Here is a 72,089-nt window from a genome sequence, read left to right as displayed (position 1 = left end):
ATATGACAGAGATCCCTGGAGGCAACTGAGTGCTGGATGTGGTACATGGAGTAAACTGCCAGTGCTTAAAATGAGAATAGGAAGGAATAGGTTTCTTTGCAGTGAGTGCTGGTGCATGGAACTGCCAGAACCTGTAGAGTGGCACATCATTATATATTTACTGCAGGACTGATGGATACCAAGACCACAGGTCATATTCCAGCTTTGTATCACTACCTTTCAGGTTGTGTTCTTCATTTCAGGTACTCATGTGAATGTAGGTACCTGTTAGGGTACTGAGAGATGAGCAATGAGGGGCATTGTGACTGCCAACGACTTTTGCCCTCTTTTGTATGACATCTACCTTGGCTACTACTGAGCCGCGTATGTCTGCAAAATATTCAGGAAATGTTGCAGACTGAAATGAAATGCTTGGCTTGAAATTATATAGAATACTGTATCTTCCTTTTTTTTTCTAGTCAGTTATTAATGAAATTATTAAGCTAATTAAATTTCCATTACATATAAATTGTGACTGAAAATCTGTAGCCACAGTTACGTAAGTAATCAGATGACATAGTTATACTCTTGAATTATGACTTTAAAAGCATAACACGTAACAAATATATGAAGCATTGCTTCAATGATACTTTTAAATTTATCATAAAGTTAAGTAAATAGATTATTTACAAGCAATAGCCTGGTTAAAGTATTAAAAATATTAACTGTATCTGTATTTAGCAACTGCTGCTCTTTCAAAAGCCTTTTCCTTTTTTGCTATATTAAAAAGAGCAGCCCACATTTCTGCTCTGTGTCCCAAGCAGTTCTCCTAGTACAGAAGATCTCTTAGACTAATGCATTTCAACAGAGTTTAATGCAGTATTTCATTGAAATGTCTATCCTTATTTTTTTCCCCATATAGTAGCTTTCAGTTTGACAGGTGTGATCTACTAAAGTGCTTCAAAACGGTCTGATTCAAATCAAAGCCATGTTTTTGCTCTCCTTGAGCTGAGCAAAACTTGACTGACCTTGCTAAATAAAAAGCTAAATTCAGAAGCAATTTTTTTTAGAAACACAAATACCAATGTTTTGATTTCAAGAGCTGGATGAGTCACTCCAGTCTTAGGTTTTCAGAGGGATTAGTCATTGCACTGTGGGTCTCCACTGTCCTCAGTAAGCACCATATGAAGTTTGAAGCAAGAACTCAGTTGAGCTCTGCCTGTAAGAAGCCAAATGGATGCAGATGGGCTTCCTGCAGGCCAGTTCCTTATGCATGGCTTGGACTTGAAGCCACATCTCTTATGACTGATTCTTCCAATGAGGCACAGGTCACTAAAGGCAAAGCTTACCAAGCTAAGTTTATGCACAACATGTACCTAAACACAGCATAACTATTGGATGTGATAAGCACAGCACAGTTGATAGTTCACAGCTGTGATATCAAAGTACTTCAGAAAAATGGTGTTCAGATCTGCTGTCCAGACATTTGTCATGTGCAAAAGAGACCATTTCATTCAAACTTTTAAGTGTTATTTCTGCTATAGCTCATTCCGTCTTTCATTTAATGAAAACTGTTCTCAGTTACTATGTTCAGTTGCCTGTGATGCTCTGGCTTCTTTTGTGACAGTCAGTGTGTGAACTGATCAAGCAGCTCAGTGTATGTTAGGCATAGGTTAGCACTGCAGCTCATGTGCTAACTCCTCTGTACTGCTTTTGCAGTGTAAAAAAGTGTAAACTTGCCCAGCAGGCAGTGCCACTGAAGGGGTTCTCTTGCTGATCTGCACCTGACTTGTAGTTAATCCAAGTTTGTTTTGCCCCACTTCTTGGCAAAGAGGCAAGAAAGACTGAAGCAGCCTTACAGCAAGAGGATGAGAAGGTGTCAGGTCCCTTCAGACGAGGACAGACCTGTAAGCTCTTTGGTAACTTGCTTCAAGTTTCTTCAGACTGAGGCTCAGAGGTGCTTTTGTTTAATGTGAGTTAGGGTTTTTTTTTTAATCTTCTGACAGTTAGGAAGGTAACTTCCTGTTTCCAGGGTCACACAAGAAGATAAAGGTATCTTTGGAAGAGAATTCAGATACCCTGACTCTCATTCCTGTGCATTAGTCTCAAAACTTCTTTTCCTTATGCTTTGCCCTTATGCATTTCTGTCTTTCTTCCACACTGCTGATGTTTATTTTACTGTACTGTACAAACTGCCAGACTTTGAAAACTGTTATAGGTAATGAATGGTATCATTTTTCTTGCAAGTACTGTGTATACGTAGTATAACCATACCAACACTGACAAGCTAGCTTTTATGGTTGATGAACAAATCGTGAGGACTAGGTCCTAAGTAAAGTTAACATCTGTCACACAGATATTAACTGAGGGACTGAGTTACTTTTCTTGGAAATAGTTTTGGTCTTTGTAGGATTGTGAGTGTTAAGTTTTCCCCATAAACTGCTATTTGAAAATACACCTGGCAAAGCTCAAGATACTATACCAGACTGAAACCTCCTATATTTAGGGACTGTAGTGATAGAACAAGGGGTAATGGGTTAAAACTTACACAGGGGAAGTTTAGATTGGATATAAGGAGGAAGCCCTTTACTGTGAGGGTGGTGAGGCACTGGAATGGGTTGCCCAAGAAAGCTGTGAATGCTCCATCCCTGGCAGTGTTTAAAGCTGGGTTGGACAGAGCCTTGGGTGACATGGCTTAATGTGAGGTGTCCCTGTCCATGGCAAGCGGATTGGAACTAAATGATCTTAAGGTCATTCCCAACCCTAACTATTCTATGATTCTATGATTCTATTTTTCTAAGGTACTGAAATCTTGTCTTTTTAAAATCTGAAGTGGAAACAAGACAATATGTAGACAAGTACTGCATAAGGAAATAAGCACACAGCAATAAAATAAAGTAGCTTCGCTTGGAATGCTTTCAGCCTCATATTTGCGTGAAATAATTCTGTTCATAACTTCCGCTGAAACGCTGTTTAATGAAAATATCATCTAGTTTGACAAGTTAAGTTCTGTGGTGTCAATAGTGTTTAGTAGAAAAGCATAAGAAATTACACTGTGTATGAAGTAAACAGAAAAAAATATGCAAAAACAGAGTAGGAAGAAAAATCTGAATTATGGCCATCACTGAATCAGCTTTGCTTCATACGGTTCATGTGCTACAGTAGATAATAAATATTGCAGTGTTCTAAGATTTAGTTTCTGTTTGATTCGCTAAGAATCTTTTAGATTACAATCTCTTAGAATCTCTTTTCTTAATCTTTTAGATTCTCTTCCTTTTTTCTCCTCTTAGTTTCTCTTTTATTATATTCCCTGATATTCTCTTCCCTTATATTCTTTTTCTCTTACTCTTACTCTCCTCACTTGCACTTCTCTCCTCGCTTACAATCAAGACAATATAAGTGAAGAGAATAACAAAGAATACAACAGAAGAGATTCTGAGACAAACTAAGGCAATCTTAAACTATCTAAGAAATTCTAAGAGAAAGAAATGTAAAAGAATATAAGCAAAACGATTCTACGAGTCTGTAAGAGAATAAAAGATTCTCACATATTCTAAGAGAAGAGAATGTAAGATAAAAGAAGAGGATGTTAGATAATACAACAGACGAGATTCTAAACCAGAAGAAAATGTAAAAGAATACAGGAGAATAGATTCCAAGAGATTTTAAGAGATTCTAAACCAGAAGAGAATGCAAGAGAAGACAGGAGATGAGCTTCCGACAGCTTCTGAAAGATTGTAACAGAAGAGAATGTAAGGAGGTAAAAGACAAAAGATAGATTTTAAGAGATTTAATTCTAACAGAAGAGAATGTAAGAGATTTTAAGAGTCTAAACCAGAAAAGAATACAGGAGAATGGATTCTAAGCAATACTAACAGAAGAGGATACAAGGCAAGAGATTGCAAGAGTAGGGGTTCTAATGGAAGAGAATGTAAGAGAATATAAAAGAAGACATTCTAAGCGAATCATATTAAAGAATCTACAACAATCATCTAGGAGAATCAGCTAAGAGAATCTAAGAGAGAAGAATTTAAGAGAATACAAGAGAAGAGATTCTAAGAGAATACAAGAGAAGAAATTCTAAGAGAATCCAAGGAACAAAATTCAAGAGAAGAGAATCCGAGAGAAGGGAATGCAAGAGAATTGAATATGAGAGATTCTTAGAGTAGATAATCAAAAGCATGTAAGAGATTATTAGAGACTAGTATAGTATCAAATCTAAGAGAATATAGGAAAAGAGAATGTAAGGAAGTGCTCTATAAAATTACCTCAAATAGTCTTCTGTCCTAGCAGTGGCAAGGTAAGGTTGAACAAATGCAGGCACCTGAAGTCATCTCTTGTAATTCTCTGGAAAGCAGGGGTCAAGGTATATTCCCCCATGTTAATTAGAGTAGCCCCTAGGCTGCCCAGTTTTAAGCTCAGCTGCCTGAGTTCTCAAGAGTTCACTTGGAAAGGGAGACTTTCTAAACTGTAGCACAGTGTGATTACACCTGTGAAAGAAAAGGGTAGTGTATGTAGCAGTGTTACATTATTTGGAAACAGTCTCACCCTGGGGAAGTTTTTGTGGGGTAACACTTTTCAGTGGGACTGGAAAATGAGATTTATCATTTTGTGTCAACTTTGACAGTTAAAATACCCAATAAAAACACTTTTAGCCTAGATAACCCCACAACCCCCTACAACCATGTAAGAAACAAAAAGGAAATCCAGAAATTCAAATGACTTGTCATTGTGGAGGAGCATTTCAGTCTGTTCTAATCCAATACCTTAATGACTATTTAAAAAGTAAACTGTTTGTATCTACATATTTAGAGGTAAACCACAGGGGGTTTTAGTTATAAATATTCCTTGGTCTGTAGCTATTGATAAGGGATTCACAGAGCTGAGTAAGCTTTTGTGAAGTTCTGTATACATCACTGCCTATCAAGCTTCTGTCTCTCTTTGGAGTTTTCTTCCAACTCCAAAAGTACTTGTTCTTTTTTTTTTTTCCTCAAAGTCTGTGTTGGTCCTAACACCTCTAGTCTTAAGAACTATTACTCATGTTTCCTTTACTCCAGAAATGTAGTAAGCAGGCTATAGCATTTGGGATGCCACAGCTAAGAACAGTCTAATACTGTTGAGTACAGCTGTATAGATCCAACAGCTTGAGACTAAGTGCAATCAGCTTTGCCTGCATGCATCCTAATACATCATACCACATATTTGCTAATTGGCTTCATAGGTTATTTACTTACTGCCTGTATCAATCATTTCTCTTATTGTGCTCTAGGCTGTATTTCCTGATTCCACGTGTCTTGCTGTGTAACCTTGGAAAGGGCACGAACATTGTAAATTTTGAAATTAGATTTGAAATTAGCTTTCTTTGTGAGCTTCCCCCCCCCCCCCCCAAGTCTTGCAAGAGAATCACCTTTAGGCTATTACTATAAAAGTTTGGCTTCTAAATGACTAATAAATTGTATATGGGTAATAAATTGTACATTCTAAAGTTGTTTCTTTATGGTTGCAACAGAATTGTTCGTAAACACAATAACAATTTGCTTGTGACCTCTTTAGAGTTGAAGGGATGAAGAACATTATGGCTGGCCCACCACCACAGAGTGTAATTATCTGTTTAAAACAGCAATATTCAACTTGAATACATACTTTCTCTAAAAGGTGATTGTAGAGTTAGAAATGACCCTGTAGGTTATGTGGTAGTGCAGCTGGTGGAGTGTCCTAGGCATTTACATCAATTCTGTGGTCTTTTATGTTGATTTTTAGATGATTACATTTATTTAGTCTGAGAGCTGTCTCAATTGTGTCTGTGGGCAATTGACACCCAACATGTATTAACTAAGACAAGTGAGATTTTCGTTTGTGGATGTCCTTTTTCTCTCTACACATTAGTGTAACAGCCTAAATAACTAGGGTACACTGCCTGTGTGTATGCTTACATAGCTACAGTAGGTGAGGCAACACCCATTCCTGGAAAATATTTTGAGGTTAAGGAGGAACTTCTTCGGGGGGGGGAGAGGTGGTTTCTCTTGTGTATAAAGGCACTTCCTTAAGAAAAGTAACGAAGTCCTGGCTGGGAGATCAGGGAGAACAAATCCTTAAGTAGTGAAATAATTGGTGAAAATTAATTTCCAAGTAGCACATGTAGAGACTTTATTGCTTGGATGCTCACAGTGAGGTTGGACAAAGTGTTTGCTCTCTTCAGTGTTTTTTTGAAGGTTTGCACTATCAACTGGGCTGGAGCTGTAGCTTCAAACCTTTATAAATCAATCAGAACATGATTCTTTTGCCCAAACTTATGCATATTAAAAAAAAAAAAAAAAAGAAAAAAAACGGGTGTGTGTGTGTGTGTGTGTGTGTTCAGAGAAATGAAGGACGGAGAATATATTAGTTGATTCTCACACTGTTTTATTAATATTGTAGCTATGAAATTTTTACACAGACAAGATAGTGCTTTATATTTTAGGCAGTTAAGCTGTTTAATTTTGGAATTGGTAGGGAATTTTATTGTCTAATAAAATTGTGTCTAGCTCCATATTTGCTGAAAGGACCCAAATAGAAAAAGGTCATTGAAGCCGAAGTAATTCAAGCCTATCATTTTATGCTTATAGCCCCATAACATTTCAGAAAAGAAACTCATTATTGATTGCACCTAAGGCTTAGGCTAAAGTATGTCTCTATATAGTTAATTGTATGCCACAATGCTGCGTTATTTCTGCTGTGGCGAGCTTGATTTAGTTTTGTGCATGTATTACCCGGTAAGATTTGCAAATGGATCTGATAGACACCCATTAATTAGGTGACCACAGGAAATGTGGAGTTGCCCAGTTGGGAAATGGGACTTCATAATGAATAGTGTTTAGATGTGCCAGTATTAATGACATTTCAGCGTTTGTTGGTGTGTACCAGCGAAAGTAAACCAAAGAACTATTTAAATAGGTAGAGCTGAACTTGTGTTTTGCATTGCAGATGGGTTAAAAGTGACTAGATCAGGATCAGACCCTAATCTGTTTCAAATCATTGCAGCATTAAGCTCACAGGAAGTTTGAGACTGAACCTTGCTTATTTGTGTCTAGTCATGTACCAGTAGTAGAATAAAGAATAGAAAAAAGTCATTGAAAACAGCAAAAACTCGACAGCCTGTATCTTTCTCATTGCAACATTAAACTTGTTGACACAGTAGTGCTGAGTTGTCTGGATGAGCTCAGACCATATGCTCTTGAAAAGAGGCAGGAAGCGCAGTGTTTTGTAGGAGCATCTGAGCTCCAGTCAGACAGCACTTTTGTCCTGGGTATTACTGCCTTTTAAGAACTCCTTTAGCAGCAAATCTGTATTTCGACTGTTCTTCCTGCCAAATGGCTTGACATCAAATGCAGTGTATCACACACCAGAACTGTGTTGAAGTAGCGATCTGACTTCTGAAGTATATGGCCTTAAGGAGATGCCAAAAATCTCCTTATTCATTATAGTAAGTCCTGTAAAGTATAGTGTTTGTACCAGTTGATTGCACTGGTTCTGAATTGCATGGCATGCTTACAAAGCACCATTAATGTGACTTTGTTCTTCTAGACATGTATCTCTTCTCCTAGCTACTGCTTGCTGGTGAGTTCTCTTTTTCAGCAAGTCAGAGATCATTCAGGACTTACAGTCCAATAGTATGAACCATCAGTTTCTGTAGTTGTGTTTTTCTTGATGTATGCTTTTCTGTAGCTGTGGAAATAGTGTGGAAAACAATTCAAACCTAAACAGCTATGCCCCATATGACAGTGTTTCTGAACTAGCTATTGGCCTTCTGTGATTAAAGCTTTCTTTAAAAAATGGAAAAAAGGACTACCTTAAGTGAAGGACTTCGTTGGTTATCAAGATTATTTTTACGCATAATTAGAATTGTTGAAAATGAAACATAATAGATGTCTGTAATTCTGAAATAAGCATCAAAATTGCTCTTTCAAATAGACAAATGTGTTTGTTGTACTGCTGTCTTCATAGAACAGAAAACTGATAACCCAGAGGTTTTCAACATTTCAGACTACTACTTTAGAGTTTATCTTTCTGTAAGTTTTCAAGTGTTCTGTGGAACTGTATATTACTTTGATATTACATCTAGTTTTCTTCAACAGGTTACATTAGTTTTTGGACCCTCAGACTAATTAGGGCCATATAAATATATTTGGAAAAAAAGTAAACCGGGTGGAGACTTCAGAACTGTATTTTTGCTCCGTAGATTGTTTCCATGGAAAGCCCATGCTACAGCAGAAGATTTTCATGTTTGTGTGGCAGCATTTGAAGAAAAACAACACTTAAGTGAAAAAAAACAAACCTCAGATGTATAGATTAAAAGAAAAAAAACAAAATAGATACCTATTTTGCTGCAAGCATGTTAGAAGCTCCCAGTTCTAATCCATCTAGCATGTGCAGGTGAAAAAATTCTACTTTGACCACAGGCAAACTTTATCTTTTTCCAGATCGACACTTACAGCTCATATACGATTTCACTGAACTGAGTGATTTATGGTCCATGTTGTAATATTGTCCAGGATGATTAAGCTATAAGACAAGAACATAAAATAATGAGGAAATTAAAATGGCAAGGTTTTTATAGCTACAATTCTTGTGACTTTAATTATGTAAAGGAATTGTGATGAGGTTTATGTTTTCTTATTTGGAAAGATAATGTAGCACTTAAGCTGCCTGACTGTTTTGTGCGTTCAGTTTGTGTACAAGATTTTAGATTAGCTTACTGATAGTCCAGTTAAAATACATACCATTAGGAGCACTAATGTTTGTCCAAGAAAAAATTAAAAGAAACTTCAAAAGCTGTAATGAAATCTTACTTATGTACTCAAGTCAGTGCATTCATTTTTTAGTTTTATGAGTCTGCTGCTGCATATTTTATCTTTACCATCTTTCACTTCATAAGGTCAGTATCAATTCTTCTTTAATTCTGCATTTAAGCAAATGTATCCACAGTTGCAGAATATGTAGATAACTTCGTTAGAAGTGAGATGCTTGTTTCATGCTCCCAATGAAACAAGAAGCAAGCAAATTCTTGTAGATCAAAGAAAAAGAATGGTATGTAACCTCTTTGTAACTGCTTTGCATTTGGGTTTTTCTATGAGAAATTTATTGGTTGTATATAGTTGGAAAACATTTTCATATATGGTCTAGGAGGACAGAGAAATAAAATGTGAGCATTGCCTAAGTAGTCCCTAAACTCAATTGAAAAGTACAGTGTTCTGCAGAATATAATGTAATATGATATAATTGCCTTTCCATCATCTGGTGACCAACCGTGTCTGATGATGATGATCATGTCTCATGAGTTAGGAAATATGTGCCTGAAACCAAATAAATATTTCAGTCAGCACATTAGGGTGTGCCCAAAGACTATTGCACAAGAAGAAGCTGTTACTCTTTCAGAGCCCAAAGTTATGTTCTGCTTCCTCTAGTACTTTGAGAGCAGTCATTAGTTCTTCATTCTACGCATAAGAATGTTATATCTGTGGGGAAAGTATGGGTCTATCTCTTTCACATGCTGTGGGGTGTAGACGAGAGCAGTTTATCTGTCTCATGCACAATCAATGCCAACAGTTGCAGGAGGTCCTATGGGAGAGTACAGTAATGAAAATAATGCAAGACTTTCATAACTGGAAGCTTATAAGTAGAACTTTTAATTCCAGTGTTTTTTTTTCCTTTATCTAGCTAGTTGGATTTGAGCACAATAGAATTAAGTATTTAAAAGAAGTGACTCAAAGAAACTCACATGCAAAAACTTTGCCTTTTTAAAATGCACTAAATCACACTTGCACAACATCTCTGTTTTAGGTAAAAAGAGTCATTTTAATAATTAGCATAATTATATTAACAAAGCCAACATTTAACTGTAGTGGGGAGTATTTACTTTTGCAGAATTTTTAATGGAAGATGTTACGTAAAATACACTAAATGAGTCAATAAAGATGCTTTTGAAAAAGTAAGTCGAATAAGAGAGAACCTACTATATTTAAAAAGAAATCGATTTTTGTTAACATAACTTCATAGAGTAAATATGTATTGTGCTAGGTGGAAGTTCTGAATTCCAGAAACTTGCTCATGCATTCATTCTTGCACTTCTTACACTTGCTGTACAGTACCTCAATTACTTTTATTATTGAAGTAGGATTTAAAGTTAACTGACAAATTTGAACATGCTGTTTGAAAATATACATATTGACAAACCTGGTAAGAATGGTTATGTGGAGATGAGGTGTGCAACATCAGCATCTGTGACAAATATGCATGCTTTTATTATTACTACTAGCTTTGTGAATGTTTCTGAAAGGAGATTAAATTTTCAGGTGGTGCCACAGATATTTAAATCACACTGCATTTCCATAGTAACATGGAACTACTAAGTGACATACCGCTGAATGTGAATTTTCCATCTGATGGAATATCTTGCTTACTATCACTTGTGTTCTCATCCAGTTATTTTAGACTATGCTGCTTATCCAGTCCTTTTGCAGCCAGAACAACAACCTCGTTTTCCTCTGTCATCCTCTTTCTGGCATCTTTCTATGCTTTCTAGTACAGTGTGAAGTTTCAGCTGCATGCACAGCTATAGGAAGAAAGGTGACTCAGAGAAGGCAGATCATGGTTTACTTCATGTGTCCCCTGACCCTTTTGTCAGAACAGAGGTAACAATAGCACCTGTGGATGAGTGGGATGCAGAGATCTTAATAAAGCGCTTATATCACCTATTTTGTGCGGCCTTGTCTTGAAGCCTATTCCCCTTGCATTGAAGTATACACTGCGCAGCAATGCACTGGGATCAGTAATACAAGAATCTTCATCTAGTCTGTCATTTGATATCCTGAAGAAACCAAGAGGGAAGGAGTTGTAGGGGAAGAATGTCCCTTTTAAATAAGCATTATCAGCGTTTTTATGGTGGCCTTTTGGATATGCTGCTTAACGTTACCATGTGATAGTCAGTATTTTATTCATATGAATAGCATTTATGAGTAATATGTGCCAGCAAACAGAATTTCTTTCTCGAGTGATGACCATGCACCGGACTCTGGTTGATGTTTATAATTACACTAACAGGTCTGTTGATTATTGTATCTGGTTGACACTGAGTTTTAATTCTTCATGGTATATTTATTTCCAGTAATTTCTGGATGGTGTTGGTTCTTTGATAATCTTTGCTCACAGACCTCGATGTCATGTGGAGCTTCTGATATTCAGGTATTGATTCTTCCTTCTTGGCTTCAGCTCGGTGTCGCTATTTTCTTGGAAGTGTGCATGCCTACTTGCTCTGTTCTAACTGATTCTGCCTTTTGAGTCTCCACTGATAACAGCCCAGCAGCATCTCTGCTCATATCCTTCTCAATGTAAATTGAAATGTCTTTTTTATAAATAGCAGTGATTAATTATGGCATGCTGTTAGAGTAGAGGTCAAAGATAACACTCTGATGGAGTGTCAGGTTTCTGGAAGTCCTTAACTGTTAAGAGACTCCTCTCACGGATGTCCACGATCACTGTCTTTAAACATTGCCCTTGCATTCATGCTTGCATCTACGAATGTATGGAATAGAAAAGAAACTTCAACTTGTGCACCAGCACGTTTGTCCATGTCTCGTCATGGAGGACAGGTCTCCACTAGTATCAAATAATGCATTGTGTAGTGACTGCTTTCCACAAGTCCATTTATGTACTCTGTCAGTCTTGGTATCCTGGACGCTTTAATGTCACTCACTGTAGCTTATAACAAATATTTGCATGCTTCAGAATGACTTGTGCCAATTGATTCGGAGAAAACTCCAGGAACAAACTTGCCAACAAAGTTTTCAAGCTGACAAGCAGGTATTCTTTATTGCGGCGCCGGGAGACACGGGGGATAAATCCTCCTAACGTGTGTCCCCGTACTGCTATTCAAGCCACCCTTATATAGTCACTGGGCATACATACATATTCATGAGGCTACGTATGGATTACATCATTTCCCAGAGAGTTCCCCGCATGCGTACAGAATTGTGGTGGTGGTCTCTGAGGGTCGGTTACTTCTTCCAACAATCTTCATCACTTCTGGCAGCCTTTGAAGCACGCGCAGTAGATGCTCATACCAGTTTAATTGGTTCGTTAGCACCAGAGACATAATAATCCTCCTATCCTCCTACTTATCCGTTAGTTTAACTGTAGCCCATCCTGGACACCTGCCATTCCCAGATACTCCTTATCCCTGTGTCCTGTTCTTCTAGACTGTTTTTCTTAAAACTAGGCCAACTATAATGATTTATCTTGTGAGAATTCTTAGTATGTTCTCTAGTTGTACTCTGTTTTTTTTTCTCTATGTATCCTGCACCTCAGTAATTTTCCATTGTTACTGTTACAAAGCCATCAAACTTAACATTACTTAAAACTTCTTATAAAAGTTTCTATATCCCATTTTGTGATTTTGTGCCCCTTTGTCTCACTTTCAACTGAGGGTCAGATTAACATCTTATTTTCAGCTTCAAGTTTCGTTGAATTGGCATGTGAGAACAGTGGTCATACATAGGGCTTGTGTGTTATGGGTAAAGGACTTGCTAAAACACAAAAGAATTTGGACTACACTTGGCAAAAACCTAGAGGTATGATACAGTTGGTCTCCTTGTGTCATATTAACTCAGGACACTTGTTTATGTCTTACAGATTCCATGAGGTATCAACAAATAGTTCTGCACATTGAATCTGATTTGACTGACTTCTTTGGCTGTTAACGGAATTTAGGCTATGTATAGTGTACAGAAAGAAACATTAGTTGAATAGCTTGGGTCTAATAACATTCTGTAAGGTTTAGATTAATCCCACAAAGCTTTTTCTGTACTATGTACAATCTAAGTTCAGCAGGAATAATTTAAGTATAGCAAAACCATGTGAAAGCAGTTATTTTGTAACTGGTTTGTCCCATAGGGAAGAAAAATCAATAATATTGTTCCCAGCTGAAGGTGTTTTTTTCTATTTAGTCAACTATTGGGCATGTACCTAATTGGACAAAAGGTGTATGTTTCTTTGGTTTCCATAAATGTCGGTATTCTATGTAGTTTTTTTTCTACCCAATTAAATTTTTTTCTGCCCTAGAACCTGGATGCCATGTCCACACAGTAGGTGATGGCACTAAGCTTATGATTTTTTTGTCCCAGATTTATAGGCTTATAAATTTAAGGTGGGTCATACATTTCTTGAAAACTTTCAGCTGTCCAAAAGATCTGTTTCTAACTTGCCACCAGTATGTACAAATTCCTTAATCTGGAAGATGCCAAATTTTCAATATGCTATGCTCCTTGAATCTGCTTACCCTATAGTCATAATATATAACAAAAAACAAACTGGCTTTCCCTGTAATTTACTGTCTAAAGCCAGAGGGGAAATTGTATATTTTATAGAAAAAACATTAATTCTAGCTAGGCAGGTTATCAGTGGCTTGACTGCTTTCTGAGGACCCTTAGAAATGGTTCCCTCAGCAAACTGGTCTCTGAGCAGGTACCTGCTCTTACATATTTCTCCACCAACCCTCAAATATGCAGCAGTACTAGTAATTTAGTTGTGTTTACTTATACGAGTATGGTGTAGTTCATTCAGATTCCACTGCTGCCTTCAGATAAAGATGTTTTGTTCTTTTATCAAAGTGCTAGTCTTACCAAAATGGCAGTTTAACACGAAAGAACAAAAGTAAGGAAAGCATAAATCTCTTTGACCCCCTGACACACTGCCACATCAATAGAGTATTACAAGAGGCATAACTATAATGTTATTACCAGGGGGTAGAGCTTTTGTGGCAGATCAGATCCTATTGTAATCCTGCCTTAACTTTTTATATTTATCCAAATCATTTTCAGCAAGTGTTGTGATATATGATAGTCGGAAGCAATTAAACAACTTCTCTTTTCCCTTGCATCTTCCACTGTAATGTTTTATTTCTCAGGTGGTGTTTTGCTATAGAGAAAAATGATTGACTTGCTGACTCACTAATTGACTGTCTCTTATGTTTTGTACTGGAAGTAGCCAAAATGTGTTTTCCATATTCTGTATTCTCTTGGTAATGGGCTGGTAGAGGAACTGGGGAGGAAGAGCACAGGAAAGGAGGTTTTAAAACAAAAAATAACAACAATAGAAACAAACCAGGGGTTCTAACAGTAGTCATCTCTGTAGATTTTTTTGTGATTTCTTGTTTTTAATATTGCAGTAATGGCAATGTTAAGTTACCTGATTATGCCACTAAGAATAACAGTTTAGAATACAACATTATATTCCAAAAAGCCAATAAATTACGATGAACTTACATTGCTCCTTCTCTAAATGGGTCTGGTTGCACTCCTGTGATATGGTCTCATGAGTTGTGACCTCGTTGCTTTGCAACATATTTCCCAGCTGAAGAAGTGAGGTAACCTGGTTGTTTTCATTTTAGCTGGACTTGCTAAAGTGCTCTAGTTCCTCAGGATCATTAAAGACATGAAGGTTTTCAGTTAGGAAGCAACAAATTTTGGAGTAGAAGACCTGCTGGAGGTGTTTTGGTTCTGTTTAAGTGCTGAATTCCAGGAAGATGGAAGGAAACTTCAGTAGTGTAGTATGTCATTGGTACAGGTTCTAGGCATCCTAGTGTCTTGTCACATTCATGCTTCTTAATATTTTCTATGTTTGGAGTTTTCTCCATGAGTTCCTGATTTTTCTTATATGATTTCAGTTATAACTTACCCATGTGCCCACTCCTGTGTGTGGAATTAGTCACTTGGGAAGTGCTCCTTTTCCCTCCCGTTAGTTCTTGCTCTGTTATTGCCACATAGTTCAGTATCTTTAATGGTAGCATCTATTATTTTCTTTATCTCACTCCATAAAGAAGCTTAATTGTTTTGTTTCAGGCTTTTTATTTAGCTTGAATGATGAGCATACTAACTGCACTACAACTTCAAGGTCTGTGTCTGTGATATCGAAGAGACAATGCCAGCCACTAACACTTTGCAGAAGAGGTTGTTTAGCTAGCTGTATACTAATGCAGTTTAGCAGGTGGACATGAACCAAACCAGCATGGTGAGGTAGTTCTCAGGAGGCCCCTGCAGTGTGCGACAAACCGTGGTGTTTGAGAGTGATTCAGCTGTTAACTGGGCTGACTTTCAGAGGATCATGAAGCCCAAAATAATCACCTTGTTAGTGCCATCATATTTCGTATTCCTTCTACAAATATACAGGGATGGCTCTTGTGTCCTTTCAGGTGATTTGCCAAAACCACAATGGAAACAACCTATTGGACATTATATTGTTTTTTTTTTTTTCTGAAGCATTCTCCAAAGGAAGATATTTCTTACATATCAGTGTTTCCTGTGAACCTTTCCATACTTCACATCTGTAAACACTGATCTAGATGACTTTTAATATGGACAAAAATAATAGGGAGTTGGCCTACTAGGAAAAGAAAAAATGTGCTAGCTTAGATAGGTTACTTGTGATTTTTTTCTGGGGCTGTCTTATATCTATGTGGTGTATATCTCTGTATAAGGATCTAGTTCAGGCACTGAAATTCCAGCACTACTTGTATTAGAAATCATGCTACAAAAGTTTAATTTTTTTCTAGTCAGTGCAGTATAAAGGGCTTACCTGATTCAAAACAAATCATTAAGTCCTTTCTGGTTTGCATGGCATTGTTATTTTCACTCTCTTCCTTCCTTTATGCCATCTGTCCGTGAGCTATTGATTTGCCCAGTATTCTCTGGTTTTGCTGTTGATGCAGCGTGTATCGGCTTCCTTCTTATTACAGGGATTTTCCCTCTGCCCTGATCTTTGGAGGACATTTCTGTAAACTGAAACCAAGATGAGTTATAATGATGATGTAAGCAGGGGGATGAAATGGTGTTGACCCACCATTGACTACAGTCAGGAGGAATAAATCACACCCTAGAAAAAAGGGATGGGGTCAATAGTTTTGAACCTCTTGCTTATTTTGTATAATTTTTATATAGTAAATTCTGATATTTTTTTCCTATGTTACTATTTTATATGCCAGAGGTTACCTTGACAGAGTTAAAAGAATATTATCAAAGCCTTGTTGAATGTTTTTTTGAGAAATACTGCATATTCTAGTATGCAGGTTCAGGTAGTAACACCCTTGTGTATAGGCTGTGCAGCTCTATCAAACCACTAAAGAGAATGATGGATCAGGCTCTGCGTAACAAAACCAGCTTCATAATTATATAGGCACAGAACTGAAGCAAGTAGCCTTTGTGAGGCTTGTTTCCAGATGCCTATTAAAGTTAGCTAGCAAGCTCTGTTTGTTTAAGAACAAGGCAAATAGGGGTTGATTCTAACAAGTCAAGGTTCAAATTAGAATGGATGCCATAAATCATGTGTCTGAAGAGAAAATGTGTATTCAATATACTAATACTTATGAAGATGCCACAAATTAAACCTAGTATCCTAACTTGAGAAGATCAGTCTGTAAATAATATTTCTGGTGCTTATTGAAAGTACCCTTTCTTAGGTGGAAGATATCTTTCTGTGGTGTTTTGACAGGGTTTTTTATCTTGTTCAAGTATTAAATAAACTCCTGTCATATGATCCTTCTTGTTACACTAAGTTTAAAAGACCAGAATGTAAGTGTGAAGCAGTGCCAGTGAATTGTATTTGTAAGCGCAAATCATCCTCTGTGTTTTCAAATCACACTTTTCTTAGCACTTAGTAAATTGGCTTCTTTTTAAAAACAGAAATCACTGAACTTTTCTCTTTCTAGTATTTTGATGGAACTCGGAACTGCTTATTAGTGAAGGATATTCTCTCATCTTATGGTCTGCTGATTCAGTCTATTGTGTTGTTCATGGCAAACTACTTTAGACATGACGCTGTGGAGGTCAGTGCTCCACTGGTGGAGCCAATCCTGTGTCACAGAGAATTAAAAAGGCATCAATGAAATCAAAAAAGAATTTTTGCTAAATGAGAATGGAATCAGTAGCTATCAGTGCTGTCGTGTAATTGTAACTTCCAACTTGACAGTGCCTAAATTGCTTGCTGGAAGCCAGAAAGGTATTTTAGGCTAGGATCGTCACCTAGCTCTTAAAATAATTATCTCTGAATCTGCTACTAGGTCCCTTCTGACACAGTGCTGAAATAGAGCTGCCTGGTGCTGTCTGGCCATTTGTTTCTCTGTTTTGGATTTGGAGTCAAGATCTAAGGCAGGAGGAAAATTCTTTAGTAATCACTAAAACTAATAAAGCTGTGTCAGAACTTAAGGTTCTCAGCATTTTTTCTCAGAAATGTGGATTTGTTAAACTCAAGTTCTCATTGCAGGAATTATGTATTAGTTTTGATGAAGATAGATTTTTTTAAATCCTCTATCTCTACAGAATATCTGGTGGATAAAAATGAACCTGCATCCCACATACCCACAGAGAGTGCTTCACAGGCTTTCCTTCTTTCAGCTGTAGGTGTATTGGTCCCGAGTTCTTGCTGGTGAGATATGAGAAAACTTTGTGAGTCATGGAAGAGTTTCACATCCAGGTTTTTCAGAACAGAATGATTTAATCTAAAGGAGTTTGCTATGTTCTTGCATTGGGGAATTAAATAATTTGCTCTCGGAAGACATTCCTTAGCAGTGTATTTAATTGGATGACTGGGATAAATGTTCATACTGGGATCTTCTAGAGAAACCTAAGTAAGTGTAAACAAATGCTTGGAAAATAATTTAGACCTGCAGGGTAGGTAGCCTGTCTGCAGGCTGAGATCTCATGTCCTGTGTTTCCCCTCACTGCAGTGACATATGGGATCTCCAGAGCATACCTGAGGGTGTTATGGGTTCTTCTGTGTTAAGATGTTGCATCATGACTTAAAACCCCAAAACAAACCCCCAAAATATCTCAACACCTTTTCATGGCAAACTCTTATTCTTCTTTAATGAAAGAATTAATGATTTTCTTTTATTTTATTAGATCATGTAAGGCTAGCTTTTTCTCCTTTCTAAACTTTTTATTTCTGAACAAACAGCTGAAATAGAGGACAGAGGGAGTATATAATCACTTTCAGAAAAGCAAGTTTAGGGTAATTTTGTTCCTGTACTTTTCCCTTAGAAAAGGGAGCTAAATAAGAAATAATGAGGAGGGTAGGCAAGAAGAAACATAAAAGGAGAGTAGTCTTATGTAAACTCATAATAAAAGAACTCATGTGGAAAGTGTTAAAGCAGGTGACCATACGAAACATTTCATTTTTCAATTTAAAAAGAATATGCATAGGGATAAAAATTCACTTAGTGTGCAAAAAGCAATAAAGACAGTCCTGGGTACTCTGTTTCTCTTTCCAGATTTGATTTCATTTTTGACCACCATTTTCCTGACTTATACACCCTGCCTTAAATTTTTGGAGAATTTTTTTGTGAAATACACCTGATTATCCAACTAAGCCTGACTTTGGTTTACTCTTTGGGGCATCAGCAAGCTCTGTGCTAGTTGCTAGGAAATCAATTTCATTTAGTTAACACGCAGACTAGCTGCTTGTATTGCAAATTTATTTTCTGGCATTTCGTTCAAGAAAGTTGCATCACTGTCTTTACAACATATCCTATCTCCCCTTGTTCATACGGTTTGTATTTCAAACACATATTATGAAATCACATGCTATATTAGATGGATGAAAATTCATTGAGAAGCCAGCTTTCTGTATCTGTAGTCAACTCAGAATTAATGTAGACTATTATGTAGAGCTCTGGTAATTACCTGAATCCTTGGGTACAGTACATTCCTGCCAAAGGTTCAAGATGGTGGATTGCTAGCCTGGTGTTGTTCTCCTGGCTAGCGTGGCGTTGTTCTCCTTATGACTTGCAGTATTTAATTTTTTCATGTTTAAAACAATGAAAAAGGAAAGGAAATTTGTATAAGGCAATAGCATAGTAGTCAATAAGGCAAAACTGCCTCTTGTTGCATGCTGAGAATACTGCCTAAAACATAACTATATGGGTATGTGTAAAGCCTGAAATACATTAAATTTATTTTTCAGATCAAACTGTGTATGAACTTGACTTTGCTTTTCCTGCTTAATATTAAATATGTATTTTTGGTTTGCAACTTACCATGAGAAACTGATGTGTGCAGCTATGAATTTTTCAGAGATTCCTGTAAACTTTCCCAAATTTTTTTGAGATCACTTAGCAGAAGATGTGAGAGAGGCTGTATCTGAAAGCTGTTGGCTATAATAAGGCTTTTTAAAAAATGTAGGAAATCAGGTTTTTTTTCTATAATTTATGTGTTTCCATTTATAATATTTAGAAAAATATAAAATGTTGCTCAATAAGGATCATTTCAACAGCTATAGAGACCTAAATCCTCCTAGATCAGCTTCAAATAATTAATCATATTTGAGACAAAGGGGCACAAAATCACAAAATGGGATATAGAAACTTTTATAAGAAGTTTTAAGTAATGTTAAGTTTGATGGCTTTGTAACAGTAACAATGGAAAATTACTGAGGTGCAGGATACATAGAGAAAAAAAAACAGAGTACAACTAGAGAACATACTAAGAATTCTCACAAGATAAATCATTATAGTTGGCCTAGTTTTAAGAAAAACAGTCTAGAAGAACAGGACACAGGGATAAGGAGTATCTGGGAATGGCAGGTGTCCAGGATGGGCTACAGTTAAACTAACTGATAAGTAGGAGGATAGGAGGATTATTATGTCTCTGGTGCTAACGAACCAATTAAACTGGTATGAGCATCTACTGCGCGTGCTTCAAAGGCTGCCAGAAGTGATGAAGATTGTTGGAAGAAATAACCGACCCTCAGAGACCACCACCACAATTCTGTACGCATGCGGGGAACTCTCTGGAAAATGATGTAATCCATACGTAGCCTCATGAATATGTATGTATGCCCAGTGACTATATAAGGGTGGCTTGAATAGCAGTACGGGGACACACGTTAGGAGGATTTATCCCCCGTGTCTCCCGGCGCCGCAATAAAGAATACCTGCTTGTCAGCTTGAAAACTTTGTTGGCAAGTTTGTTCCTGGAGTTTTCTCCGAATCATATTCCATAACCAGTTAAAAGCCAAGAATTTGTCACCAGGAAAAGCAGGAAATAAAAATTGCTAGTAAATAACCTCACAAACAGCTTTGCATGATTGCACTTCAGTGATTTTGATTTGGTCAACAGCACAATGATATTGAACTACTTTGTCATTAAAGAAAGAATTACAAGATAATTCTAATTAAAATCAGTGTCTGTGCACTGAAGTTTATTGCATCCTTTGCAAAACTTGCTTTCAAAACTAGAGTGATGCAAAGTGAATGTGTTTTGGAGACCTCATATTCATAAGCTTGTGGTGCCTGATGCCTCTTCCATTCTCATGTTTTGCCTAATTTATCCTCAAAAATTATGTGTGCTTTGTGGCCTGCTGTCATCCTTTGACCATGGTTTTACCCGCCCTTTCATTTTGCATGCTTTTAACTGTGTGATCCTTGAAACTTTCTTAAGTGTAGCTTTATTTTAGGGCTGTTGTATGTTTGTGGGTTGGACCATGATAATATTTAAATATTTAAGGAGAAAAGTTTAACAACAAAATGAAAAATATTGTATATGGGGTGTGTGCACAGCAATGAGTGCAGCTTGCAAATGCCTGTGACAGTTATAAAGTTTAAGAAGAAAATAACATATTTTAGGATTTAGAGAAAGGAGAAGTTTCCTGTTGTCCTGGGTTTAGCAGTAGCAGTCAATTTTTCTCCTTTTTAGTAGCTGGTGCAGTGCTGTGTTTTGACTTTCAGCCTGGGAACAGTGTTGATAACACCAATGTTTTTAGTTGTTGCTCAGTAATGTTTACTCCAGCCAAGGACTTTGTGAGTCTCATGCTCTGCCAGGGAGGAGGGGAGGCGGGGAGGAAGCAGAGACAGGACACCTGGCCCAAACTAGCCAAAGATGTTTTCCATACCACAGCACGTCGTGCCTGGGGAGGTAACTGGGAGTTACCCGGAGGGGCACTTGCTTCTCGGTCAGACTCATTTCAGCGGGTGGTATCATATTCTTTTCCCTTGTTATTTCTCTTATCGTTATTATTGTTGGTGGTAGCAGTAGTGGTTTGTGTTATACCTTAGTTACTAAACTGTTTTTATCTCAACCCTTGGGAGTCACATTATTAAATTCTCTTCCCTGTCCCTCCAGGAGCAGAGAGGTTGGGGGGGGGGGGGGAAGGAAAGATAGAGTGGGGGGGGAGTAGAAACTGTGGCTGACTGGGTTTAAACCACGACACCTGATAAAGAAATCTGTGATATCTGTTGTTTCACTTTTATGAACTCAAAGGGATTATAGATGTGAAAACCAGCTTTTGAGCTCTGCTTCTTTTACAGTAACTTCTAGAGTTTACTAACAAAGCACTTAGTTATTTAATTTGTTTTACTTGGGACATGTGTAATACTGTCCTCATGTATGTTTCCTTTCTTGCGTATCTCCGTCATAGCCACCAGCAGAGGCAGACTTTTCTGGAGACTTGCAGTTCTTGTTTGAATCCTTGAGGATGCTCAAAATAAAGCTTTCTTCCTATATGTGCATGCCAGTTGATATGCTTCCACACTAGAAGCTGTTTCAGCTGTTTGCATGGGTTTAGCATACTTCTTTTGACTTGTTCAGGTCCAGAAAAACAAAAAATTGAGGTAGAATGTTAGTAGCTTGGTTTGAGGGTTTAGAACAGGATTTCGAGATTCAAAGCACAGGTATCAAGCAGAAAAATTGGATAATGAAGTTGGGTATTAGCTATGTGGAAGTCAGTAAGATACTTTTGGTGCTTGCTGGAATACTCACAGAAGGAGAAAAGCCTCTCTTTTTGTTCAGCAGAATTAAGAGATGGAGCAGTATTAGGGAGGAGAAGGCTGTATTAAAAAAAAAAAAAAAAAAAAAGAGGAGGAGGTTTCCTAGTTCTATCTCTATTTCATTTGCTGTAGATCATTTGGGTATTATAATCCTAGTGCATTTTTTTCACTGCACATGTTATGCGCTGAATGGATGGCACTATAGCATCTGAAGATCAGTGTTTGCCTCTTATTTTAACTTTCAGTATTTTTCATTCCTTCTTCCCCAAGATAGATTCTTCTGATCTGTTAAAACAGTCTTTGCTCAAGATTTAGGAGTGTATTTAACAATGCCATCAGCCTTTTATCAGGGTAATGGCTGAGATGAGAGTGCACTTAGAAATCAAATTTAAAGTGTGGTGATACAGTCTGGCAAAAATAACTTTTCTGTAGTTCATCCTCTGACTCAGGGACACAAGATAAACTTGAATTTACATTTCTAATTGCTCTAGTTCTTCTGTAAGCAAGTCTCAAAGCACAAAATTGTAAGATAATATAAAGTCGGTTTTGGTGCAGTTGTATTTAACACAGTTCCATTTTCCAGCTTTCCCTCATCCTGTTCTTAGTGTATTAGATCAACATCTTATTTGTTTTCCTGCCAAGCAGTACTGAAATATAATTACAATTTAAAATGCAGTCCAGTCTTCAGTGCTAGGTGGTTTGGTTTTTTTTCGGGGGGGTGGGGTGGGGTTGTTGTTTTGTTGGGTATTTTTTAGTTAACAATACCATATTCTTAAGAGATTAAAATGGAAGATTTGCTGCTTTTTAGCTTTTTGTTGTCATAAAGTAAGATGCCTGCCTACTCTTTAATCATAAAGAGATGCTGCTTATTCAGGCTGTTGGATGTAAATCCATGCACGTGGCTCATAATAACATGAGTATAGTTGTTTGATACTTCTGGCACACAGTAATTTCTGATCCAAGTGAAATGATCTTCAAAAAAGCAGAATTTGGTAAAGTGTTTCGAAACTTGGGAACATCAGACCTGGCTGCACAAGCTCTATATATACTTTCAGTGTGGTTCAGCTAATTTTTGGTTCCTGCTGAGTTCATGATTTTATTTTTTTTCCCAAATTCATGATTTGTGGTATTTTTACTGGAAATTTCTAAAAATTATTATATTTTTGTGTCAGTCTTATTGTTAGAGTCTTGGTGTAACACTGAAAAAAGACCTCCTGGTTACTTGATCATAGTTGTTCATGCAGGGCTTTCGAGGAAAAGGGGATGAAAGGAATGGATTATTGTATGATTGTTAAAAGCTTTGTAAACCAATTCGAAACTTCCATGAATAAAATAACATGTGAAAGATAACTCTGAGAAAGCTAAATATATTGAATATCACAAAACACCCTAAAGATAGTCAACCAAGATTCAGACTTTAATATAATAGTCCCTGGTGAGGGAGTGATGAACAGAAGATGCTGAGAATATTGAGAAGCATGAGGAATACATGCTATTCGTGTTTCTTTACATTTTACCATACCTCTCAAAGGAAAACATAATATATCAGCAATCAAATGAATCTTAAACTTTGTTACCAAGGTAGATTTGATGCTTTCTTTGAAGAGACATCTTGTTTGACTGGAAAATACCTTGCCTCCAATTTCTCGTCAGATGCGTTGAGTTTTTGCTGTCAAAAAGTAGTGTTCTATTCATTGTATTTCAGCATCAACCTTTGGCTATTACAAAGCTGGTGCCATCGGCTGTCACGCTTACATCTTCTCAATTGGCTTACTTATCTGTGTTCATCAGGATTAGACAGAAATGTCTCATTCACAAGATGCTCCAGCCTTAGGCTCACCAGCCCTGGGAAACCTCAGTATATTAGCTTCAAAGAAACTGTCTGCAACCTCTTGTGACAACACAGTCTACAAAGTGCCCACCAGTCTATTTCTCAGGCTGTTTTCTCTGTATCTTTCATGTGTACTGTTTGTATTGTATAAATACTTTACCACTTCTCCTGTATCTGGCAGCAATGTTTTGTAACAGAAAGTGTTATACCATTCTCTTTCCAAGTTTACCTTACTTATGTGCTACTATATTTAAAGATACAGTGAAAAAATCACAGCTGGTCCATTACAAAATGGTCCTGCATTTAGAAGCAGAAGATGTACGTAAATGGCGTAAGACAGTATGACACTATTTATGAAAGACCTTCCAAAAATTGTCACTGTAACCTGGTATGTTCATTAAAGTAGTTAACATTCTCCATAGCTTTATTTGGTGGAGAAAATAAGAAGTAGTGTGACTGTCACCTGTGAAAGCTCTCGTCATCAGCTTATTTAGGCACTCCTATCATTGCAATTTTAAGTTCGAAGAGCGAAAAAACATAGTCACTTTCATTAGTCTATGTACATGCAGTCATACTTGTGTATTTATGTACGCATGCACGCACTCACAACTGCACATGTATAACCTCAAATGAATGTTTTATTTTCTAGTAAATAGCATCTTGCAGAGCACCCCTAGTTTGCATGTAAAATATTAGGCCATAAATTGTGGTTGTCCTCCTTCAGTTAAGCTATGTTGTTCTTCAGATAGCCTGGTCTTACTTGTTAAAACTTTTAGTGCCTGTGTAAGCTACTTTTTACCAGTGATTGCATTGCTTTAAATCTACATTTTCTTAATATTAACATAGTCTGCCTTGTATTTGATGTCATTTGAAATTGTATAACAGCGTATCCCAGCTACCATACAAGGTTTTCACTGTTTTGGTGCACAGGAGAAATGAGATCTGTATGTCAGTGTGACGGTGTTGCTGATTTCATTGCTCTAACTGCATAGGGCAGGTAAGGGTATAGGGAAAAAGACTTTGAATGCACCACAAGAACATCATGCCTTGAAATTCTCAATCCTAACTGCAGCTGTGTTTACGGTGCCAAAACTATTGTATAGGCAAACATGAATAGATGTGATGTGCCTGCCCATTCCTACTGTGAATGCTTTAACTGAGGAAAGAAAAAGGGGGATGGAGGGAAGTATCATTTCAAGGGGGAGGGGGGAATAAAATTTTAAACAACAGTTAAACATACAGGTCTCTGTTCAAATCTTTGAACATAAAATAAAGTGATGTTTAACAGTGTAGAGTCATATGTCTTCCTAAATGCACCTCTCCTTGAGGGATTGGGGGGTGAATTGGAAAAAGGTAAAACCCCTTGGCTTGAGATGAGAGCGGTTTGTTAATTGAAAGACAGTAAAACAATAATAATGATAATGAAAAGGGGGATAACAAAAAGAGAGGACAAAACCCCAAGAAAATCGAAGTGATGCACAATGTAATTGCTCAACACCTGCTGGCTGATGCCCAGCCCTGAGCAGTGGCCAGCCACTTCTGGCTAGCTCCACCCATTTCTGTACTGAGCATGGTGCTCTGTAGTATGGAATATCCCTCTGGCTAGGTTGGGCCAGCTGTCTTGGCTCTGCTCCCACCTGACGTCTTGTGCCCCTCCTCACTGGCAGAGCTTGAGAAACTGAGAAGTCCTTGACCAGGGTAAGCACTACTTCACATACCAATGGTTTAGTTGTTGCTACCAGCATTGCTCTCTGACTGGAGTCAAAACAGAGCACTGCACCAGCTGCAAGGAAGAAAAATAACTCTACTCCCTCTGAAACCAGGACAGAGAGATATGTATACAATTGACTGCTGCAATATTTATGAAACTGTTCCTTCGCTAGCATGTCAAACTAGTGGAGTCCTCTGATACTGCATTGGATTTTCCAGTGTCTCCACCATAGCACAACAGCAAAAAGGAGCTAAGGACTTCTTTTCAGCTTCAAGCCTGCATGGCATTTAGTTTGTGGAGAAGAAGCAATGATTCTTTTTTCTTGGCTTTTTAATGCTGTTGTAAAAAGTTGCTTTTAAAAATAGAGACTAAATATTTGACTTCCCTGAAATGGTGGTTCTTGTCCATGAAATTTCTTATTCAGAGCAGACATGAAGGTACCAGGGACTATGTAACTTTTTGCAGATCAAAATCAAGTGTCACTTGATAATTTTTCTCTAATGTGGGTTTCTGACATACCTCTACAGCTAAAATCTTTCAAATTCAGTCAAAAAATGAGTATTATACAGCATGCATAACAATTTTTATTGAAAGCTTTAACTCTTGGAGGATTGCACACAGATTATGTTCAGGGTGTGTTAAGCTAATCTTTTGCAATGATAATTCTGATGAAAGTTTGTGGGCTTTTTGATTGGGGGGGGGTTGGTTTTGGTTTGTTGGGGTTTTTTGGGGCTGGGTTTTTTGTTTGTTTTTTTGTTTGGTTTGAGTTTTTCGCTTTGTTGGTTGTGGTTTTCTGGTTTGGTTTGGGGGGGGGTGATCACTTTCACTTACCTTTTGAGTTATCAGTGAGCAAGTTTTGTCAGGGATGCCTCTGCAACTTTTTCAGTACAAATTTCTCTGTATTTAGTTGAGATAAGCTTTGTGATTCACCCCTGCTCAGTCAGGCTTTGCAGATGAAGATATCTATTGCTGATATGCAGTAGCTCTGACCAACAGCTTCTGAACAGCTACAAGACTTGGCTGCTTTCATACATGCTAGGCTTGATTTGAGAGCTTGAAACCTGTTGCTCTCCTGCTGTGTCAATGCTACGTGGCAAATCAAAAGGCGATGTCACTATTAGGTTTTCATGCCAAAAGAATACAGAAATAGAGCTGAGAATGGCTGCTAAATTAAAATTTGTGGTGTCAGAAAGGTAGTGATACTAATTGTGAGGTAAGGAGAAGCTAGAAACATGCCAAAACAGAAGGAATAATCGATACACATGATAGGGGAGAAAAAATTAAGTCTAATTTAGATTTTAGGGTACTAATTCAGAGCCAGTACACGTCAAAGTTTTCACAACACTAGCCTGAAGATGTTTATGAGACTAGTTGTGGTGTTGGAAGTTTTGGTCATATGGATGATTTGCCTCACTGACTTGGATACTGTATGACTGTGATTCATTTTATATGTAAGTGTGGGCGTCCTTGGGTGTTTCTGCAGTGTTTCACAGTATATGAGCTGGATCCTTAATTATTTATTCTGCAGCATGCCATTAAATCAAGGGGTATGGTTTTAAAGCAAGCTATCCCATATGCAGTAATTAAGCCAGTTGTTTTCCTGATACCTGTCCTTTAATTTATCTGGATAATTTTTTTCCATTGCTAGCCTGGAGCTGCCTGTGTCTTCAATAGCTTGCGATTTCCAGGGTGTTTATTGTCACTTGACAGCTGTAAACAGGAGATGAGCTTACCTACTTTTTTCCATCTGTTGGAATACCTTATGAGGGGTTTATTTCCCTTTTTTTTTTTTTTTTTTTGAGAATTTTGCTGTCCCCTACTCTGTGTCAGTAAGGTTTGGATAAAATAAAACAGTGGTTTCTCAGTTATTAAGCTAAAAACAGGTAAACAAGCAATGCAGTCATCTAAGTTTCATTGCCCTAGAATCGGGGCTACAAAGATCACTGATCTGCCAGCACTCCACTTGATAAAGCTACACAAGCCCTAAACCATAGGGTTTAGTCCTGTGCAAATTTTTCCTCCTGTCAAGTATAAAATTTCATAATGTAATGGTATAAAACCCAGGTTCTTCCCATAATCAGTGAGTGATACAACTGCATATGTTGGTAAGAAGATGGATAGCATGGAAGCAGGTGCTGCCCGAATATTCATCCTCCCTGACTCCACTGTGTTATTTTATAAATCTTTCAAGTTAATGTTATATAAAAAGATGGGTTTGCGTGGCTGCTTCTTTTACTTAATCTTCAGGAAGCTTCTGAGCCCTCTGCCTTGCCTAAATGTCTGATCCATGCTGTTCTGAAAAGAAGCTGTTACAATGTTATCTAGACCTTTATTTGTCCTTTGTCATATGTTAACTTCGGTAATGTTCCACTTCTGTGACTGCAGTATAGTTCTCTGGGGAGTAATTTGTCCCAGCTAGACCATCTGAAAACAGGTACTTCATGCTCGTTCTCCCTCAGTAATTCAGCTATTACTTCAGTAATTAATGTTATTTTAATTTAAGTTTTATATATACCTCCCTGTACCTGGGCATAACCTAAAGGTATTCCAAAATGTTTGTCCCCTTTCTTATTGCAGCTTTCTCTACATATGCCCCTGATTATTAGAATAGTAAAATAATGAAACTAGAGCTATACAACTGAAGAGCTTATTTCTGTTTCTTGCTCAGTTTAGAGTATGTGCCTAGGACCACTCAGGATCAGGCCATATGTTTATCTCCAAATAAATCTCTAAACTGGAGTTTAGAGATTAACTGCAATTAATATCAAATTCTGTGCATCTGTTTTGTTGTTTAATGTTGATTAGTTTGGGGGGGTTGTTGGGGTTTTTCTTTTGTGAGTTTTTTGTTCGGGGGTTTCTTTTTTTGTGGGGGGTGTTCTGTTTTTTTGTTCTTTATGTTTGAAGGTGTTTTTTTTGGGGGGTGGTGTGTTTTTGTTTGGTTTGGTTGGTTTCTGACTGTTTTGTTTGTTTGATTTGTTTTACTTTTAAATTTTTGCTTCACCTCAAATTTCTCTCAGTATGAACTTTGAATCTGAACTTCAAGGTAGGTTCTTCCTGGCATGTGTTTCATCAGCAATGAACTTTCTGTAATCAGAGCTTGGAAGTGAAAGCATAAAAACACAACAGTTTTAAATACAGTGTCTTGGGGAAAAAGAGAAAATAACTGACGGTTGAAGGTCTGAACCAGCTGCTTTCTGGAGTCCAGGGAGCTATAGGATTTGCTGATGCTTCTGTACTTTGATGGTTTTGTCATTTAATTCCCTGTTCAAGACCATAAATACTTGTAACTGACAGAGATGTTATTCTCTCTGCTTCCACTCCCTTTGCTCCTGAAGGAAGAGTGACTTAATCCTGGAATGTGTCCTTTGCACTCTGCCTCTCTCTGGCTTGGCACTGTGACAAGTTTTCTCACCTCTTTCAACTGCCTAGCACTCAAGTCTGTGCTTGGAAAATATGGCACTTTACAGAAGAACAGCAACTAGAGGCACAGGGCTGGATGATCTCAACAGGGGGGAGCTGAGGGGAAGGCTAAACTGCCTGCCCTTGCCTATAAAACACTATGGTATCAAAGTCCTTCTCTAATAACTGCTGCTTTGGCTAAAGCTTGCCCAAACAGAGCTTGTCCAGATATGTTCTCCCTTCATCCCTCCCGCAAAATAAATAACATTTCTGCCTGCCTTGAGATATAACTGCTGCTGAGCAGAGTGGTGGCTAGCTCAGACCAGTAGGACAAGCATCTTGCTGGCAGCCTGTGGGGAGCAATGGACTGCCTGCTTTGCACAGGCTTCACAAGATGACCATCAGGTAGGTCTGTCCGGGCCAGGCTCCTCTGCCTTGCCAAAGCATACCAGGCAGTATCCCAGCACTGCTCGTCCCTCAGCCAGCCTCGGCATCAATCCCAGCCTGATCCATTGCATGCTTCCTCCTAGCAGAGCAACTTCTTGCACAATTTCGGAATTGTCTTCCAGCCCACCCTGTTTATTACTGCAGATGCTTTGTCCCATACTTTTGATGGATGCTTCATGTTTGGTGCGAACAACAAAAGAGCCCTGTAGCCACTTGTACGCTGCTGCTAGCGCAGGGGGTGGAAGATTCCTTCCTTGTCTCAGTGCAGGGACAAAGTTATTCCTCTCTGATGTTGTTAGAAATCTTACCTAGAAATATCCCCCATCTTATTATGTGAAATATCAGAGTCCCAAGTGTGATTGGTATGACCCACAGTTTAGAAACCAGTTACAGATTTTGAAACCCCCTCAAAATTCTCCACAGATGAGGTAATTCCCTCACTTCCCATGAGTCTGCCTCTTTGTACAGATTTCAGTCTTAGGTAGTTTTTAGTTGTTTCTTCATTTCTTGGGTGAGGGACTATCACTTTTCTAAGCACTTGAACAGCAACTCTTTGGCTCTTTCGGTGAGGCTAGAGTAACACTGAAGCTCTTGCTGGTGCAGTGGCAAAGTAGTCTACATGTAACCAAGAATAAGGCAACCTGGGGAGAGTGATACTGTTTTAATGCTCTTCTTGTTGACAGCTAATTCCCTGGATGCTCTTTGAAATAGTTCCTTTTCTATAAAAGTGACACTGTTGTTGCCATTCACAGATTTCTGGATGTGTCTTGCTTGGAGGGAATTTTTAGTAGCCATGCATTATGTAGACATATGCTTGCCTGTGCATAGAAATACGTGAATTTATGGTATGACTACTGCTTTCCCTTTTAAGCACTTACAAATGGGACTACGAAAAATTAAAAGCAGCTACAGTGAAGCTGTTGATCCACTAATGTAATGTTGATCCACTCAATCTATGTCTAGCCAGCTTGATCCACCCTATCAATACCTAGATGAAAGGACAGTTTCTGTACTTCTAGTAACTAGCCTTGCAAATGCATTCTGAAAATTCTGTCATGATGAATTATATGGCTCTTATCATTTGCAGATCTTTTCTGAAAGCAGCCTCAGGTTACATGCATGTTGGATTACAGCACACCAAAGAGATTAAAATAGGTATGTTATAGGGCTTTTTCTTATTTTACTTGCAAAAACTTGCATTAAAAAAACCCTTCAGAGAAAGCAATAAAAGGCTCAGAGGAACCAAACTGGAAGCAGCAGCTCACAGAAAAATGCAGAATGGCTGCCAGATTCCTGACAATATACGCTGGTGCTTTGTTGCTTGCTTTAATGTGTTTTATATCCTCATGAAAAAGCAAAAAGTTGAGCATTAACATGTGAGAATAGAAACTACTTGCACATTATCGGCTCAGTTTATAGACTTGTGAAATTATAAAGAAAATAGCAGTTACTTTTAGAAGCTAATTTTCTGAGGTACTGCTTGCTGACAGACTTGGTGTGAAGTTGTAGGTGACTGAATACCTTTCAGAGTGCAACGCTTGATGTTATTCAGCAGTTTTAGAGTAAGGTTGGGCATCTATTTTTAGGATATTTTAAAAAAAGTTGCATTTGATTAATTCCCATTACCAATAAAAAGCTCGCAACGTAGAATTTCTGCACAATTTCATGTTGCTTTTTGTAATGGCATTTCAAAGTGCTACGTGTGCACAGAAGGATCAAAACCAATTGGAAGATCATAGAAGTATTAGTTAAAATGTTACAGAAGAGGAGTCAGTTCAGGAGGAGAGGAGAAAAGAGGAAGGGTGTGTGTGTTTTTGAGAATCCCATATATCTAGGTGTCTCCATCATACTCTTGTTGACTGAGAGAGAATCCAAGCCCTGAGAAAGGATCTTGCCCTTCACACCAATAATCATAGAATCATAGAACAGTTAGGGTTGGAAAGGACCTTAAGATCATCAAGTTCCAATCCCCCTGCCATGGGCAGGGACACCTCACATTAAACCATATCACCCGAGGCTTTGTCCAAACTGGCCTAGAACACCACCAGGGATGGAGCCTTCACAACCTCCCTGGGCAGCCCATTCCAGTGTCTACCCACCCTAACAGGAAAGAATTTCCTCCTTATATCCAATCTAAACTTCCCCTGTTGAAGTTTTAACCCATTGCCCCTTATCCTATCACTACAGTCCCTAATTAGGAGTCCCTCCCCAGCATCCCTATAGGCCCCCTTCAGATACTGGAAGGCTGCTATGAGGTCTCCACACAGCCTTCTCTTCTCCAGGCTCAACAGCCCCAACTTTCTCAGCCTGTCTTCATATGGGAGGTGCTCCAGTCCCCTGACCATCCTCATGGCCCTCCTCTGGACTTGTTCCAACAGATCCAGGTCCTTTTTATGTTGAGGATACCAGAACTGCACACAATACTCCAAGTGAGGTCTCACGAGAGCAGAGTAAAGGGGCAGGATCACCTCCTTCGACCTGCTAGTCACACTCCTTTTGATGCAGCCCAGGATACGGTTGGCTTTCTGGGCTGCAAGCGCACACTGCTGGCTCATGTTTATTTTGTCATTGACCAGCACCCCCAAGTCCTTCTCCGCAGGGCTGCTCTGAATCTCTTCTCTGCCCAGCCTGTAGCTGTGCCTGGGATTGCTCCGACCCAGGTGTAGGACCTTGCACTTGGCATGGTTAAACTTCATCATGTTGGCATCAGCCCACCTCACAATTTTGTCAAGGTCCCTCTTGATGGCATTTCTTCCCTCCAGCGTATCAACCGAACCACACAGCTTGGTGACATCGGCAAACTTGCTGAGGGAGCACTCAATCCCACTGTCCATGTCAGCAACGAAGATATTAAACAAGACCGGTCCCAACACCGATCCTTGAGGGACACCACTCGTTACTGGTCTCCAGCTCAACATTGAGACATTGACCACAACTCTTTGTGTGCGGCCATCCAGCCAGTTCTTTATCCACCCAGTGGTCCAAATTGATGTCTCTCCAATTTAGAGACAAGGATGTAGTGTGGGACAGTGTCAAACGCTTTACACAAGTCCAGGTAGATGACATCAACTGCTCTACCCCTGTCCATCAGTTCTGTAGCCCCATCATAGAAGGCCACCAAATTGGTCAGGAAGGATTTCCTCTTAGTGAAGCCATGCTGGCTGTCACCAAGCACCTTGTTGATTTTCATGTGCCTTAGCATGCCTTCCAGGAGAATCTGCTCCAAGATTTTGCCAGGCACAGAGGTGGGACTGACTGGTCTGTAATTCCCCAGGTCATCTATTTTCCCCTTCTTGAAAATGGGGGTTATATTTCCATTTTTCCAGTCATCAGGAACTTCACCTGACTGCCATGACTTTTCAAATATGATGGCCATCGGCTTAGCAACTTCATTCACCAGCTCCTTCAGGACCCGTGGATGGATTTAATCAGGACCCATGGACTTGTGCACGTTCAGGTTTTTAAGATGGTCTCGAATCAGTTCCTCTCCTACAGTGGGCCCAAGGTTTTCTTTCTCACAGTCCTTGTGTCTGCCTTCCAAGACTTGTGTGGTGCAGTCACATCTTAAAAACTGACAGATTATCTGATGTTGATTCTAGGGGCCTTGGAGGTACAGTGTTTGATGGAAAAGTCTAGAATACTGAGTAACTCATCTTTAAAGTTAACAAAAGCATAAAGCATTGTGAACTGTATCAAATATAACCCAGAAGAGGTTATCTGTGATTCAGGATGTTCTCTAGACAATCCAAAAGGTACTGGTTTTGGAGACTTCATGATTTATATTCTGATTTTACTGAGCTATAGTTAGAATCGTAGAACAGTTAGGGTTGGAAAGGACCTTAAGATCATCCAGCTCCAACCCCCCTGCCATGGGCATGGACACCTCACACTAAACCATGTCAACCAAGGTTTCATCCAACCTGGCCTTGAGCACTGACAGGGATGGAGCATTAACAGCCTCCCTGGGCAACCCGTTCCAGTGCCTCACCACCCTTACATTAAATAACTTTTTCCTTATATCCAATCTGAAGTTGATCAGTAGTTATTTTTAAAGCACGTGTACCTCCAGATGACCTCAATATTGTTTAGAGCATTGTAAGGAATCAAATGTGTTAGTCTATTTTACTGGTGTCATCAAAATACTAGGATGAAGGTAGCTATGATGCTAGAAGGTGGGGGCAGGAAGTTCACTTGGGGAGGACTGCAGATATTCACCATATCTTGACAAAGAAGGAATATTCATTCAGATTTAACATGAAAAGTTCAATAGAGTTGGGAAAGCATGTGCATTCTGATGGTTTGATTTTAATAACGTGTTCCTCATGGTGCATGGGGTGGGAAAGGAGACACTGCCCTTGTTCCTCCTAGCGAGAGCCATAGGGGAAGGAGTTCCCAACCCAGTTTCATTGAGAAGCACATTTGGGGAAAGTATTCTACATCTGTTTGTGCATCAGCATAGTAACAAGTTTTTTCGGGGGAGGGAGGGGGAAGGGGAATGTGGCTTTGGCTCTACTCTGTAATGCTGCTGACTTTACAGTAGGGTGTTTTCTGATCCTTCCCACCCCTGCTGTGCTTTCTGGTTACAGTAATCTGCTTTGCAACTCAAGACATAGCTGTGTTTTGTACTATGCTCCTTCTTCTTTATAGTTCTGAGTACATCCTCAAGATTGCAAGCTCATTCTTGTAATTAAAATGGCATTCAGATAGCATTTGAAGATCAAGCACCTTAATGCACTGGTAGTGATTAATCCTGAAGAATGCCCAGTACCCCTGAATCCATTGATTTGGGAGCACTGACTGAAGATATAATATATTGACCAGTCAGCTTCCCTAAAGTATATATAATCTTGACAGTGGTCTGTGACTCTCGCATCTATGACCATAGAAGATAACACAGCAAAGGGAAAACATAACATTTGAATGTTTTCCTTCAGCCTGCCATTATCTTATGAGCCTGCAGAAGGTAACTCTGGAACCATCTCACAGGCACTGTATTCATGGCAGCTACCTGCAAAAATTACCCCTTCCCAGGGAAGTTGCCTGCCTATAGGTATAATTGGTGCTGGACTTTGTGCCTTTCTGCAGCTTTGGGATGGAGTCAGAACAGTGGGATTTACAGAGGACCAACTCAATTTTTTTTATCAGGCAATATTTGAACACATTATATGAATTACTTTGTAGCTGCAAGCCAGTAGTAAACAAAATAGATTGTTATTTTGTTTTACTTCTTTATTTCTCAGTTAATTTATTAGTATTGAGGTGGGGGAGCTATTTGTTACTACTGGCTCTATCACTTTCTGTCTGAGCTTCTAAAAGTTTTTATATTCATTACCTTTAAGTGGTGTCTTGGCAATTTTGTATCTGTAATCTGGACTCTGGCCAGAGTGAGAAATAACATTTAAATAAATTTGAAATGCTTATTAGTCTTGAATAAGTCACTTTGAGTTAAATTCAGAAGAGCTTTTGTGTGTAGACTAAGGTGACAAGGGACTTTAGGGTCATTAGCCAATAGTGGACCACACCTGGAGCTTTATTAAGTTTTACCATCCACCAAACTAATGTACTTTTTTCTCATAGATAAGTCCTAAAGATAAAGTTGTTTCCTTGTTTTGCAGACGTTTGTAATTATGAGATTTTACTCCTCTTCTGTCACCTTCCTTGCAGGCTCATGACACTTAAACCTTTCAGTCCTCTGCTTGGTGCTGCTGAGCTCTAGTCCAAATAATCTGTCTGCAGATGATTACGGTGTCTTAATTAAATAATTTTCATTTCATGTGAGGAATAAGGATCAGATGAATTAATAAAAGCTGAATATCTTTTTTATGCTAATAATCATCAAAATAACTAGCAAAGAAAGAGTATATGTCAGCAGTTTAGTATCATCAGTGCAGTGCATCAGTAACTTTTGAAGATCTTGTGGCTCTTCAATTTCATATTTCATTAGGCTTTATAATTCTAATTGTAACTTCTTTGAAACAAATACACTGGTGAATTCAAATATTGGACTTCAGTATTTGGAGTGTAATATATTGCAAAAATCCTATGGCAGCACAAGAGCTAAGTTTGAGCTCCAGGAAGTAATTTCACCTCTTGCTGTCTGGTTCTACACAGCTACCGGCACTTAGCTGAACCAAAGGTGGCTGACTAAAAAAAATCTGAATTTTGCTAGCTTGCCTCACACATGTGACTTATCTCCAGTTCTCTCGATGATAATGCTAGTATTGTGGGGACACAAATAAAGGGAGAAGTAGTAAAGATTCCTCTGCGGTGTACAGAAATGGCTTTGCTGGTGCAGTGCCAGTTCTCTGTGGGAAGAGTAGGACCAGCACAGCCACTGCTGGTTGCGGGGATGGGCTTCAGCTCCTTTCTGCAGCCAGGGACTGGAATTATGATGAGCTTTTCAGGAAATTCAGTCCAGTTGTTAGACAATAAATCCCCTCAGCATTACAAGAATGGCTGATTTAGAAGCCATGGGCAGCTCAAGAGCCAGAGTTTGGCCTTCTTGGCTATAGCATCTCATCTATGCTGTTCTATCATACGCAGTCATACAGTCACAGACCTTGTGATTTGGACGCAGCACTGGTTCAATATGTTATCCTAAGGAAGTTAACATCACTTAAGTTCTCCTACTGATCAAATGATAATGACTGCATCTGTGTGAAAGAAGGACAAGTAGTATGTAGGAAATATAATTATTTCAATATAACAACTGATGGCAAATGCTAATCTTCATGTTTATTACAGAAACCAAATTTTATTTAGAGTTTCCAAGCAAAAGTTTTGTAACCCTGACTTCTTAGAATTGAAGTATTCTATCTTTGTTCAGGTGTTTTTCCTGTAGTCCACTCCTCGGGATTATTCCAGGGTGCCCTGGGTTCAGCTCCAACAGTTACCTTTCTCCTTTCTGGTAGCTGGTGCAGCAGTTTTCCATCCAGAAACCATCATTTTCATTGTGGATTTTTTCAACACTTTTTAATTTCAAAATGCAACTAAAATCCTAGCTTTGTTTAGGTTAGCTGATCTTGGGAATGTTGTTGCAATAGACAGGTGAAGTGTTTAAATGGTTCCAAAATCTGCAGTGAAAACCAACCACGTCTATTTTAGTTTTTGCATGTGTCTGTCTTCCTATTCTTATAAGAGTTCTGAAAACATTGGGAAGCACTTGCCATAATTGTATTTTTGATATATTGTTGGATTTCTCTTTTTCATATAGTGGATGTGATTATTGTTTTCTATTAAGAGCAGAATAATTGGGAAAAGAAAAGCAGATGCTGGAGTTGTGCTTAATGCCTAAAGAGTTACATGTTTGTCAGCAAAAAAGGAAGGTCTTTGGTTCAATACTGATCATGCCTGACAGTAAAGCTCTGCTCTGATAAATGGTTAAGTCTGCTGAAATACACATTGCTTACAGCATCTGTGGTTGAGTAGTATTTTTTTTTGGACAGTACATCAAGGGATTAAAGTAAAAGAATGGAGTTTCTATCATATGTTAATATCTCTTTAGAGAAAGGTTTTAATTCCTGTTGCATTCAGGAAAACAACAGTGCTCTGATATTTTTATCTTCATTCTTCTTATGACTTTTGCTTTTGTCTTTGTACAACTGAGTTACACATTCTTCGGAATAAATTCCAAAAGACTGGTTAGCAGGAAAATAAAAGCAAGCCTGAACTCTGCACAGTTCATAGTATTAAATTAAGGACAAATTACTGGATTGCTTTTTGATTTTGGTTCTGTTTTTTTCTTCCTGTGTGAATGCTATTGGTAGTAGATTTTAGTAAAACCAGTTGCACAGTGGAAGTGTGAAAACTTTGATTAAGAATTAGTCTTTTGTCGTTCAGGTGGCATGAACTTGTTACTGAAATAAGTAGTTCAATCTAATTTTCAGAATGGTAATGGTTTTCCTCTCAACCAAGATGAAATCTCAGTAGATTGATTGAGGTACTGTAGGTTTTATGCTTTTCTCTCTGGAAGAGCAAGGCTAAAGGATATTTTGGAGGGGGAAATGGGGGAAATAGCAGAGCAAAAAGTAGTTTATTTACGTTTATACTTGACTGCAATAAAATTTTCAAAAAGTTAAATGCAGCAATGGAAATGGAATCTCTAAACAGGTGCAAGTAAGCAAGTACAAGATATTCAATAAGCAAACACATCAGGTTTCATTAAAATTTCAGATGGATCCTACAATTACTGAACTAGAAATCCAACTCTATATTTTGTTGAACATAAATCTAGAATTTTGAAAATGACTGAACAGATGCTGTCAACTGGAGTCTTAGCTCTGATTATTGTTTAGTAGAAGGAGGAATGAAGGACGTCAGTTCTGCGTAGCATTTGGTAATGTCTAACATTTTGATTCTTTGGTGTGCTGAAAATCTTATTTGTTGCAGCACAGGGGTGTTCTGGTAGAAAATGTGTTTGGTTTCTCAGTCCTTCTTAAGCTTTTATGATTGGCCTTGAAATGCACCGAAGTAAAATGATTGAAGTCACTTTCCTTGAAAGGTAATAAATTTTAAGCTTCAGTACTGCTGAAACATTGCCAGTCGTGTGAGACTTGATCTGATACCCACCGAGGACAATGAGCATGCTTGTGATGGCTTCAGATCTGCCATACTTTTCAGTCTTTACTTATTATGTGGTTAGTGTAGTATTTAAAAACCTTTCTAAATATTAATATTTTTATTGATAAAAATAATGGATGAGAAACATTTTTAGTTGAATTATTTAAAGTGGGGAAAAAAAGTTCCAGAGGCATTAGGAAATTTTAAGTGCAGTAAGTAGCAGCTACCATTATGTTACACAGAATGGTATGGAGAACAGGAGCAGAAAAGCAGACAGGCAAAGTTAAACTGATTTATACTGACCTGATGAACAGCTAGTAGCTGTTCTAGTTGTTTCAAAACACAAAAATGGGAGCTCAATCAAAGAGGAAATAAATATGTCTACAGTTCATGAGCAGCCTTGCGTTAGAAAGTAAAGTGTGTTAAAATAGTTAAAGCTTCTTACATTAAAACACATTTCCAAGAAAGGCAGTGATCGAAATAAAGGAAGTTATGGTTTCAAATTTCCATTCCCCTAGAGAGAGGATTTCAGATCAGAAGTGTATACCCTGAGCAGAACAGTGACTGTGAGAAAGACTATAAAATGACTCTAGTTATGCATTATAGATTCCCTGGCTTTGTTCCACTCATTGCAACCTGTGATGCAGTACCCCCAAATTCAATACAGTGGTAACAGTATAGTAGTTACATGAGGAAAGTGCAGTACCTGTTGTAAGAGTGCCAATAGGGGAGCAGGAACATACCTAATGTTAGAAAGATGGAAGCTGGAATTTGAAGAAGGTTATAAAGCATAGAGGCCGAGGATTCAGTTTGAATGTATGAGAATTGGGTTCAAATGCATAAATTAATCCAAGTTGGCTGTTGACTGTTTTGACTGTTGCACTTTTTATGAGATATTTCAAATAATATAGTTTGTGTTTTATTTAGAACAAGGAAAAAAAATTGAACATCTTTTCCCATGCAGCAGAATTCAAGTTTTCTCCTTTTAGCTCTTTGCATGCAGGAATTTGCAATTCCCTAATGGACTTTCTGTACTTATCATGGATTTGCATTAAACTCATATGTATTAACTATTGATTCACTTTTTCATTCATCCCATTTGAACTGCTGATGTGGTAGGAAAAAAACAACATCAATATTTATTTTAAGCTGCTTTACTTTGGAGAAAGTCGAACCTGCAGAGGAAAAAAAGAGTTGACAAGGGGCAAATTGTTTAGAATCACTGGGAAGTAAGAGAAAAGAAACAAGTGCTGAAAGAGGCTCCTAAATGTCAGGTCATAGCAGCATCACCAGGAGAATACTTTTGTGTTTTTCTGTGACAGTGTGTACCTTGGTGATCTTTTTCAAGTGACCCAGGTCTTGCTTCTCTCATGAACATAACATAGCAGAAAATTGCTTCAGTGTCAGAAAATAAACTATTCAAAAGACAAATTATTTTCCCCTAAATGTGGTTCACAAACTCTCCATGAAAGTATAGCATATGGAGGAAATGAATGGCAGGGTTAAAAACCTGAATGACCAGGTCACCTGCTGTCAGCCTATTGATACTTATATTTTTTAAGCTGCCCTTTTTCAATCATACTTCAGTAATGACATTATCTGCACAGTGTGAAGAGTAAGAAATGGAACACTTGCTGAGTGCTGCTTATGAAAGAGCAGTACAGGGCAGTTGAAATCATATTTTCAAGGGCTTTTAACTTTGCCTGAACAACAAGCTTTCTCTTTTTTTATTATTATTATTATTGCTTTCCCTTTTTGCTTTTATGTTAAATGTTGCAACTGGTATCTGATGCTCTGGAGTCATGAAATAAAACAATAGACAGAAAACGTGGGCTTTATCTACACAGATTCTGAGGTTTCAGTGAGGCTGGATGAGCTGAGGAAGAGAGAAATGAGGGACCTTAGGACTTTAGGTCAACATGGTCCAGACTAGTTTCTAACATGTTTTTTGAGCAATTTGTCACAATCCTAATGTTAGTTAGAAAAGCCACAGAAACATTGTTCTGACAAATGGTGCTTGGTACAGAACCTCGTATTCTCAGTTTCAGAATGCCAGTATCTCTTTTTGGTTAGTCTTACTGAAGTCTTAAATAAAAATCCCATGTTAAAGACACATGTGAAAGCCCATTCCTACACTGAAGCCAGCCCCTTTTTTGCCTTATAAGTACTTTTTTGTTCTGGTGTGCTTTGGTTTTGATATAAACAGTTTTTTATTATTTAGACTGGGTTCTTGGTAAAAAAATAATTAATTTTCTTGTTGGGTGAAGTATTCACTGAAAACAAATAAATATTCCACCCAATACTCCTTTCCTTCCCTCTACGTGGTGCTAAAGGCTGTTACAGTGTGGGAATGCCAGTGTCAGAGAGAACTGAGAACATTCCTTCCAATGGATGAATTTACTCCTAAGAAGTCAAGTGTGATATTTCAAGAACACCAGGGATGATAACAGATGGTCTTAGTGTTGCAATTATACATAGTTCAGTCTAACCAAATGAGCGTGTGGGGCATTTTGAAAGAAAACAATACTGTACAAAAGAAATGTGCTGATAACATGACTGTTAGACCTGGAACGTAACAAATGAGATGCAATGTATGAATTCCAAACCTGTGTAGTCAAGTAAATACAAGAACTTCAGCTATAAGCCAAGGACTCCAGCTGAGGAAGCCAAAGGAGCAAGAAGGCCTTTGGAACTTTAATTGGAGATTGGTTAGGGGCCAGCTGTAAGATGCATCTGTGAAAAAACCTAGATGTATCAGCTGAACCTCTTTCAGCTGAGGTAAAGTCAAATCTCATGCAGAATTCTGGGTATATTCTAACAGAACAAGAGCTGGGCATAGTCCACTCTCCAGTGATCAAACCGGAAGAATAAAAACTCTGGGGGAACGGGGGAAGTATAAACAAAATAACCAAAAAAATCCCCCAAAACAACAAAAAAACCCCGAACTCCCAACAAAGCCTAAAACAGTGTTGATGCACTAGTCAGTATACGTTTATATGTATAACAATATTTAGCAGTATTTATATATATATGAATAAAAATAAATATTGTCTGAAAATGTGAATATTAGGAATTTGCACTGAATGGTACTGAACCATTCTTTGGATCATGTAGATATAAAATACCGGAATTTAAATGATTGTATCCAACACAAACAATATTTTTTGGTTTCTGCAATGGAATTTTTAGCTTAATCCTTCCCATAAGCAGTACATGAAACAGGCACACTTCAATTTTATAACTATGTTCCCATACACCATATGCAAAATGGTCATTTCATGCAGCCTCAAACTCCCAGATGAAGTGAGGTTTGGTGACTGACTGTTGTTTTTGTTGGACTATCTTTGGTTATGTTTGTCAGAAGGAATTAAAAAGTAGAAATGTCACACTATGTGGTTGTGTTCAGTAAGATATCTAAACTATTAATGCTGTTAGTGCATCACTAGAACAAAATAGTTTATTGATTTGCTCAGGTATTAAAATGCATCAATTATGCACTACAGTAGGGATACAGATTTGCATAGATCCAAAAAATGTCAATTCCCTTCAGAGTCAAATGCAGACAACAACACATAGAAATACTCTTCAGAGGAACCAAGAATTTCAAAGATGTTGTAAGTATAGACTTTGATAAAGTATAAAGGACAGGGATCTCTCCGCCCATCCTTTCCTTGCGTTCTTTGAACAACTGAGTTCTGAGATTTAATTTTTAGAGCAGTGGGACTTTATCATTGATGTCAAACTTGTATAGGACATTTAATCAGATAACTTTCACAATCTTAATACAAGTTAAACTATGCCAGATTGCTGTATTTTCTCTTTGAATGAGAAATAAAAATGTCCATTTGCGATACACACAACATGTGTTTCAGATCTGAAAACCCCAAGCAGTCTTACAGGACTATTTGCAACATTTGAGTATGTCCTGAATTTAGCAGTAGCAGTCTTGTGCTTTAACACTTAATTATGGAAAATAGTGATATCACCATGAATTTTTTAGGCTTGAGTATATTAGTACCAGAAGTTAAAATTCCCTCTGAAGGTGGTGATAGTAGCAAATGATGTAAAATCTCTGAAAAGCACTGAGCTGGTGTTTTTTAGTAAGTCTCTCTCCATGTTGGACAGGTTATCTCACATTTCACATAAGTAAAGGTGTTCACCTAGGTAGCTGCTGTGAAGCAAATATCTCCAAGTCAGTCTGTATGAATATCTCTCAAAGGGGAAGCCTAAAAGTGGATGTTCTTTGTTTTCTTTTAAATTAGATTTTATCTACCTGTCCATAAAGTATGTGATTTTATTAAATTCTTCATTTTGTGTAGTGTGAAACAGTGACTCCTATCTACAAACCTCTGTGCTTTGGGGAGTCAGGTTGTTTCTGTGCTTCTCACTCTGTCTCCCTGTTTTTTTTGTAAAGAGCTTTATTTGTGTGTATGTGTGTATTTGGTGGCCTTTTTCAAGTGTCATATTAGAGATAAAATTATAAACATTTAATAGATTGATATATTGAGGCACAATGTGTGTTAAATGTGTGTAAATCTAAGCTTGCAGCTTATTTTCCTAATCAGTCTTGTCTTCTTTTCCACTGGCCCTCATTTTCTCTGAGTAATATTGCAAGAAGGGACAGTCTTTTTTTTTTCAAACCATATGTTTTCTGCAAAAAAAATTTATGTCAGAATTATTAAATATAAAGCAAATATATAATGGGTTGTAAAATGCTCAGTAATGCTAAGTATTGCAAGGTTGTCTTGTTTTCATACATCTTCCTTTTATTACTTCCAATATCTTTCTATTATTGGCATTATTTATCTACACTGACTATTTTTATACTCTTGTTTTGTAGTTAAAATATTCTCAGTGAAGGCCAAATTATTGTGAGATTATAGTCTCTGCAAATGGTGACTTTTCATTTCTTCTTTTGTCTTTTCCTACACCTTTTTGAACAGAATATTTGAAATTACTCTCTCTAGTTCTACCACAGTAAATCATGAGACTTCAAATTACCTAAGATCAAAAACCTTTTTCAGGAAGGACTTGCATACTAAATGTATTAAGAAATGCATTGTAACTGTAAAAAGGCAAAGTGATGAATAAGTTATCAAAGGAACTTTTAACAAGAGTGGAAGTAATATATATCCCAGAGGAAGTTATTATGAGCCCATTAATATCACAAGCCAAAGTTTAACTTACTGAATATAATCTAAATTGCATTGAACTCACCAACTATCAAGGGAAATACTCAGTTGCTGTGTTCTCGTGGTTGATTCATTCCTTTGATTTCTCAGAATATCCTTCTTCCGCCTCTCTTTGTTTACATGAACAGATCAAATTCAATTATACAAGCCACAGTGATTTGTAAAGCCATTGTTCATAACAGGGTTATGTTCCTTTATGCCTGTGAACAATAGAGAAAATTTCCTTGATGATCCATATGTGATGCTTCCAAGCCTTAAGTTGCTGGGACTTAAGCCGAACAGATCCTCTGAACATGTTAGGGCTTGGATGCCCTCTTCACGAAAGGCTGGGAGCTAGTGTGGCCAGCAGAGTGCTGGAGCAGCTTCTCAGATTGCTGGAATTGGTACTTTCCAAGTTGAAGGCCTTCTTGAGCCTTCTGAGAAACGATGGCCAAAGGTACCTCATAACTTATCCATGTACAAGTAAGAAATGGTGGTTAAGGGAGTGATTTCCCTGTTGCAAGTCAGGGCCACCTGTGTGAGCATGTCTGATGGTGCTTGTGCTGGGCAGCTCAGCTTGAACAGCCCTTGTCTCATCTGTGCCGTGCCATCCGTCACCCAGCAGTCAATAGCATCAGAGCCTTGCTGCTGTTCCCACTCTGACACCTAATCTGTCAGCCCCTGAGCCATCTCCTAGCTGGTGACGGCTGTTGTCTGACATGCTTTCCCAGCAGCTAGGTGACGTCATGACTAAGTATGACTCTATTGATGCTCTTTTCATTCCCTTTACCCTCATTTGCCAGGGGATACCATCAAACAGCTGTTTACTCATGGGCTGTGCCAGGTGAGCACAGCCACATGCTGGGTTTGCCCAGCCCTGCTCCAGCTTTCTTTGTGGCACACGGCTTTTCTTTCTTACCCTTTTTGGTAAAGAGCTTAGCTTATCCTTATGAGTTAAATTAACGCATCCTTAGAATAGATACTGTGCTACATTTTACTACCAGCGTTGATTTAACTTGGAAACAGTTAACCTCACTTGTTCTCACAAAAAAAGCAGTATTGTTTAAAGACAGGCTTTTGCACTTTTCCTGTTTGGGAAGGTGAGACCTAGTTCTGGTATATTTAAGGAAAATGTCTAGGTCACAGAACAAGAAGTTTATCTTTGAACTGACTTGCCTCCAGCAGGTGGTAGAGCAGGGGCAGGGCTGCACACTTGGGCTTTTCACCCCAGGTGCTTAAAGCTTTTGCCACTATGTGCTGCTCTGACTTTAGAAACAGGTCTTTTGTAGTACTCTTGCACAGGCAAATTAAGCAATAATATTGGGTAACATGAGCATGTTAAAATTCTTCATGGCACATAAACGTATTATTTGAAATATTCCTTACCTAAATACTGCTCTTGTGCATGCACTTACTGTTGTGAAGTGGTGAGAGGAGTTCCACTGCAAAGTATACTAGCTACTGAAAGTGGCCAGTCTTAGCCTCCCTGCTGCTGTGAGCTGAGTCAGAGAAGGGGATGACTAAGGCAATGTCACCAAGTTCAGTGGTCCCCATTTGATCACTACCAAATACCCTTCAGTCACAGGCCTGCTTTAAAAAAGCATGAACATGGTCTAAATATGAAACAAAGGAACTTGACCCTTCATGCTTAACTCGGGCAAACTCCCAGCACCCAGGAGGTGTTTTGAAGCAGTAGGGAATGATTCCTGAATTGTTTCTTCCCTTAGCAGGAAGGCAAGTTTACAACGTTTCAATGAAGCTTTGCAGTTTCCTTGTGTTTTTATCCTTTAAGGGGGGCCAAATGCTATATGTCTTATGGAACTAGCTCCTTAACCAACCGCATCTGAAATATTTATTGGTGCCTCAATTACATTTTGGTAGGTGATTACCCTTACTTTCCCTTTCACACTCACCAAATTAAAACCTTATCCTAAGATATATAAGAAAAAAAATCAAATAAATAGGATGAACACTCAGACAATCCGAATCCTGCAATGGAAAGGATAAAACCAAGTGTTGAGACAGTTTTGTAACTGTTAGATTCAGTCACGCAAAAGCTTTTTGAGGGTTCTACTTTTTATGTATCCTTGCTTTTCTGCATTTTTAGAGCAGTGCATTCAACAATTGATCATACAATACATACCAAATAGCCAAGCAGCCCTAGTAGGTACTTATTATGTATGCCCTTCACATTTTTTTGGCAGCTTCAGTTCTATGACTCATATTATCATGAGCTTTCAATTTGATGGCCTTTATCTATCCATAGCTGTTAAAATGATTGCAAAGTTTGAGATCCTTTACTGGCACAACTTAATTCTATAACCCAATTACATCAGATGGTGTGAGCTTTTTCTTGAGCATTCTTGCTTGTATCCCTTATTGCTTTATCTTTAGCTTTTCAAATGTTGAAGTTTGAGCAAGCCTAAAGTTTCTGTTTTATTATTATGGACTGCAGCTTTTTGCCATTAAAATGTATTTGATAAACGCTTAATGGTTAAAAGAGCTAAAATAGAGTTTTTAATTTATCCATGACAAACTTGAAATGTGTTTTTGCAATGTGCATCAGATTCTTACCAGCATGGCTGTATTAGATAAACATACCCTGCTGGGTCACATGTGGGCTCTAAAATATGCATTTATATTTGCTGTTGTTTTCCCTTTCCAGATAGAACCCTTTCTGTGCACCTTGCATATTGTTTTTGCTTGCAGTGTGTCCGTGTAGAATGAGAAAGTGTTCTGAGTGAGCCTGTCTGTATTGTTACAGTAGAAGATGGTATATATCGTTTTAGTTTACATTGAGCTGGAAATGCTAAACAGAGTGACCATCTGTCTATGCTTTAAGTACACTCTAATCCCATTTATCACTTGATTCCTGTGTAGAAATCTGCTCCTGCCCACTGCTGGAAGCAGAACAGTAAGTCTGTTCTATGGCATTTCTGCGTTTATGTTTCCAGTATCAAGGCATAGAATCCCAAGGAGGCAGGAAGAGTTGTAGTTTAGTTTGTTATATATATGCAAATGTGAGAGCAGGTTAACTTTAGCCATTCGTTTCAGGGCAGGGTGCAACATTTGTGCCTGCCTTGCATTCTGCTGCTCTGTCTCCTGACTGCTTAAAGCACCCAATCAGACTGGTGTTTGGAAAGCTCTTGACAGTTGTCGAATACTAGGCTATTACAGTGATAACTGTCTCTGGAGCCACATAACGGTAGCTTTTCCTTTGGTGTCTTTTATGTAACAACTAAATCTTGATGACAGTGAGTTTTACTCCTTAAAGAATGACTGTGATTTATGTGATTTATACGACGACATTGCTATCATGCTTAACTGAAGTGGGATACTTTTTAATGGAAGGGAGTTTTGTTAACAACAGGGGGAAAACTCTAGAAAACCTGTACTAGCAGCAGATCACCCTTATTCTAGATGTAACCAGCTATAACTTCGCCAATCCACATTGGTGTCTGCAAGAAGTTGATTTTATAACTTGCAGTTCTTTTTGTGTTACAAATTCAGTTTATTCAGTGCTACATCTAGACAGTAGGAGAAATAATTCAAACGATTTTGAGAACTTTAATATGTTTGGGTAACTTCTTGCAGTGCATATTTCGTTACTAACAAGAGAATGTTGCATGTACTTGTGAGTTCTGAGCATACATCACCTAATTTTTAAAGTACATCAGCACAACTCGCATTAACCCTTTTTTATTTCCTCCAAAGTAAGAGATGCGCTGTAAATCAGGTTGACCCAGACTAAGTGAAAAAAGGAGCTAGTGTCAGAGCCAAGGTGTAATTCTTAATAATACCAGATTCTCATACATTTAATTTGAGCACAGCTTTTTCTTGTTCTGTCTTCTTTGCTAAGGAAAATCATTTAGGGAATACTTGTCTTCCTTGATTCTATTTGGGTATCATGTCAGATAGATCATGAAAGTTTAAACTTTACAGGAATTACGATGCATTTCTCTGGTCATCCGGCAGCACGGGAACTGGAGTTTTTAACTCCAATATTAGACAAATCATAGTGCTAAAGAGATTTGAGGGATGTCACTTTTCACTAGTATTTTCTATTAGTTGAGTTTTAAATGCGTAGCACTTATTTGAAGAGTTCCTAATGAAATACGATTGTGATGGCCATAATGACCTTTCTCTCCTGCTGAGTTCATGACATTCAGAGGAATTGAGTTGGATTTCTATTGCTGTGTTTCCAGTTTTGAATTTGTATCAGGTAAACTATTTATAAGTCAATCCCTTTTCTGTAACAAAGCAAAACTTTTCTGAAATAAAAGTTGCTTTTATGCTTTTTTTTTTTCTATCAAATTAAAATTATTTATTTATTACCAGGGCTCTGTGACTAAGAACACAATATTCAGGGTAACAGTGGATGTACCTGTGCCAGTGGTTTTAAATGCAAAGTGTGTTTTATAGTTAGGAACAGAAGTATGGAGGAGGCAAAATATTGGTTATTTTAAAACAATCACATAATCATGCTTTGAAACCTGTGCCCCCTTAGGATTTTCAAATAAAAAAGGTTTGCAGAGTTTTTTCTCATTAATGAACAGGGAATTTATGTGTATTCTGCCAGTTAGCATTAATGAGGGCATATCCAAATAAATCTCCTATAACACTGAGGGAATCTCATGGAGTATAAACCACCAATGGCATTTTTATACAAATGGAAATGCAAAAGTATCTCTTTATAGACCTCATCATTTAAAGTGAGAATGCTGCATTAGGTGTTTATGGTGCATAGCCAGTAATGCAATTTAAGTTTTGTTTTTTTTCTCCTGATCCAAAAAAGTGGTGAAATGTAACAATTTTTACTACAAGTTATTACAAGTGCAGTGTTTAATATTACACTTACTATGGACATAATTTGTGCAAATAATTATATAAAATCTAAATACATATGAGTAACATTACGATGATGAACATAAAGCTCTCAAAGAATAGCTAAGTAACTGTGAAAAGTAACCTTATTACAAGAAAGTGTTAGTGGCAAAAACACAATTTGAATCTTTTCTGGGGTTTTAAAGAGAGAGGATTTTTTAATGTTCTACTTAAAGTTTGTGCAAAAAGACACTAGGTAAGTATGGCGAGTGCCTATGTCTAAGCCAAAATCTTTTCTCCTTCCCTGCCAAACATCTTGTTGCACACTGCCCTAGATGTCATATCTTTTGCTGTGCTGAGGAACTTCCTGTTTCCCAGTCTGTAGCAAGCCTTCCACTTCCAGCACTGTAACTTTGAAAAAAGCTGCTGTAGCAGTGTCACCTTTCCAGGGCCTCCATGGCAGGGTCCTTTCCTTCATTTCATGCTGCTGTTATTGTGGTCTTGCACCTGCAAATCCTAATACTGCTTTTAAGGCAGATTCTCATGGGAAGTGGATGTCACTCCTGTAAGAATCATCCTTTCCCTTCATTTCCTGCCTTTTCTTACTCGTATTTTATAAGCTCTTAGAATAGAGGAGGACTGAAACATAGTGCAGAATACAAGAAATAACAGTATTGGAATGCAAGGTTAAGGAAGAAAAGCAGGCCACTTGGCCTTGTGCTCACCAACAGGGAGGGACTGGTGGGGAATGTAGTGCTCCAGTCAGCCCTGGCTGTAGCAGTCGTGAGATGGTCGAGTTAAAGATGCTTAGGGCAGTGAGAAGGGCATGCAGCAAACTCACTGTCCTGTACTTCAAGAGAGCAGACTTTGGCCTCTTCAGGAACCTGCTCAGTAAGGTTCTGTGGGGCATACCTATGCACAGAAGCTGGGTAACCAGCAAGCATGCAGTCAACATGCTCTGGTCCCACTTAAACATTCATAAATGGGAACTACTAATAGGGAGTTTGAGAGGATCCTGATGAAAAGTGTATAGTGCTAGGAGAAATCGTACCATCTTGATCATCACCACACCGCTTTATAGAGAATAGCCTGAGGAAGATATTGTCCAGGGTGTTCACTGCTCTTCCCCACTCATCACTAGGGAGTGTTTTCTCTTCCTCCCCTCCCTCTTCTCACCTCCATTTGTACTCTAAAGTAACTTTAGAGTCTTTGAACTTTGAATGTATGCCATGAACTAAACCCTGCTATGTGCCTGTCTCAACGTGTTTTTGTGCAGCGTTGTTTTCCATGTGTACATAAGAACAAATACGTACATGGCAGCTTCAAGAAACAGCAAGCTATTATTTATGTAAAGGTAATCTGGAGGCTCAGACTAAGGTCAGGACCTACTGTCTTAGGCATGTCTGGGCACATAATATATATGTTTACATGATGTGATGCAATACTATGCGGAGATACCAAAGAAGTGCTTTTACTACGTCCTTGCTCAGATATTAGAGGTTTATAGCCACAACAAGGTTGAAAACACAGCCTGGGGAATGCTCTGCACTTAAACAGCTTCATGGCTTGTGGTACCTGGATTAACATGGGTTTCTCCACCTTGAAAACTGGAATGTGGACATTAACAGTAGTGATCATAAGTTCTTCCTCTTAGGATCTTGTAGTTTACATAGAAAAGATGTAGGTATTGTCCATGAAACATTATTCTGAAGCAAATAAATGGCAAAGCCAAATCCCATATCTCTGTTCACCCTACTGGTTTACACCTGCTGCAACTTGTGCTAAAATACATCCAGTATTCAGTTCTGTGCTTGGGACTTTTTCATACTGTTGCATAGGGACCTATTCATAAGGAAGTTAGGATGTTACTATATGGGCATTACACAGGTAATCTGTTGGATGTTTGGACTTAAGCTATTTGTTCAGCTAAAATTACTGTTTTTTTTTTCTCCTGGGTTAATTCAAAGCACACAACATGGGACTGCTAGTTACCCTGCAGTGAAATTCTTCTCAGTTTGATCTCTCTGATTTGGGTACTTCTTATCCCAGTTCCAGATTTTTCTATGCCTTCAAAATACATTTAGAGCTAAATTTAGAACATGGTCACGATCAGGCTTGTCTCATCCTTAATAACGTTTCCAAAAAGTTTTTTCCCCAAGGCTGAAATGTACAGGTCAGATGTAGCTTGATAATTGCACTTTCCTAAGATGAATAAAGCTAGCTGTTAAAGAAAGTCTGATGAAAACTAGTCTTTTTATGTCCCTTGAGTCCAAAGAGAATGGAATCTTTCTAGAGGGAGGTCCAAAGAAACTCCAGAAAGAGTTTTGAAGAGCTTTGAACATGATAACCAGCTGGCTGTGAAGCAGCAGGATGCTGCTACAGAAAATGCTGCAAAGCTAATAATAGCCTGGAAATAATGGCTTGCTAGCTTACATTTTCAGAATATCTGGCTGAGTATATCCCCTTCATGTGATACTGAAGTATTTCAGCTCAGAGACCACCTGGGTAAGCCATCCTTTTCAAGAATGTGAGGTAAGAGGCATGCCATGTGACACGTGTTTTTTCCCACTAAATAATCCCAGCTACCATATCTTTAGTTGACTAGCTTCTGACACAACATGTAAGATCATATTATTCCTGTTTAAAAAAGTATGCTGTATATACACACAGGAAATTACTTTTTTTTTTTTTTCTAAAAGATGGTAAACTGCAGAGCTTATAAAATGATAGTTTGACTATGTTTATAAAATTATGTACTTGAAATGTCTACTCTGGTGGTACTTGGGCTCAGACAGGACACAAACATGTGAAGACTTATTTAAGACATCAAAGCTGCATATTGATGCTGAATAATTCAATTTTTTATGCATTACCCATGTGAAATAGGTTACTGGTAAATATTGTTACTAGGCTGGCTCTTCCAGCCTCAGACTTGAAGTGTATGGAGACAATGTAACATTAACACAGTAGAGACAGAGATCTGTCCTGAACTGAGTCAGAAGTCTGTAGGATAGAGACGTTATTATGTCTTACCTATCCAATAAGAAGTATTAACAAATATTCCAGGAGGGCAGAACTGCTTCCGTTGTTAATTAATACTACTTACCATAAAACTAACTTAGTTTCTTAGTGCTCAGCTGTATCGCATAGCCCAATATACCTGTAATATCCATGCATGTTATTTTGGCCTGAAAGTAGCTCAGTAAATACCAAGGAACCCCCAGAATAATAGATACAAATGGAACTGGCTTCATTATGCATCTTCGTAATGCATTGGGTCACTTAGTTAAAGAAATGAGCATCTCTTGCCAGATCCTAACCAGAGTTCCATCCCCAGACAACAGGAGGGCATGAGAAAATAATCTATTGCCGTTTACTAATATACCACCACTACAATGTTATGTTATGAAAGTAGTTTGAAAAACAGGCAATGCATTTATAAGCAGGGGCCAGAAGTCTCTGCTTTAGCCTCTAAGCTCTTCTACATAAACAAGTCATGCTCCACATAAGAAACACAAAATTTTCTCTTCATTGCTGGAATATAAGTTGGAAGAGTTATCAGGCCAAAGGATTGAAAACTAAGCAGGTATTTTGGTAAATTTAAGCCATAAGGAGAAAAGGTTTCTGATGTGACTAGCAATGGAAAATATTAGCAGGGTAGCACAGATTGTAAAATGCTTTGAAATAAGCAGTAAGTGGATAAGAAAATAAAAGAGGCAAAAGAGAAGAAAAAATTAAACTGAGTAACTGAATAATAAGTAAGGAAGGAATAGAAGGGACCTAAAGGAAAAAATAGTGAATACAAGCAAAGAGAAATGATTTTGTGAACTAGAGAGCTTAGGAAGAGGTGTGAGAACTGATTTCTCACCAAACTGAAAACAGAGTTCTGCTGCAATTTCAGACCAAGGCACCCAGAACTTGTTTTCTAATTTCAAAAGCTATACAGCCCTTACTCTGGTCCAGGTTGATGCAGCTCTGCAGGTGCCCACTCATGTAAATTCAGAGGCTATAAATCCACGTACAATAGTCACTGGTTTTTTTACAATGCTCAAATTTACTGCTTTATTCATCCACTTGGAAACTAATCTGTAATCTGCCCTATTGATTTTATATGTAAGTAAAATCCTGGGTTTAGAAATAATAATGTTCTGACATATTTGGTCATAGTTTACTAGTTTCTGCGGTCAGTTGCGTGTTTTGTTTTGCCAGCTTCTTGTTTCTGATTAACAGGAATCTAAAATCATCCTTGTGATAAAGAGGCAGCAAGTGTCTGAAGTGGTGCAAACTGAATGCTTGCATTAACACATTGTACTTCTCAACTCTGGAATTCTCCCTTCTGGATTTTGCCATCCTTTCCAAACAACTTCCAGGTTTGCCTTTGCAATATTTTGCCATAACCAATACACTGTCACTCTTTAAAACAAGTGGCAAGCTTTGAGATCTTCAGCCAATTATTTGAAATTTCTAATGTTTTAAATCTGATCAGTGGAAATCATCTTTCTTGCTTATAAAATTTTGCTGGATTTCCATGAGAACAGGAAAGTTTCTCAGATGTGTTGCAGTCAGACTCAGGACAGCATCCACTGTTAACAGGTCATGTGGCATCTTATCTCCTGCATATTATAGAGTCAGCTGTTCATCTTTGTGTTAGATTTGTACTAGATGTGTATGTGTGTCTGTAAAGAAATAGATGTATATATACGCAGCCCTATAACTGGCATTCCTGCATAATTTTGGTAAAGAAATAGGTCCATATGTTTGAAAGGAAATAAAAGTATGTAATGCAGTTTGACCACTTAAGTGAAAGGTAACTGCTTGCAACGTGAACAGAAAGAATGTTTAGTTAACTTTAAAAGACCTCCTGCTTCCAAATGCTTTCTTCTTTCTTCTGAAAGGCAATTTAGCCAGGTCTCATTTTACAATATGATATCTGAAAATACAAGGCAAATTTTTAAAGATATATCCATGATATCCATCACTCTTGATTTAGAATAAAAATAACCAAAGGGATCATTAATGTTGCTTTCAGAAGAATAAAAGAAAGTGCTTTTACATACACATATTGTATAAAGAATTCAATTTTATGCTTCAGTAAGAGGAAGACAGAATTGCCTGAAGAATTTTTTGGTTACTACTTCAGTCAGAAATACGAGGTAAAATATTTATTGAGGTTTCACCAAACTGAACTTAGGTTTGCTTGTTCTCTATATTTACAAATAAGCCAGCAGAAATATGACAGATATAACTGTCAGGAAGTCAGACGAGCAGTGGAAGAAAGTTCTCAGAAGAAGCACTTAGATTAAGCAGCTGTAATGCTAGCACCATTTGATTTATTCCAGTAGGATCTTTAATCAAAACAAAACACTTTTTCTCCTTGATCCTCAATTGCTACTGCATGCAAACATGTATGTCCAACAGTTAAATACTGCATAGGTAGTGCAGACTGTTTCCTCCCAGTCTAAACTTTAATTGTAAGTAATAATATAAAACAACGTGCATGTGAAAGCAGGAAACATCTTTATATATTTCACTTCCCACGGAAAGCAAAATCCAAGTTGTAAGTACAGGCTTTACAGTGTATCTTCAGTGCCTTTCTTTGAGAAGTAGCCTCTCTGTAGAAAAGTTTTTTACCAGTTTGGAATGTACTCTGACAACAGAAAACTGAAAGAAACACTTATGGGCTTCAGTGAAGCTTTTGATATGCCATCACCTGGGAAATCATGTACATAGAAAAAAATGAGAACCAGGAGAAGAAATATAATGTGACTAAAGAGTTGCGTGGTGAGCAGATGAGGAGGTATATGGAGGGAATCTTACCCTAAAGAGCTGTGTTGGAGTGGTCCAAAATAAGTAATGACATAGAATAATGATGAAATTGCCTGGGGGAAAGAAAATGAAAAAAAAAAAAAAAAAAAAAACAACCTTGGAAGGTATTGTTAGGGAATTCCAGTTGAAAAATTGAATTACTTTGTTTAATGAAATTATAACAGTAATTTCAACAACACTAGTTATTAATGCACATTGAGGGTTTAATCACAAGCTCTTCAAATGTGTAATAGAAACAGTTCTGCAAACTGAAAGCTCTCATCATTTGATGATGAATGGATTGTCTGAACATAAATTTATGTCCCAGATGACTGGGAGCCATGAGTGTGCCAAGAGCATGAGCAAGCCCCCCATGACCTTACTGAGTGTCAGACAATCTGTTTTGAGTAGCTGTATGGAACTGAAACTATCAGTGTTCAAAGCACTATTAAGTTCTTACCTGAAATACTGTGTATAATTCCAGAAAAGTAAATTCAGATTCAAGTGGAAAGGAGCGGGACAGTGCCCTGATGTGGCAGTGTGCCCATCCTAATTAGCTTAGGCTCCCTGCAGGTCTGTGAACTTGGAGAAAATCAAAAGAGCTATTGAAGTTGAAGGTCAGTGTCAGTGATGAACAAATAAGCTTTAAACTGGAGGTAAAGAATTTGAACTGGAAATGAGAAGACTGTTTCTAGCTCTGAGAAATGACATTGGAAATTCTGAGGCATAATCTTGCAACCAGGAGCTGAGAAGTTGAGCACTGTATGCTGCTTAAAGATGGATTTGATGTGTTTAAGGAAAAGTATACAATTACCACTTATCAGTAGTATAGGGAATTGAATCAAAGGCTGCAGGTCCTTTCTTAGTTATCTTGTAGTGAAGCTTCTTTGTTGCTTCCTAGGAACTGATGTTATGCTTCCACTTTTTTTTTTTTGTAGACTTGTTTATAATATTTTTATTAAACTAGCACCAAATTTTCATTCCCTCTATGCACCCTATAGCATTCACATAATGGGATTTTTGACACCAGTTACCTAAGTACATGTTGCATAATACGCCTCCCTTCTTGCACATCTCCCTTGTATTTGCTTTCAGTGTAATGATAAACCGAAACCTGGTCTTTTCTACTGCCTTCCTCTGGGTAATGAGGAAATAGTTTTTTTCTATTAATGAAAAATATTGACTATTACTGTACATTTTTATATGTAGAACTGGGAACATGCTGCACTAAAGGCCTCATGCTCCAGTGTTTCTATCTGAATATTGGTAGTCATTAATATCTAACACTATGAAATACTCAAATCCAGACATACGATATGCTTCCCTCCAGGGTAAACAGATGTAAATGTAATGTCTTACCTCACTTTTTAAATTGTAGTGGAAATTCAGTATGTTCTTAAGTAGCATGTTCACTAACTGGTCTCAAAAATTAGCTTCTGATAGATTTGTGAGATGTAAGGTTCTGGTGTGGAAATTACCTCAGGATTTCCATTTTTTTATTTTGCCTTGTCATGGGTTCAGCTGTAAGAGTTATTTTTCTCTTTAGTAGCTGCTGCAGTGCTCTGGAAGGGGTTCTCTTACCCCAAAACCCAGCACGTTCCCTGTTCTGTATACAATGCACTGGGAATCGGTTTTGCATTTTTGGTGTCTGTACAGAAGGATCAGCAAGTAAAAGCGTCCTGTCAGACGCCATCTCTGCTCTGCTACTTCTTGAAGACATTCAGCTCAGGTCAATGTTTTGCCTGAAGGGGGTTAAATAAAAAGAATTACCTTATGTTGTATTAATATCAATGAATGGCTTGGTGTGGCATTAAGCAATGATTTCCTGGGCAACATGTCTTTGTTTTGTTTGCTTTCTCTTTCAGTTTTGTTTAACATTGCTTACATGCTGGTGCAGTGCTCTCTCACCTTTCAGGATTGAATCTGTTGTGCCTATTAAATGTCCCTTGATACAGTTTTATGTCTTATAAAGGCTGTTGAAACAGAAATTGATGTACTTGAGAATAATCTCAATTCTTTCAACCCCCTTGTGTGCCATTTAAGGGAACAATGGTACCTCTTAAAAATTTAGAAGAGAAAAGTAGTGGATTTACAATCCCTGGGAGAATGTTTTAAACTCTTACTGGGGTGCTTATAAAAGGACATTAACACATTTGAAAAACAGAGGCAGTGGAAAACAACCTTTAGAGCTGTAATCTTCAGGGCTGCTTTTTCTCCTTGAGGGAACCAATTTTTTGGAACCCATAATATGTTTGTTTTTTTTTTTTATGGAGGAAACTGTTTTGTCTTTCTTGGTTTACTTTTTTGAATTATCATTTCAGGTATGGTACAGTAGGGCAGACGCTAATAGCTTTGCAAATAGTAATCCTAACCCTCCATTGACTGGCATCCAGTGGTATTGAGCTTTTGGTAAATGTATAGAGAAAACTAAAAAAACCCATCTTTTAACAGCATATGAATCTTCTGTGGCTTTCGGCTAGGCTAGTTCAATGTGTGTGAGTCTCAGCTAGGTGTGCCATGACTGCAAGACAGAATGATTTCATTGTATAGCCTGCTCTAAGAGATGTGAATTGTCAATCTCAAGTTAGTTTTTGGTGGTCTTGATTCCGCTTCACAAAAAGTGAAATTATCTTCACAAAAAGTGAAATTATCATACTTCACACTTTTTTGGTGACATTAGAAGAAAACTAGATAGGAATAAGACATGAAGACTGAGCTATCCAGTGATGTGGCTTGTTCTCTTGAGTGTTGGTCATGAGATCCAAATCAAGTAGGAGAGAGGGATAGTTAATACATATCCCTGCTTAGCAAGCAGGAACATACCATCTGTACTATATAGAGGGAACTGCTAATAGTAATATTCTTACAAAATATCTTCATATGAAGGAAAGAAATACCATAGCCATTCATGTACCTACCTGTTTGTTTCCGAATATTATTGGCCTTTTTTTTTTTCTGGGTACCTTAAGCACCCATTTTGAAGTGTTCATCTCATCACTGTTACAAAGAATTTTTATGCTTTGTGTCTGAAAGATGTTGGAAAGATATATGACAGATTATCTTTGAATGCTGAGGATAGTCAGGTGTAATTGCAATTTCTCCCTGTTACAATATTATGGAAGAGAGAAAAGTAATTGTGGTTTCAAAACCATTAATAACTTGTATAGATGCCTGTGGTTCTAGTTTAGAATTTAAAAAACATTCTGTGAAAAAGCAAGGCAAGAGTGGGAATCCCTTAACTGTGCTATTACATGGTTGTAAATAATACAAAAGTTTGCAGTAAAAAGTGAAGCTTTATTTTGCTTACCACTCTACAGAAAAATTGTAAAGGGTGTCTGCTCAAATAGTTCACATAGTCCCCAGGACATCACAGTATCACAGTAGGTTAGAGATTGGAAGGGACCTCAAAAGATCATCTAGTCCAATCCCCCTGCCGGAGCAGGAACACCTAGATAAGGTTACACAGGAACGTGTCCAGGTGGGTCTTGAATGACTCCAGAGAAGGAGACTCCACAACCTCCCTGGGCAGCCTGTTCCACTGTTCCGTCACCCTCACTGAGAAGAAGTTTCTTCTCAAGTTTAAGTGGAACCTCTTGTGTTCCAGTTTGTACCCATTTCCCCTTGTCCTATCATTGTTTGCCACTGAGAAGAGCCTGGCTCCATCCTCGTGACACTCCCCCTTTATATATTTATATACACTAATAAGGTCACCCCTCAATCTCCTCTTCTCCAAACTATAGAGACCCAGCTCCCTCAGTCTTTCCTCATAAGGGAGATGCTCCACTCCTTTAATCATCTTAGTTGCCCTGCGCTGGAACCTCTCCAGCAGGTCCCTGTCCTTTTTAAACTGAGGGGCCCAGAACTGGACACAATATTCCAGATGAGGTCTCACCAGGGCAGAGTAGAGGGGAAGGAGGACCTCTCTCGACCTACTAACCACCCCCCTTCTAATACAACCCAGGATGCCATTGGCCTTCTTGGCCACAAGGGCACAGCGTCGGCTCATGGTCACCCTGTCGTCCACCAGGACCCCCAGGTCCCTCTCCCCTACACTGCTCTCTAACAGGTCGTTCCCCAGCCTATACTGGAACCTGGGGTTGTTCCTGCCCAGATGCAGGACTCTACACTTTCCCTTGTTATATTTCATCAAGTTATTTTCCGCCCAGCTCTCCAGCCTGTCCAGGTCCCTCTGGATGGCAGCACATCCTTCTGGCGTGTCGGCCACCCCTCCCAGCTTAGTGTCATCAGCAAATTTGCTGATAGTACACTCAATTCCCTCATCTAAATCGTTGATGAATATATGAAATAATACTGGTCCCAGTACCGACCCTTGAGGCACTCCACTAGATACAGGCCTCCAACTAGACTCCGCCCCATAGACTACAACTCTCTGGCTTCTCTCCTTCAGCCAGTTCACAGTCCACCTCACTACCCGATCATCCAGACCACACTTCCTCAATTTAGCTGCAAGGATGCTGTGGGAGACCGTGTCAAACGCTTTGCTGAAGTCGAGGTAGACCACATCCACCGCTCTACCATCATCCATCCACCGTGTTATTTCCTCATAAAAGGCTACAAGATTGGTCAAACATGACTTCCCCTTGGTGAAGCCATGTTGACTGCCCCTCATAACCCTCTTATCCTTGATATGCCTTAAGATGGCACCAAGGATAAGGTGTTCCATCACTTTCCCAGGAACGGAGGTGAGGCTAACCGGTCTATAGTTACCCGGGTCCTCCTTCTTTTCCTTTTTGAAGACAGGAGTGACATTTGCTTTCCTCCAGTCCTCAGGCACCTCTCCCGTTTCCCAAGACTTGGTAAAGATGATGGAGAGCGGTCTAGCAATGACCTCAGCCAGTTCCCTCAGCACCCGCGGGTGCATCCCATCTGGACCCATGGATTTATGGATGTCCAGATTGCTCAACTGGTCTTTAACCCATTCCTCATCAACTAAGGCAGACCCCTCCGTTGACCTATCTTCATCCGGGGTCTCAGCGGTACAGGGCTCTTCAGGACTGCCTCCAGCAGAGTAGACAGAGACAAAAAAGTCATTCAGTAACTCTGCCATCTCTGTATCTTCTGTCACCAGGGCACCCGTCCCGTTCATCAGCGGGCCTACATTGCCTCTGGTGTTAGTTTTACCTGCCATGTATTTGAAAAAGCTCTTTCTGCTGTCCTTGACCCCTCTCGCCAGCTTTAATTCCAAGGAGGCCTTAGCCATCCTAGCAGCTTTCCTACAACCTCTAGCAGCAGCCTTATATTCTTCCCAAGTGGCCAGCCCTTCTTTCCATGACCTGTAAACTCTCCTCTTCCACTTGAGCATACCGAGCAAATCCCTATTTAACCACGCAGGTCTCCTGACCCTCTTCCTCGACTTCCTACGTGTCGGGATGCTCCGATCTTGAGCTCGGAAAAAGCAGTCCTTGAACGTCAACCAACTATCTTGGGCCCCTTTCCCTTCAAGCAGCCTAGCCCACTGGATTTCCCCTAGCAATCGCTTGAAGAGGCCAAAGTTTGCCCTGCTAAAGTCCAGGGTTGCGATTCTACTTGCTATTCTACTGACCCTACCACACAAGATCCTGAATTCTACCATCTCGTGGTCGCTGCAACCAAGGCAGCCCTCAACCTTCACTCCTTCAACCAGACCCTCCTTGTTAGTGAGGATGAGATCCAGCAGCGCACCTCTCCTGGTTGGCTCATCCACCATTGGCATGAGGAAGTTATCATCCATACACTGGAGGAACCTCCTGGACTGCGGCTGGGTTGCCGAGCAGTCCTTCCAGCAAACATCAGGGAAGTTAAAATCCCCCACGACGACCACGGCCTGTGACCGTGAGGCCGCTGTCAGCTGCCTGTAGAAGGCCTCGTCAACTTCCTCACCCTGATCCGGTGGCCTGTAACAGACCCTCACAACAGTATCGCCCCTGCCAGCCTGTCCCTTAATTCTCACCCACAGACTCTCGACTCGCTCATCATCTGTCCCCGGACAGAACTCAACGCACTGTAGCTGCTCTCGCACGTAAAGAGCAACCCCACCACCCCGCCTGGCTGGCCTGTCTTTCCTGAAAAGGACATAGCCCTCCATGACTATATTCCAGTCATGTGAGCTGTCCCACCACGTCTCTGTAATTGCCACCAGATCATAATCTCCTGACTTAACACAGGTTTCCAGCTCCTCCTGCTTATTTCCCATGCTGCGCGCATTGGCGTACAGACATTTCAGGGAGCGAGCCGAGCACACCGATTTCACCCTAGGATTACAGGAGGCCTCCCAGTCTTCATCAATTCCGGAGCGCTGTCCCACTGAGGCAAGCCGAGCTACAACCCCATCCCCCTTCAAATCTAGTTTAAAGCTCTCCAAATGAGCCCCGCTAATTCGTGCCCCAGCATCCTTTTACCTCTGTGCGATAAACCTTTCCCACATGCCAACGTCCAGGCCGGTGCCCTATAAAACCAGCCGTTATCAAAGAATCCAAAGCCCTGCCTGGAGCACCAGCCTCAAAGCCAATCGTTTATGGACTGCATTTTCCCATTCAGTCCCACATCATCAACAGAAGATGGAAGGAGCGAAGAGAAGATCACCTGAGCCCCAGAGTCTTTCACCATCCGCCCCAAGGCCCTGTAGTCTTTCTTCATCTCCCTCAGACTGCGGGAAGCAAGTTCCCCTTCACCCGTCTGGAAGACCAGCAGCGGGTAGTAGTCTGTCGGGCGCACCAGGTTGGGGAGCACCCTGGTGATATCCCTGATCCGGGCTCCAGGCAGACTACACACTTCCCTATGATGAGGGTCAACTCTGCATATCGGGCCCTCTGTTCCTTTCAGAATGGAATCACCCACTACAATGACCCTTCTTTCTTTCTTACCAGAGGCAGTCTTGAGGTGCGAAGTCAACCGCTTTTTCCTATGTGGCCTTGTAGGCGGGCCTTGCACCACATCCTCACCTACCTCTCCTTCCAGATCCAGGGCCTCAAACCTATTACAGAGGGACACCTGGGGAAGCGGGGCAGGAAGGGAGGAGGGCTGCCCACGACACCGAACCGGAACTCGCTTCCAACCCTCCTCATCTTTTTGGTCCCCTACCTCCGGGCGACAGCTACATGACAGGGGCTGTCTCAGTCCATCCCCCTCTGTCTGAGAGGGCAGGGGGTCCATCCTCTTTTGGGGGGTATCTCCCTGGAGCCGTTCCAACTGGTTAGCCAGGGAGTTACTCCAGCAGTCGATCTCCCTTTCACACTCCCTGATGCTCCTCAGCCTCTCAACCTCCTCCTTAAGTTCAGCCACTAAGCCAAGCAAATCTTCCACCTGCTCACACCTCACACAGGTGGAATGCTGTCCTCCCTCCCCCGGCAGCAGCAGGCTCTGGCACTCCCTGCATCCAGAGACCTGAACAGCCACGGTTAGGGCCGGGATCTCTGTCTGCGTTGCTACAGCCCTCTTACTGCTAGCTCTCTTTCTGGAGGCGACCATACTGGTCAGCACAACGACCTACCTGTTCCTCCCTGCACCAGGTGGGCAGCGACCCGTCGCTGCCCTCTCAAAGGCTTTTTCAAGTCAAGGGGCAGGGGAGTGGTCGCCGTTCGCCGTGGGAACGCCCCCCGCCACGTCAGCCGCTCTTTCGCAAGGGCTGCTGGAACTTCGGGAATCCGGAAGTGTTGGCTAATGTGGGGAATCGCGGTGGCTCCGCTCTATCCCCTCTGATTTTCCTGATCTCGGTAGAAGATCGCGGTCGCTGTAGCGTGCCGGCTGCGGCTCTAGCTAGGCTAGCTCCAATCAGCTGACTGAGATGGCGTCATTAAATTATTTCACTAAATTACTTAACATGAAAACATAAAGGATTCTCATTAATACCTGTCTATCATATTTAGGAAGAATCCTGAGATAGGAAAATTTTATGTTTAAGCCAAAAAAATATTGTACTCAGAGCAGTTATTAAAATATCCCTTCAGTTCGAATGGTCTAACATTGAAATTCCACCCGCGTGAGACTTGTATCACTTTGTATCTCTAGCTTGGAAGCAATGAAATTTTTTTATGTCCGGAAAATAATACGTTTTCCCTGAAGAAGCCATTAGCCATCTTTCTTCTGTATGGTTTTCCTCTAGTGCTTCAGTTCTGTATAATCTTCAATTCCAGATAAATAGCGAATGTTTTATAAAGCAAAGCCATCCATATGTGACTGAAGGTGGTATATCTTGAAAGTATTGGAAATTAACAACCATTCTTTACCTGAAATGAAATGTCTTTTATGGGCACCGCTGTTGATGTTCATCAGTCAGTTCTTATTACAAATATAGTCTACCTATGAGCAAAGACAATATAAATAATTGAACTTCAGTAAATGCCTTGTGATGAATGTTGTCATAATACTTTTGATAGAGAAGACTTACCATGCTAGATTTATGAATTAGAAATTCTTTATGAAGAGACTTAACCCTTTTTTACTTCTAATTGTTTGCATAAGGATTATTTTTTGTTGTTGTATACCTCCACCAGGTTTTTGTTGTTTTTTAATTTTATAAGATCCCTGATCATGTCCGTGTATTTCTTTTTACTCACAAATTAAGATATGAAAATAAGACATATTTATGAAAATAAGACAAACGTGAACTTTCCAACAGAAATGTATTTAAGCTATTTTAGCAAATTATTTTTCTTTCAGTTTGCAAACAGAGAACTTTGGGGGGGGCTTTAATAGATATAAATATGCTTTCGCAGAACTACTGCATGTATTGCCTTCCAAAATTGGATTAACTGTTGTTTGTAGATGCTATTATGTGGGGGGCAGGGGGGAAGAGGGTTTCTGACAAAGTACAACTTGATCTCATCCTTCTAAATATTTTTTAGACACTGACAGGTACTGTACTGTCAGTGTATAGAAACTATATTACTATACTGTCAGAATGGAAACACATTTAGATTTAAAAGGTCCATCCTGGGATTTGGTAGATGCAAATTTATGTAGCTACAGCTGCTTTCTCAAACATGCAGCACTGTCTTAATAATATAGAGGAAACTCAGGTCAGACTCGTAGTTATTGCTAAGTAAAAGTATTTATCTGGATGAAAAGCTTTCTATAGCATCGGATTTTATTGGATTTTGGCAATGAACTAAACTGAGAATGTCCTAATTGCCAATACTATACTTCTGCATTAAGAGGTTTTGAGGTACAGGGTTCTTGTTCAGATGGAAGAAGTAGCTCACCTCTACAAGCCATGGCCAATATTTAGGGCAGGTCAAAGGGTGTGGAAAGATAATATCATTTCCTGATAGCACTATAGCAGTGTATCTCAGGTCACTTTAGTTGCAGCTCTAAGGCCAGGCCTGGTGTTGCCTTTTTCTGTATGCACACAAAGCTGGCACAGAAGAAAACGTATTCTCTACTTTCTTCATCTGTAGCATCATCTGTAGCAAGGAGTCTGTAATATTTTCTGCAATACAGTTTATATCAACTCAAAGCTTATGAAACTATAGGAATCTGTAAACTAAGACCTTTGCCTTTTATGTTTATGAAAGCTAATTAAAAGAAATAGGTGTTGTAATCCTCGTGTTCTTATTTAGTAGAAGCTGTATCTTACTTTTAGGGAAGACACTGCTGCTTTTCAGGTTAATTTTACCAAAGACATGAGATACACATTAATTTTCTTCTCTGGATTAGCATGAGTAATTCCATACATGCTGCATTTATGCAGTAGCTGTGTAAGGCACAGTATTCCAGGGAATATTGATCAATGAACACCACAAATGTCATACAGAGTGAACTGGAGTAATAACAATGAAGATGCATTCTTCTTTGCTAAGTAGATATCATACCTCATTAGGTTGATTGATAGTTAAAGAATTATCACATGGAAAAGCTGGAAATTAAACTAATAGTATGGAATTGTCTTCTTAGAAAAGCATTAGCATTTTGCTAAATATTTTGCCTTTGTTGTATGACAGACATACTGTGAGACATGCTGTGTGACATTTATTAAGGAAAAATATATTATCATGCATTAGATATCCTCATGAGAGAAAAAGCTGAAGCTTGACCTTGAATCAAAGTAAGCATCTCTGCTGGTGTACCTGCAACATGGACAGTTGCCATAAATTACTCCAGTTTTCAATCAGCAAATCCTCCATTCCAAGCATGTTTCCTACATTAAGAAGTATCAGTTTAGTGTAAAAATGCCTGAATCTCAATGCAAATATATTGTAAAAATGACTACCCCAGGTAACCAGTCAAAACCAGTCTGAGCCATTTTATATATTGATAAACACACCTCTTATTTCGAGTATATTATAAAGGAAATCACCCTTTTTTTTTTTTTTTTTTTTTTTTTTGGCATACCTTCTGAACTGTCCCCACTCTCTAGCTGTATTTATTTGGTATGGTCTCAAAGCAGGACATGGACCTAGACACCTGGCTCACAGTAATAGTCAGGATCTAAGTCATGTAAATGGTCTTCAGCTTAGCTATAAGTGAATCAACCAAAGTCCAGGATTTGAGCTCATTATAATTTTAAGATACTTGAATTTAGTTTTATCAGTTTTATGTTGTACCTTTAACTTACAACTCCTGGTCTTTTATTTCTGTAGTGTTCTTTTAATTAAAGATCAGGATCTTTCACGAAAGTGTTATGTATGACTTATAAGAAAACAGTACATGAGTGACTTACTGTATTAAGAGTGATCTGGTATTATCTATCATGACCTAGTCCCCTAAACTGTGGTATTTCCTGCATTTAACAGCTATATTTGAACAGTTGAAAAGAAAAACACAAGTAGATATATCATAGTGGGAAACAATCAGAATGCTCCCAAGTGTGTTGATTTGAAACTTTTTTTTTCCTTTTTAATATCAGAAGCTGAACTAATTCTAACCAATGCCATTTTTGTTTGCATTCTATATACATATGATACATATTGGTACTATAATTTTCTAAGGAGAATCATGGATTGACTGGTGAAAGGATGTGGTTTTCCTCAGCTTCTCTTTTTATGTTGTGGTTTTATGCCAGTTTAGCAGGTATGACTCATACAAACACTAGATACCAGTGGCCCTGTGCTGATAGGCCTTTCTCATCTCACCTCCTTGAGATGACCCTCCTTGTATCTGAGCACAGCTGCCATTGTTAGGGCTTTTTCTGTTAAAAATTGTCTATGTTGTAAAGTATAGCTTCTATGTTTTGGACCTTTAATAAGGGTAAAGAACAGCAATAGAAGAGAACTAGAACTGGAATTTCCCTTCTGCTCAGAAAAAAATGGTTCTGTTCGCAATCCCCAAAATTGTGTTCTTGTTTCTATAACCCTGAAAAAATACAGGGTATTTCTTCCTTATCACTGGATTACTTCGTATACTTCACATATATCTTGCTATACCTTATGACATACCTTGACTCCCATGGGATATTCTGATTCAGACAGAACTGTCCTCTCAGCTGTTCATTGTTTTTTCTACCTTCTTATCTTTAGTCTCTTCCACTGTTAAGTATCAACCGCTCTGACTTGTGGTTTGTTATTCGAAATGCTTTTTCTTATTCAGCTATTTTCATCACCACTGTATGATGTCCCCTCAGAGAACACCTGGAGCTTTGGGCACAGTGCTTTGCACATGAATTGGACTATCCTGTTCTGTATGATTTTTTGTAGTGTGTTTATTACAACTCAGGATCTGAGAACTTCCCGGTAGTGCATTAAGTAACCAAATCTGTCAGAGGTTATTTACTTCCTTACACTTTCCTTAGACTCTCAGTGGAATATTTTCATTTGGTATGGTTATCTATTATTTTTTAATGTGAGACCTATTTATTTGTGCTTCAGAGAGATGAAAGAATTGTTTTGCTCTTGTAGAAAAAGTGTTGAGTTCTTGGTTCCCAGGGGTAATCATCCCAAAGTCAGTTCCCAAAATTAAAAGGAGTTGCCTAGCTTTCACTAAGGGAGAGTTGTGACTTTTTTAGTAAAAATAATCTAATAATTGCTACTACTGCTGACATAGAAATAGATCTTTTGGCTACTTAGTGCTTCCAACCATGACATTCACAGTACTTTATTGATGAACATTAAGGAGGATAGAAATTCTATCTATCTTGTTATTTAGCAACGTGTTTAGAAATGTTTCCTGGAATATCAAATTGTATTTCTGCTATAGGTAGTGTAGTCAAAAATAGTGCTCTGAAAGAGGGGTAGGTTTCATTTCTTAACAGATATTTATCTAATAAATTTAATAGTGGAACTCTTTTGTAAATGCAATTATATATTCAGGTTACAGGTAATTTCCTTTTGTGTTATCTTCAGAATTATTGTATTAGCTTCATCACTGTCACATATTTATGTGCAGTGATACTGTCAAATGTGACATGCTTGAAATACCCATAATGGAAACACGAATGACTATTAGAATAATATTATAAATATATAATTTATAATACTAAATATTTTTTCATTAACATTAATTATTTTACAGATTTTTGAGGTAAAATATTATGTGAGAGCTAATTCACTCATAGCTGTCTGAGAACTGAGTCAGAACTGGGTTTGTATTTGTTATCTGATAAGGAATGTTGATTGTATCATCCTGTCTGTCCCCTGAACAGTGAACACTGAGGCTCTTCCTGCTCAGGAATGCTTATTACTGTTAGGTTGGCTTCTATACCAAGATAATACAGGTCAGAAAGTACAGTAAATTGGCAACTGCTCTAACTGATGAAAAGAAATAATTGCAGTGTGAGGCAGGAGAAGTTCTAAACTATTTTTTCCTTGGCAGAAAATAGGTATTATCCAATACAGAGACAGCTGTGTTAAAGTAACCTTGAATTTTTGCCTTAAAGGCAGGAAGTTTCAATGTAATGCCTATATCTGAGCAGTAGCATAATGAAACTCCACTATCTAAAGAAATTTCTTGCATATCCCCCACCCAATTTAGAGGTGATATTTTTCAAGGAAGGAAGCCTGTATAGCTAGGGCTTTGTTTTGTGCCCTTCAGAATGGTGTCCTTGAAACCCTTTTAATGCTTTGATGTAGGCCAGACTGGTAAGGCTGTGTCTGAAAACTGGCACATAATGTTTAACTTTAGGAATTCAAAATCAGGTCATTGTAATTTTAGAAGAACTAACATTGACAGTGCAGCATTAATTAGGAGTGTAGTCAGGAAATTAAAAAAGCAAAAATAATGAGGTGATTTTGAATATTTTTCTCAAATTCTCGTATGTAGTTGAGAAAATATGTCAATTGCTAATTGAACAAAATATACAAGTTACGGTAAGAAATATGAGGAGATGGTGAGTTAATCCATACTGCTTTGCATCATGAAAATAGAGGCTGTTGGTGGGAAAACAAATGTGAATAGGGGTCAGAAAGAGTTACAGAAATATACCACAAACAGGTAGATGTCCTAATATAATCAGAGGAGTAAACTTCCTTGGTTCCTTTCATCTCTGTGATTTTCAGTTACCCAATATGAATTTTAAATAGGTAGACAATTACTAGGCAGCAAAATCTTATTGCTTCTTCTTACTATTTCTAGCAATAATGCCTTCTAAAATGCCTGCAGATTATTTTATCTTAAACTTCTAATTCCCTTTCTACAAGACATACCATTTTGCTCTAGTAGAAGGGAAGCTTTCAAGAACTGAGGTAAATATCTGGTGCAGCTTAAGGATACACCTTGAAGCAGAACATAGTATTTGCCTAAGAAATGACTGACTTACCACACACATTTTTTTTTTTGTAGTTTGCTAGTTTACCTCCAAGCGGTATGTAAGCCAGAGAGAGAGAAGTCAAATGTAAAAGAAGTATTTCTGCTTCAAAAGAGCAGTCTTAACTGAGAGGCTAGTGTGTTGTACCCTGATAGAAGTGGTTTGTCTCTCTGGAAAATTTTGTAGTCAATGTGTCCAACTTCTTAGTTGATATATTAAAGATGTATTCCCTATTATGCTGCAGAAGTATCGTGTCATTATATGTCCTTATGCTCTTAGAAACCAAATTACAACATCAATAATTTTAAAGATGACAGAAATATACCTATATAGACTGTATATAACTGTTAGGAACCGGTAATGGGTTATCAGAGCATTGTATCCTATTTTAATATGGTGTAACAAAGAATCTCTCTCTGATAGGACGAAGAACTGACATACACAAGGTAAAAATGTGAATTAACTACATATAGCCATCCAAATCATTCAAGGTGCATACAGAAAAAGACTGAAGAAAAATGGTGACTGGATGATGTTGGCCATGCACATATATAGATTGTTAGGGAGCTGAAAATAAAACTCTAAATCATGGAAGAAAGATGTAAAAGGCATGGGCTGGTAGACCATGGTAACAAATATCACTGCTTTTATATATTTATTTTTATAAACACTGATGGTTTGTGGCCAGGAAAATTGTAAAGTATCTTTCCACTTAGTATATTTTATTAATCACACAAGTTTTTCAAGAATAGCATAGTTGTAATCCATTGTTGAATTGTGAATGTGATGCCTCTCCTGCTTATGGGGGAGGGCTGTGAGTGTATTATAAGCCAATGTCTGTTTTAAATCATCAAAAGAGGACATAAATTTCAGTAGGCAGCAGATCAGATTCTTACTCATTGACCACCAGAGTCATTTTTTATCATTGATTCGCATTTGCTCTGCTCAGTCAATAATCTACACACACCACTACCTGAAATATCCCTCTTGGCTGAGGTGAAATGCCTTCCACATGTCATCAAGTCCATGACATGAATGGGTCAGAGATGTTTTGTGGACAAAGGCAATGATCAGCTGGGATGTAATTTAAGGAGCTTTGAAGTTACAAAACACTAAGAAGATTTTTGTTAGGAATTAAAATTTGAAATGGTAGTTGTTAAATTCAGTGAAGTAAAATCAGGCTGCATCACTGACCCATTTCCCTGAGCAGTGTGTGCATTTCTTACGACTTACCCAAACAGTTGAAAGCCAGGAAGATTCTAGCTGTTTCTGTAAGATTGCCTAGTGTCACATACTGGAGAAAGCCTATGCAACTGTCAGCATCTCTCTTGCGTCTGTAATCTATTTGTAAGATGTAGACTCTATTTTATACTTGTTTGGCATTTGTGCAGAGCTCAATGTGCGAACATTTAGACACCACGAATCACTCAACATGCTCCCAGTGACCTTAGTGGACTCAGTGGAATTACCTTAACAGCACAGAGAGGAAAGTGTAGCTCTTGAAGTATTTTCAAAATGGTATTGTCTTTGTGACTTATTAAAGTCAGGGTTTGTACATTTGTTGTGTTCAAGAGAGGTTCTGTTGAATAACTGAAAAGAGTATTTCTGCTAGGCTTTTGAGAACCATGCTGTGTTGATCTCTGCTGGAAGCTGTATTTTGCATATCTTACAATAGCAGCATTTTCCATCAATGCCAGGACTGTTATAGTCAGTCATCATTCATGAAAATGTAAAATCCTTGTAATGGATTCTACCAAGCAGTAGAAGGACAATAGCACCAGACTTTTTGCAACGTATGAAACATGCATATCCTAAACACATGGAAATGTCTGTGACTGCAGATGGCCACCTCCAGCTCCTTTTAAAGAAAGCATTTGATCATTTGCACATCAGAATGCGTTTCACAAAACTTTAGTGATGTAAGATGGTACAATATTCTTTTGGACATCATCAGTGAAATCTCAGTGCTACCAGCATAAGAAAAAGTGACCCACCAAAGAGCTTAGAACTTACTCCACTTTATTAAGCAATTGATAAAATTGAGCAGTATCATTAACCAAAAGAGTGTGAGGTAGTCGAGTGAAGGTCAAGAAATACTGCACTAATTTAGCAGTTACAAATTCAGCTTTCAGAGGTGTTTAAGTGAAATAACAGTGCAGTATTGCAGTTGGCAGTTAACACGTCAGTCTTGTTCTTGTGATTAAGAGGAGTATGTGCAAAATTTGAAGCAGTGATATTATGTATATTAAGGTTGAGAATATAGTATGAATGCAGCTGAAACCAACTCAGTCTGAAACAATCATGCTGAAGGTTTCTTTGCTTTGCTTCGTTTCAGAAGCTTCTTTCATTTTCCTTTGTTGCATGAGGTGGTGGCATTGCTCATCTGGGAGAATGATCAAAGAGCTTTGTAGAGTACAGTGTTTGCATGCATTAGGACAATCCTGTGTGCCTGTTCTGAACAGAATTTCTGCTTTACAATGTTCTGGTAATGTAAAGAAACCAGGTAATGAAAATTCTCTGGCTTTCTGAATGCATGCCTGCACATTTCTCTCCCAGTAGTTTTTCCCCAGAAATTCAATCTGTAGTGACAACTGGTAACAGAAAGCCGGATTTTTAAAGTATTCTGTTGGCTAACATGCAGATGGATAGCCAGAGGGTCCTCTGAGTATGCCTGGGCACAAACTCCCATGGAAACATTGTCAGAAATAAGCTTTTGATTGTGATCTGTCAAGAATCCCTCCAAAATAACAAGCAAAGCCTGAGAGGGGCCTTAAGTAATGTCACAAGAAAAAAAAGATCAGCTGGTTTTCTCACAGCAGTGTCATGAGCCAAGCCATCATTGGCATGGCTATAGGCTGATTCTATTGGCTGCTCTACCCTGGAAGAATGCTTTAATATTGACTGTTCATCTTTTCAGCATCTGCTTCTTTCAGTCTTGTCTCATCACCTCTCTTTTGCTCTATCATTTCACCATGAAAAGATTACTGTAGGTGAAAATCTTTCAAACACACCCCATTCAGATTCACTTGAAACTCACCTTTTTGGAAGCCTTTAAACCTTTGCTTAATGCTTTTAAATTATTCTTATTATGTCTATACTGATCGCTGCTAGAGACCAGGTGGATGATAAAAACTATATGTCAAAAAAAAAAATCATGATATTACAGTAAAGCTAGCAGGGATGATGCAGATTTTAAGCCTGTTTCCTTCTATGAGTGCAGTGATGGAACTATGAATCCTTTCCATTCAAGGTAGCTGAAATTAGAGGATGTGGATTTGGGCTTTTTCTCTTTTCAGAATTATGTTGAGGACTTGCACTGACTGTCTGGAGCTGTGGTACTCGACAACCTTGGAAAATAAGTCCTTGAAATTTACTGTAAAGAGCTCTTTAGGGAGAATAATTTTGAGTTCAGATGTTTTACCTGGGCCAGTAAAGACTTGTTCACATTAATGAAGTACCCTGAAAAGAGATGAGTACCTGAAAAGAGATGTTTACAGAGACTCGGCCTTCAAATGTTCAACTAAAATTACTCAACATTTTCAGGTATGGAGATGGGTCAGGAGGTGTCACAAGGTCACTTCTTGTGCCTGTGATCTCCTGTGGATACAAGATCCTCCTAGGGATATTTCAGTATTTGTGTAACAAATACGGAAACACCAACAGTACGCAAACTAAAGCTGTAACTATCTCTTGTCCTTCCTATTTCAACGTCAGACATATATGGGTTTGGCACAGAATTCTGAAAATTAGCTAGTATGGTCTCCAGATTATTTCTTTGCTATCCCCTGTCTCCTTAATAAATTAAAAAGCATACAACAAACCCCAACACTTTTGGACATAATTATACTGGTTTTTCTACCTTGAGGGATTAAATGGTTTATAGCAAACAGTTGCTGTATTTTATATGTGATGTTTGACACCAGAAATGAGTTCTGATTAAATCCCTTCACCTAAATGAAATGGTATTTATTTTATTCTGCCTTGTTTTGCTTCCTAGCTAGGTGTACTCTGATTTTTGTTAGTCGGATTAAAAAAAGCAATGAAATTAGTGGGCCTTTTTTTCTACTATGGAGAGGTGGCAGTGAGGATTTTTTCAACTTAAATTTTTTACTTTATAGTGTTCAAAGTCTGTGCTGCTGAAGACATTAGTCAAAGTAGATCAGTGAAATTCTGCAGGAAGACTTAGGTTTTGTGCAAAGTTAAGTTTTATTACTTTCCTCTACAAAGAGAAGTGTTCTTCCTGAGGTGTACAGTTCCTTCTGTGCCAGAGATACCAAAAGGAGTGTGGGTAACTCACTCCGTCCATGGATAATCGTAGTTCGTATTTCCTGAATTTATGAATCTGTGTTTTCCTCTAGTTTATAGCCTTCTTCCAGATTTTCATGACAGTTTGAGGAAATTTGGAAATAAGCTTTCAGTCCTATTAATAATCTTTGCAGACTATTCAAATACCTTACACACACTCTCACACAGCTTTTTAATAAATACATTTCTTCAGCAAAGTGTTTATATCTTTACTCAGTCAAGAAAAAAATGTCTATTCCAGATCTTTTCTTTCAGGTGTTGTTTTCTTTTGGAAACATTTATTTGAATATAGTTGTGTTATTTCAATCCATATTAATATTTTTCACAGATTATTAACTGTAAAGCCATTCCGAGGTAGATACACACTAAATCACTGATACACATTAGTGCAGAATTATGCTTCTTCCTAATAAAAATTAACCCAGAAAAAAACTTTATTGCTTAGTCTCATTGTACAATTGAGTTTATTAATTTAAATGTGCTTCACAGAACATCTGCCCTCAACAAGTGGTCTGCAAAGGGATGCAGAGAGTACAGCCGGATATGCTAATGCCATTTATTCCACTGGCCAATAACATTTTTTGTAATTTAGACAT

General features: G+C 38.5%; 1 long non-coding RNA gene across 1 annotated transcript; it reads right to left on the bottom strand.

Moving 5' to 3' along the window:
- Positions 1–15,567: 15,567 nt before the first annotated feature.
- On the bottom strand, positions 15,568–43,425 carry LOC133208243 (uncharacterized). The gene is made up of 3 exons (XR_009724301.1): positions 42,931–43,425; positions 17,364–17,427; positions 15,568–15,788 (listed from the first exon to the last, which is right to left on the bottom strand). It is a non-coding gene; the product is annotated as an uncharacterized LOC133208243 (long non-coding RNA).
- Between the last annotated feature and the right edge of the window lie 28,664 nt (positions 43,426–72,089).

This window comes from Neopsephotus bourkii, unplaced genomic scaffold (assembly GCF_033783945.1).
Source record: "Neopsephotus bourkii isolate Nb327-2 ecotype Australia unplaced genomic scaffold, CSIRO-AGI_Nbou_v1 NB_250, whole genome shotgun sequence".
NCBI lineage: Eukaryota > Metazoa > Chordata > Aves > Psittaciformes > Psittacidae > Neopsephotus > Neopsephotus bourkii.
The sequence above is the reverse complement of the archived record's forward strand: the minus strand, read 5'-3'. Positions and strand labels throughout refer to the sequence as shown.